The 69,701-nt window shown below is 52.4% G+C and overlaps 3 protein-coding genes across 3 annotated transcripts; 1 reads left to right on the top strand and 2 right to left on the bottom strand.

Moving 5' to 3' along the window:
* Positions 1-19,160: 19,160 nt before the first annotated feature.
* Positions 19,161-31,104, bottom strand: UBE2V1 (ubiquitin conjugating enzyme E2 V1). The gene is made up of 4 exons (XM_036395466.2): positions 31,032-31,104; positions 23,341-23,489; positions 21,252-21,377; positions 19,161-20,963 (listed from the first exon to the last, which is right to left on the bottom strand). The coding sequence occupies exons 1-4, from the start codon at positions 31,051-31,053 to the stop codon at positions 20,817-20,819; spliced, it is 444 nt and encodes a 147-aa protein (XP_036251359.1). The 5' UTR covers positions 31,054-31,104; the 3' UTR covers positions 19,161-20,816.
* A 2,663-nt stretch (positions 31,105-33,767) lies between these two features.
* Positions 33,768-46,795, bottom strand: PEDS1 (plasmanylethanolamine desaturase 1). The gene is made up of 6 exons (XM_036395465.2): positions 46,614-46,795; positions 43,464-43,583; positions 38,072-38,163; positions 36,512-36,656; positions 35,653-35,865; positions 33,768-34,907 (listed from the first exon to the last, which is right to left on the bottom strand). The coding sequence occupies exons 1-6, from the start codon at positions 46,738-46,740 to the stop codon at positions 34,786-34,788; spliced, it is 819 nt and encodes a 272-aa protein (XP_036251358.1). The 5' UTR covers positions 46,741-46,795; the 3' UTR covers positions 33,768-34,785.
* Positions 46,796-53,285: 6,490 nt separating this feature from the next.
* On the top strand, positions 53,286-55,036 carry CEBPB (CCAAT enhancer binding protein beta). Its single transcript, XM_036396023.2, has one exon. The coding sequence runs from the start codon at positions 53,515-53,517 to the stop codon at positions 54,487-54,489; it is 975 nt and encodes a 324-aa protein (XP_036251916.1). The 5' UTR covers positions 53,286-53,514; the 3' UTR covers positions 54,490-55,036.
* The last annotated feature ends 14,665 nt before the right edge of the window (positions 55,037-69,701 follow it).

Genomic DNA, 69,701 nt, shown 5'->3' with positions numbered 1-69,701 from the left:
GCCCTGGGCACATTCCCCCGGGCTCATCCCCCTGCACATCCTCTGGGCACATCCCCCTGGGCACATCCCTGGGCACATCCCTGGGCACATCCCCCTGGGTACATCCCCTGCACATCCCTGGGCACATCCCCCTGGGCACATCCCTGGGCACATCCCTGGGCACATCCCCCTGGGTACATCCCCTGCACATCCCTGGGCACACCCCTGCGCACACCCCTGGGCACATCCTCCCGGGCACATCCTCCCGGCACATCCTTGGGTACATCCCCTGCACATCCCCCTGGGCACATCCCCCCGGGCACATCCCCTGGCACACATCCCTGGGCACATCCCCTGGCACACATCCCTGGGCACATCCCTGGGCACATCCCCCCGGGCACATGCTCCCGGGCACATCCTTGGGTACATCCCCTGCACATCCCTGGGCACATCCCCCTGGGCACATCCCGGGCAGGGGCGGGCGCTCGCAGCCCCGCTGATGATGAGAACTCCGCCGGTGGGCGGGGGCTGCTCCGCAGGCAGCTCCGCCGCCGCGGCAGCCAGGGCCATTTTAATCATTTCCAGATTTGTGTGGGAGGTCAGGGCCCTGGGGTGCTGCTCCATGTCAGTTTTATAAACACGGCAGTTTTTCCAGATGGTCTCTGGCTCCAGCCTGGCTAGCAGGTTGATTGGGCCAGACCAAAATAACAACAGGTGGAGAACAGGCCATAACTGCCTGGCGCTATCTCCCCTTCCCATCTATTCCCCAAATGATTTTTTTCTTTGCAGAAAACAATTAAGTTTTGCAGGGGCAGGGGCGGGAGCAGTGCCGGGCTGCGAGCTGAGGCCCCACACCTTCAGTGCACGTGTGGGAGCAGCATCTGCCGGGCTGGGGGGCCAGGGCAGGGCAGCTCCGCGCTGGGTCCCGCTTGCTGTGGCACAGGCACGGCCAGGCTGGCAGCTCTGCAGCCCAGCACTGCCCTGCACCCTCTGAGGGCTGCCTGGGCCAGCAGAGCACTGGCACACCACCAGCCTCCTCCATGCCCCCACTCCCCCTTTTTATTCTGAGTTTTACAGAGAGATGATTTTTTAAATCTTTTCCATTAACTCCCAAGGGAATTTAGTGCCAAATGGGCATCGTGGCAGCATGCTGCCTGCACCCCTCATTTCCAGGGCCAAGAAGGAGCCCTGCATCCCCAGGTGCCCTGTGGGTGGCCAGGGTCCATCTGAGGCTGCTGGAGCTGGTGCTTTGCCAACTCTGCCAATCCAGCAGGAGCACCCAGAGCAGGGCCAGCTCCGTTCCCTCCAGCTGAGGGATGTGCCAGCGCTTCCCAATGGCTGCTCAGAGCCCCGGGGCTCAAAAGCCAAACTGCACAGGTCCCGGCCCCTGTCCCTCTGTCACCATCACCCCTGCAGCAATGGGAGCACCAGTGGCTCACTGGGCACAGCTGCCCAGCCACAGGCAGCACCAGAGCAGAGCTCGTGGCACGGGGACCTCTGGGAGCCCAAAGGATGGAAAATCCACGGCTGTGCACTTGCAGTGAGCAGAGCTGGTCCCACACAGACAGCTCTTTCACATCTCCCACTCGCCCTCGTGCTAATGTCTCTCTGCAGGCCAAACCTTCCCATACAGGGGATGAAGCTTTGGCCAGAGGTTCGGAACTGATTGTGGGCGTAAAGAAAAGAGCTGCATGTGCAGCCCTGCAAGCCAAGGCCAGCACAGGGCCCTCCCTGCATGTGTGCCTTGCCCCACACACAGAGCACAGCCCTGCACGTGCACGGACCCAGCTGAGCACACTCAGCACCACGGCAGGAGGAGGAGGAGGAGGAGGAGCAGGAGCAGGAACATTTCCGAGGGCTCTGCTCAGAGGGAGGTTTCACACAGCCAAGGGGACAGGGCCCACCCTGCCCTCTGTGCCTGTGGTGCAGCTCTGTCCACCTCCAGCACCCAAAAACCTCAGCAGCATCCCTTCCTCACTCCATAGCACCAATTTGGCATCATGCAGCTTTATTTCCTAAACTCAGGCCAAACCTTGGCTGGCCCAGCCCTGTCACTGTATGACAGCTGGCTCTGACACCTTCCTTCAGCCCTGATTCCTTCCATAGGAAGGAATTTGCTCCTGCACATCAGCTCCAAGGATTGCATGTCCCCCTTGCTAACTGCACAATCCCAAAGAAAATCTGTGTCAAAGGCCTGCCATGCTGCAATTCAGCATTTAATTTGTTCCATGGCAATTAATGGAGAGGATGCTCCTTCCCATGACCAGCACAAAGCACTGGCAGGCCAAGGGCTCTGGCTGAAATGCAGCCAGGCAGGGAAGCAGCCTGGAAACGTGCTGGAGCTTTGGCCAGCATGGCCTGGTGCTCCAGGGAGGATCCTCTGCAGGATCATGGTGGTGCTCCAGGGAGGATCCCCTGCAGGATCATGGTGCTCTAGGGGAGGATCCTCTGCAGGATCATGGTGCTCCAGGGAGGATCCTCTGCAGGATCATGGTGCTCCAGGGAGGATCCCCTGCAGGATCATGGTGCTCCAGGGAGGATCCCCTGCAGGATCATGGTGCTGCTCCAGGGAGGATCCCCTGCAGGATCATGGTGCTGCTCCAGGGAGGATCCCCTGCAGGATCATGGTGCTCCAGGGGAGGATCCCCTGCAGGATCATGGTGCTCCAGGGGAGGATCCCCTGCAGGATCATGGTGCTGCTCCAGGGGAGGATCCCCTGCAGGATCATGGTGCTGCTCCAGGGAGGATCCCCTGCAGGATCATGGTGCTGCTCCAGGGAGGATCCCCTGCAGGATCATGGTGCTCCAGGGGAGGATCCCCTGCAGGATCATGGTGCTCCAAGGGAGGATCCCCTGCAGGATCATGGTGCTCCAGGGGAGGATCCTCTGCAGGATCATGGTGCTCCAGGGAGGATCCCCTGCAGGATCATGGTGCTCCAGGGAGGATCCCCTGCAGGATCATGGTGCTGCTCCAGGGAGGATCCCCTGCAGGATCATGGTGCTCCAGGGGAGGATCCCCTGCAGGATCATGGTGCTCCAGGGGAGGATCCTCTGCAGGATCATGGTGCTCCAGGGGAGGATCCTCTGCAGGATCATGGTGCTCCAGGGAGGATCCCCTGCAGGATCATGGTGCTGCTCCAGGGAGGATCCCCTGCAGGATCATGGTGCTCCAGGGGAGGATCTCCTGCAGGATCATGGTGCTGCTCCAGGGAGGATCCCCTGCAGGATCATGGTGCTCCAAGGGAGGATCCCCTGCAGGATCATGCTGCTCCAGGGAGGATCCCCTGCAGGACCAGGAGTGGCTCCTGGCTGTGGCACCAGGGCACTCCTGCCCCCGCAGGCGCAGCCTGCTCCCAGCCCATCTCCCCGCTCTGCTAGGAAAGCAGGGGATTAGAAAGGCCTCATCCTGTTTTCGCCAGCTCCTAAAATGGAAGTTTGGAGCTCTGGGCAGTGGGTCTGGACAGTTTTACTCCCGCAGGCAGGTAGGCAGTGAATCTGGAATCCCTCTGTGGTGGGAGCGGTGGCAGCAGCGCGGGGACTCACCTCCCCCAGCCCTTTGTTTAGGAATCCCACTTCTGCCATGTCTAAATATGCCCTAATCCTACAAACAGTTCCCCTCCAGGAGAAGGAACAGACCTGAGGCTGATTTTTCTCTGCAGCCATTTGTGCACACCTGGAACCTTGGGATAGCAATGAATGAAGTGGCTCCAGTGTGGCACATTTTCCCTTGGATCTTACCTTCCTTTCCACAGCCTGAAGGTGCAATCAGCCCTGTTTGCAGGTGGAAAACTGGAGCTGTGTGTCAGTGATGGAGGAAGCCTGGTCTGAGCACTGTCACTGCACGGGCCAAGGGCAGATCCAGTGCCAGGCTGTTGGGCACGATCACACAGGGAGAGTTGTGCACTCAGAATGTTTTGACAGGTTAATTTTGTCCAGATGGCTTTTTTGACAGTGGATACCCACCCACTGGTGCCAGCCCAGCTCTTGCCCAGCCTCCACTGCCTGCAGAGGGTGGCAAAGCCCCCCAGGCCCTCAGCCCAGAGCCCTGGAGCCCTGGAGCCCAGGGACGCGTGGCTCCAGCTCCCCTTGGGCTCTGCAGGGCTCAGCGTGTTTGCCCCAGCAATTCCTTCTCCTGCTGCCATCCTCCTGGATGCTGACACACAGAAGGAGCTCTGGCAAATCCTGTCTTTTCAGGCACAGGGAAATTGTTTGTATAAAGTCACTGGGTTTCTTTGGAGGATTTGGAAGTTCAGTAACCAGAGAGGCTACAGCCAGCACTACAGGAGTTCCAGCTGGAAGAGACACGCTGTAGATCTTTCTCTAGGACAGTGTTTGCTGGCAATTGCATCACTTGGGAAAAAGAAATGGGGGGAGATAGGAAAGGGAAAAAAATACTGTATTGGCAATAGGGACATTGGATAGAGAAGGACCCCAAGGCCACATGAAGCCAGGAACAGCTCAGGAACCTTCAGCTGCCTGGCAGAGCTGCTCCCACAGCCTGGCATGGGGACAGGGACCAAGGGCCAGCGAGCAGCATGGCCCTGCTGTGCCCTGACCCAGAACTGGCCAGGTTGATATTCCTGCCTTCAGGAGCACTCCCACCAGCCCTGTGCTCCCAGGAACATGGCAGGCTCCAGAAGAGCCATGTCTTTAACTTGGCAGCTTCTGGACAGTCTCTCTCTGGCATCCACTTTTTATTATCATCTACACAGGCAGTTTGTTTCTAAAATGAATGCACTAAAGCTGCACACACCCAGCAGGGACAGGGCTCAAACACAGCAGCCGTGTTTGGAAAAAGGTCTGGGATGCCAGGTGAGGGTCCTGCTGCAGGAGCAGGGAGGGCTCCTGGCCTGGGCCGTGCTGGGATGGCACAGAGCTGTCAGCTGCCCCCAGAACTGCTCATCACGGGCTGCACACTCATCCATGTGTGCTGCACCCAGGGAGCCTGCCCAGCCCTGCCCGTGTCCATGGCCGTGTCTGTATCCGTGTCCGTGTCTGTGTCCGTGTGTGTGTCTGTGTCCGTGTCTGTGTCCATGTGCATGTCCCTGTCCATGTGCGTGTCTGTGTCCATGTGCGTGTCCGTGTCTGTGTCCGTGTCTGTGTCCATGTGTGTGTCTGTGTCCATGTGTGTGTCTGTGTCCGTGTCTGTGTCCATGTGTGTGTCTGTGTCCGTGTCTGTGTCCATGTGCGTGTCCCTGTCCATGTGTGTGTCTGTGTCTGTGTCCATGTCTGTGTCTGTGTCTGTATCCGTGTCCATGTCTGTGTCCATGTCTGTGTCCATGTGCATGTCCGTGTCCATGTGTGTGTCTGTGTCCGTGTGTGTGTCCCTGTCCATGTGTGTGTCTGTGTCTGTGTCCATGTCTGTGTCTGTGTCTGTATCCGTGTCCATGTCTGTGTCCATGTGTGTGTCTGTGTCCGTGTGTGTGTCCATGTCTGTGTCCATGTGCGTGTCCCTGTCCATGTGTGTGTCTGTGTCTGTGTCCATGTCTGTGTCCGTGTCTGTATCCGTGTCCATGTCTGTGTCCATGTGCGTGTCCCTGTCCATGTGTGTGTCTGTGTCCGTGTCCGTGTCCATGGCCGTGTCTGTGTCCATGCCCATGCTCATGCACAGCTGGCAGCCAGAGCTCTGTTTGTGGGCACAGACACAGTCACAGACACACACACAGACACACACCCACACACACACACACACACACACAGAGATAACACAGAGACACACACACAGACACACACCCACACACACACACTCACTCACACTCATACACACAGACACACACACTCAGAGATACACACACTCTCACACACACTCACTCTCACTCACACACGTGTGTGTGCAGCTCCCGGGCTGGTTGAGCGCCGAGGGGAGGAAGCACAGCCGGGATGGATGCCTGTGGCTGGGCGGGAGGCAGAGGAGAGGCAGGGGCAGCCCACGGGTGCTCGGTGTGTGGGCTGCCCCACCGCTCCCAGGCTGCCTCCAGAGCCAGCCCCACTGCCTGCACCTGGCTGCTATTAAGCATTCAATCAAAAAGGGATCACAAGCCAGATAGAACTAATTCGGAGGAACTTTTTTACACAACAAGCCCCTTTCAGTTTGCTTGTTTGGTTTTATATCTAAGGCTAACTCGGGCAGGTTTGAAAATGAGCAGAGCTCTTGGCTGCGGGGGACACGCCACGTTTCCAGCAGACAGAGGTGGGAGTTCTCCTTTGGTGTTTTAAAAATAGCACTACAAAGAGAGGCGGGCTGGATCCTGGTGCTGTGCAGAGGGGGTGACAGGACGGGGCTGTGTCCCAGGCCAGGCCAGGGGACAGGGCCCCCAGAGCTGGACTGTGTCTGTCCCCTACAGGTGCTCCTCGGGTCCTCTGCACTTGTCTGCCGCCGTGGGGAGAGTCTGGGGCTGCCCAGGGTGCTAAAGAAGAGACAGGCTGGGGCACAAGGCAGAGCAAGGCTCCCTGTGACCTGCCCTTGAACCCTTCCCAAAATCCCATCCCTGCAGGGCAGAGCCTGAGCTGGGTGTGACACTGGACACACGGCTGGCCCGAGCCCCACAGACACCACTGGAGCCTGCCAAAATTCCCCTGCTGAGCTGGTGGGAGCAGGAAAAGCCTTGGGGGACACCTGGAGATGAGGCTGTGACCTCCAGCAGCTCCGTGCCAAACCCAGACCCCAGCAAACACTGGACAGGTGGCAGAACTGGCCCCAAATGTCTCCTACACAATGGCTTTGACCCTATTTCAACAAGGAGCTCACCATGCCATTAATCACTAGTGACACTTCCCCCTGCCATGGCAAAAGAGGCCCATCTTCTTATTTTATTATCAACTATGAAAAATCCACATTAAAAAGTTCCTTTTCTTCCCCCTTCACAGAGCCCAGCAGCAAACACCGCCAGCTCCCCCACAGCCGCCTCCTGATCCCCATCCTAAGGGTAACTACATGTCTGAAACCCCAAAAATGAAGGTAATGACAATAATAACCACACACGTCCTGGAGCTGTGTGCTGCAAAGCCTCTGGCGGTGCAGGTGCCCCAGCCCTCACCCCGGGGTCCCACAGCAGCTGCTCAGTGCCAAGGATGTGTCACTGCTGGTGGGTCCTGGTCACCCTCCCCGCGAGCAGAGCGTGGCCAGGCTGCTCTGGCAGCCGCAGCTCCGGTCCCTCAGTCCTGCTCCATCTCCTGTGGGTGGATGTGCCGGCACTTAGGCACACAGCAGCCAAAGGCTCCCTGCAGTTTGGAGGCTTCCCATGCAGCCAGCCCCAGGAATTGTGCCCAACCAACGTGTGCTTAAAGGGCCCATTCACAGGAGTTCCCAAAGGGCCCCTCCTCACTGGCCACGCTGGGACGGTGCTGGGACACGCTGCCTTTCAGGGGAGGGCTCCAAGGAGGTTTTAATTTAATGCTGGCGCTTACCCTGGGAAGAACTTCCCGGGTAGGTGGAAATTCATGATCTCCATCAGCCCAGGGAGAAAGGAGGAGCGGGGGAGGCATCATCCTTGTGCACTCCTATACTGCTCCTTTTGGGGAAGGTTCTGGATTCCCCAGACGCTGCTGCTGCTCTTTCCCAGGAACACTAGCTGGGTAAAGGCTTGAGCCGGCATTTGCACGTTATTTACACCAGCCTTGGCTCCCACCCGCCTGGCTCCCGTGGTGGGGACTCGAAGGACCACAGGGGCTTTTCAGGCTCAGGTTGGGCTCAGGCTGGGCTCAGGCTCAGGCTGGGCTCAGCTCCGGCGGGAGGGAGGCACAGGGAGCTCGCTGCCTGCCCGCAAGTTTTGTTTTCGCTCGGGATCCGGCTCCTGCTCGTCTCGGCGGCTCCCGCAGCTCATCTTCCCACGGGAGGGCACAGGCGGTGCCCGGGAGCCCCCGGGACCGAGGGACCCCGGCCCCAGCCCGGCTGGGTTCGGCCCCAGGGGAGCGCGGCGTGCCGGGACGGGGCCGGCAGCATCCATCCCTCCCTCCCTCCCTCCCTCCCTCCCTCTCGCTGGCCCCAGCCCCGATGGAGGGAATTAGGAGCGGATTTGGCTGGGAACAGCCCCCAGGTTCTCTCACAGGGAAGGGGAAGGCAGATGTGCAGCTTTGTCCTAGGAAGGACATTAAAGACCTTGCCCTGGAGAAGCACCAGGGTGTTGGGTTATGGCCAACGTGACTAAGCCTCCTCTTCCTCTCTGCTCACCCTTCTCTCTGCCGTGTCAGACTTTTTAAAAAGCACCTCTGGTTTTGCAATGCTCTTGCTCAGAGCCTCATTACTCAGGCTGAGCTGGCCCTGTTTCCTGGGGAGCGAGGCATCCCTGCCTGATAAGATAAGCACCCAAAGAAAGGTTTTGGGACCCTGACTCACTGGAGAAACTTTCTGCAGTGCATTCATACAGCCTCTAACACACTCAACTATTTGATGGGCTTATCAGTGAAATTCAAATGTTCATCTATGGTCATTAGAGGACAGCCCTGATCCAGGAGCAAGGTCATCCCAATCAGGTGTTAAGCCTGGAGAGTCATCCTATCTGCACCTCCCTACATATTCACAGCCCCTTCCCTGTCCTGTCCCCAAAACCCTCTAGCCCTGCGCTCCCACAGGGACTCAGGGACCCTCTGGGGCTCTGGACAGGGGGTGGCATCCTGCTGGCAGGAGCCCTGTGCCTGCTGCCAGGTCCCAGCCCTCCTGGGCAGTGCTGGGGGGCTGTGCTCAGTGCCCACAGGCTGCAGCTGGGGCAGCTCCAGGCCATGGTTCCCTGTTACCAGCAGGGTCTGGCTCCAGGTTATCGCTCCTGCTGCTTCTGGCAGCCCATGTCTGGTTTTACAGACAGGCAATAAATCCCCAGGGAGAAGCAGCTCCAAGGTCTCCATCCATGGACCCCCCAAGAGAAAGCAGGCCCAGACCCCAAATGTTTGCCCTGGTCAGCCCCTCGTGAAGGCACCCGTGGGGTTTTTTTCTAGGTCCAGTGAACTCTCAGGCCAAAGCATGCCACTTCTGATTGCATCAGCAGGGCTGCAGATAGAGCTGATACTGGCGGGGGGACAAATCCTCTTCTGGGGCAATAAACCCAGCACAACTTTGGGAGCAGTTGCCTGGCCCTCAGCGCGTCCATCCCTGCACACTGCTGAGATAGAAGGGGCTCTGTGGATGCTTCCCACCAGCATCCAAATCCGACGCCCTGGGTTTCCCCTGGCTGGCCCCAAAGCACCCATCCCTGGGGTGGGCTGCCTTGGCACTGAGGAGCGTGTGAGGGCCCTGGCAGCAGCACCCAGCAGGTTACTGGGCAGCTCTGGAAGCCCCCAACAACTGCAAATGATCAACCCTGGGGGAATTCTTTCCTCCCCTCGGCTCTGGAGTCAATTGTCAGCCCTGCTTTTAAAGACACCCTTGTCGGCAGCGCGGCTATGCCTTTCTGCTCCGGAGGAATTCCTCTAAAACAATAATAGTGACATTGTTCCTCACTTTGCTGGCGGTTTTATAGGGCTCACGTTGGAGAAAGGTGACCATGGCTGCCTTTTGGCCACATGTGTTTACACAAGGAAATGCATGTGGGTTTTGGGGTGGCGCCTGGAGTCAGCAGCCGCTCTCTGTACTCCTGACCCTTACAGAGCTGCTTTCTTGCTCCTGGGTACGTTTACTGCACTCCAGATGTGAGCTGGCTCCAGCCAGGCTGCTGAGCGCCAGGGATCTGGCATCCCCAGACTCATCAGTCCGTGGGGTAGAATGCCATGGTGGTTGTTTTAAAAGCTGTAATGCGTCTTGGTAACACATCATGATTTATTCAGCCCTTGTTTGACAGGGAGCCTTTATCAAAAGCCGATGCGCAGCCCGGGCTCGGCGGCGCTGCCAAGGGTGGCTGGGGCTGCTCCTTCCCAGGAGGGGCTTGGGCTGGGTCCCCCCGTGCCACCCACCCCGAGGGCGCCTCTGGGGACACCTGTGCTGCCCCTCCAGCCTGGGGGGATGGAGCTGCTGAGCAGAGGAGCCCCAGAGAGTTTGGAGCAGGGCAGTGTCCCTGCTGCTGGCACCCGGGGGTGACCAGGGGGTGACAGTGCCACAGCCTCTCCTGGCAGAACCCAGGCTCACTTCGGCTCTCAGGCAAACCAGCGTTGATGGAAGGAGAGAAAAGAAGTGAAAATGGAGCTTGGGGAAAACCAGGCAAAAGCAGAGCAGAGTGTGGGCAGTGAGGGAGCTCTGGGAGGGCTGAGCAGTGGCAGAGCTGGGGAGTCCCTGCCCACAGCTCCCAGCCCGGGGCCCTTCTGCTCTGAGGGACTCCTGCTCTGTTCCACTTTTCTGCCCTCGTACGAGATAAACCACAAAACACAGTTACAGGGAGAAGGGCAGGGCCAGATGGTTCCCAGCCTGAGGACAGGCTGCTGCTGGCCAGGGCTGGAGGCAGAGGAGCCCGAGGAGAGCGAGCCCAGGCAGGGGCTGGGAGAGCTTTGGGGGGGCAGCCCGGCATGGGGGTGGCCCCAGCCCTGCATCCCTGCTCCAGCCCCTCCCTTGGTGCCTCTGAGGTGCCATTCCCATGGGCACAGATGGATGCAGGACACTATAGCCCTGGATTAGGAATGAGCCTCTGGTTTAGAGATATTTATTTGCTTTTTATCATAATGGGAAAAAAATGCAACAGCAGATAGAAGAGGAAGGAAAAAACCCCAATCTGGGTCAGGATCTCACACTGGCTAGTTCACTTCACAGTTTAAGTAAATAGTTCTCATCCCAAAACCCTTCAGGGTCATATAAATGTGCCTCTTCACATGGAAGAGACTATTTTGATAGTAGCTGGGTGCCTGATGAATTTGCAACTTTCCCAAACTGTCGGTGTCTAGAATGTGACTCAGTTTTTCACAGTGAGATATAAAATCCTATCAATTAATCTAACTTTTATTGCACCTCTGGGGCATGAACGTGATGTTATTTAAACAAATGGTTCCCATTACCTTCAATTATTTTATAAATGTTTTTCAGTGATTTATAGGCTTCTATTAAATGGACAATATACTTCTGTGCTCCTCGAGGGGGTAAACAGTAATCTAAGGGCTTGGGTTTGCTGATCCTTTTTTCTTTCTCTCCTTCCTTTTCCACATGCATCAGGGGCTGCTGTTTAATTACGGGGAGGTGGGGAAGAGCCTGGCCAGCCTGCAGGACCTTCTCCTGGGCTGGAGATGTCCCTGCAGTGCCTCGTGCTCTGGGCACACGTGGCCCTGCCACCAGCAGCCAATCCTCCCCGTGCAGGGAGAGCAGCAGCCCCCAGCCCCAAAAAGGCTGGCCCAAGGCCCGGGCAAGAAGTCATTTCTGCCAACCCAGGCCCTTCTCGCACCGTTTTTGTTCCGGGCTGGTTTGGGGGAGGCCAGGGGAGGGTCAGGGCAGCAGGATGCAGCCATGGGGACGGTGCAGGGCCCGCTTATCTGTGCGGGGTCAGGCCGGGACGCGGTTCCTGGAGCAGTGACCCCGGCTGCCACCCCGGCCAGGCCCCATCCATCTCCTGCAGCCCTCAGCCAGGCTCCCTGCTAACCCTCAGCCCTGCACGCTGACAGACAGCGCAGCAATTAAGGCCTCGCTCAACTAATTCACTTGAGCCTGTCTACATTTCAAACAGCTCTGCAGATAGGCTCTGTTTACAGAGCCTGCCGCCGTTTATTATTTTTTGGGGGGTGTTGCATGGAGTGGGGAGGGGAGATGACATTTGGGGAAGATAAATAGGGCAGAAGACCCTGTACAGACAAAGGGCTGAGCAGGGCTGGCTCGGGCAGGGCTGCAGAGGGGCCGGCAGAGCCGCTCCCAGCTCTGGCAGAGGATGGGCACAGCTCGGTGCACACTGCGGGGCTGCTCCCGGCCTGGGCAGGACCTGCTCCAGCACAGGGGGTCCTGGATGTCCTCTGCTAACGGGCAAGGGTCATTTACAGGCAATCCCCAGCACAGCAGGGCCCTGGTTCCATGGGCACCCCTTTCCATCCACCCCGTGGCACACCAGGCACACATGGAGGGAGCCACAGATGCCCACACGTCCCTCCCTGGCACCTCTTTGGGACCTGGCACCTCTCTGCCAGGGAAATGGGCAGCCCTGAGTGGGCAGGAGAGCCCTGGCTCTCCCCTGCACGGGCAGGGCAGCTCAGCTCCCCTGTGGACATGGCAGAGGGCATGAGCTGCTGGGCTGGGGGCACACAGGGGCCTGTCCCAGCTCCCCAGGGCTCCCAGGGACCCTCAAACCCGGACCCTGCCCCTCAGAGCCCTGCCAGGGGTCCCAGGGCAGGGTTACCATCCTGTGCTCCCCACAATCAAAGCCCTGTTTTCCCAAAAGGCTGATCCTCACCTCCCAGCCTGGGCAGTGTTTTCCAGCAGCCACCCCCTGACTTCTGTGGGGCACTGGGGGCACACGGAGCCCATTTGGCTGCTGGCAAACCCACCCGGGGATTTTCCTTGGAAACAACAACTCTGTTACACCACTGAAAAGAGCCAATAAGGTTTTACTCAATTAAGCAGCACGAGGCCTCACAATGCTGACTGTCACTTTTTCCCTTTGCCTCGTGCTGCTGCCACATCCCAGACAGGACTCGCCCAGCCCTGCTCCGGACGGGCCGTGTGCCCGGGGGGCTGCAGAGGCGCTGAGAAATAATAACAACAGAAAATGCCTATACCTGCCCCTTGCCTTGCCTTTGCTTCAATCAGGTCTCGTCTGGAAGACAAAAACGCTGCCTGGGAGCGAGGGCTGGGCGATACAAAGGGCAGTGTTGTCTGGGGCTGGCCGGGAGGCAGCGCGGCGCTGTCCGGGCTGTTTGCACAGCAGCCGCTCCGAAATCGGATTTCACTGCAGCAGCACCGAGTCTTCCTCGGGTTTCTGCAGATCTGGGCTTGGGTCTATTTCTTGCTGCAAGGTTATTAAAAACACTTGAACCTGAAACAGGCTCATTGTGTCCACACGTTTGCTGTTTATTATTATAAACAAGGGTGTCAGGGCCATTAAAAATAAATCAAAATGGGTAAAAAATGAGCAAGAAATACAAGGAAATGGAATGATTTAAAACACCCATCTCATCATCCAGGGCTGACAATTCCCACTCACAGGAATGCCTCTGTGCTAGAGAGAGGGGAAAATAACTTCTCATTTTTCTTTTCAGAAAACTGCATCCCTTTCTCAGCTGGGGACGCCGAGCTGTGGGGAATGGAGAGGAGCAGATCCAACACCCAGCCCAGGGTTGATGGCTCCTGGCCCTGGCTGGGATCTGTGCTGGCAAATGGTCACTCCCAAAGGGAGGTGAGCTCTTGGCATGGCTGAACTGTGGGAGCTGCAAACACGGACAGGGCCCAGCCAGGGGCTGGAAAAGCCACCTCATCACACCCCTCCCTTCAGAGCATCTCAGCCACCTGACATTCCCAAAAACCCTTGAAAAGCCATCAGGGAAGCTGCATCCTGCTCGTTCCAGCACACATCCAGCACAGGGGTGTCACTGCACACAACACTGAAATCCCTTGTGCAATTACAATTGTTCCCCAGGCCAGACCTCGGGGCTCTGCCGTGGGAGGACACCAGCCCAGTGCCAGCCCAAGGCTGAGGGTGGGACAGCTGGGCCAAGGCACATGTCAGCAGGGCCCAGCTGATCCCATAATCTCATTAAAAACATCACTGGGAGATTCCCCACTCCACACCCTGGGCAGTTCCACAGCCAGGTCTGGGGGAACCAAGGCACTAAAATCTGATGAAAATGGTGGAAAGTGTCAGAAGGGTCTTGTTTTGTGACAGTGGGAGACCACAGGAGGCAGTTTTGTCACTCTTGTTTGAACACTAAAGCTCATGGGTGGCATTAGGAATATTTTAGAGGAAACACACATCAAAAACCAACTCTTTTTTTGATGCATGTAATAATTCAAAACATGACCCTGCATGGTGGAGTTAATGAAATCCCCTCCTTGTGTAGGCCTGCACAGACAAAAACCAAGGTTAAAAAGAGTGGGCAATGCCCCTGCACAAGAAGAGACATTGAAAGGGTTTTTGTTGCTCTTTTGGGGCACGGGGTGGGGAAGGGACACAGGACCTGGGACTGTGTTTTGCTGAGAAGCATGACGACATCCAGGGAAGGAAGGGAACACTCTCAGCCTTCTGGCCTAAATTATCTGCTAACACAAATAATCAAATTCCAGGGACCACACTGCTCTGGCGCCACTGAGAGCAGGGGGAGGCCCAGCCCAGCTCGGAGCAGGTGGCAGCAGAGCCTGACCCACTCGAGTGCGAGGGACAGACTCTGCTCTCTCCAAGGAGCAGCATCGCTGCAGGATCGTGGGAAGTTTTTAATGGCTCACTCAAGGCACGGCCTCTAAAATGTTTATATTAATACGTACATGCTGGACAGCCACTCATTTGGTCTCAGCTGGAAACCAGTCCAAACAGCTGAGAAACATCTGGCTGCTAACCTTGGACAGCTTCTAATCTGGTAGCCCAGGGATTTAAGAGGTCTCTTCAGAGGGACAGGAGTTTGGCAGATCCTTGCTGAGAACTCTGTCCTGCTGTGGCTGCTCCTCTCTCTGGCTGCCACACAGACCCCACCTCCAGCAGGCACAGTGAGTGCCCAGAGCTGCAGCTGGGCACCAGGAGTGGCAGGAGCACTGCCCGAGGTGTGGCACTGTCTGCTCCCCTGTCTCAAGGGGACTCACAGCAGCTCCTTGCCAGCTCACCAAAGCAGGCATTTCTCCACCTCTCTGCCCCAGCCCACGTGCACAGGACTCTCCAGCCTCCCCTGGCTTGTCCTCCCTCTGCCTCACTTACAGCAAATCAGTCCCAGGAAGTTCCCAGCACCAGGCAAACAAAAATCCTTTTCTCTAAAGATCTGCAGACCATGATCAAGACAATTAGGAACACGTGGTCTTAGAGCAGAGCGAGTCGGAGGGGAAATGGCCCCATTGTTTTTGATGAAGATGGCTCAAAAGTCTGCATCACTTTTCTTCTCAAAACTCCTGCTTGGTTTGCTTTTTCCTCCCAAAGAATCTTCAGCTTTGGCTATCCTGAAACATCCTTTGGCAAGTGGACAGATAAAAAGTAAGACAACATAAAAGAATAGATGCTGAGCAATAGAGAGGGGGAAGAGACTTTTAGACCATTTGACATTTACTCTCTCCTCCTATCACCCATCAAGGTTCTGCAGGGCTTTCTAGGCATGTCAGGGCAAAGCCACCAACAACCTGGCTCAAGAGGCAGAAAAATAGGACAGGACCCACATTTCTGAAAACCCTTTGTAGGCTTTATTTAAAAGGAGATAAGGATGAAAAAAGGTGACAAGATGCTTGACAGATATAAAATGATGAGCATTCAGCTTATCACACTATCCTCAACATCTTCTGCTCTTTACATTTTTGTGACAACAAATGTGGGAGAAATCAGGGAAAAGGTAAAGGCACAAGCACCAGGGATGTAGCACCAAGAAGGGAGGACAAGGAAGAAGATGCTCAACAAGGGCTAAAAAAGCCTCTTTCCTAGCAGAGGCTGAGCATGCTGGCTCTGGTCCAACAAAGCACTTAAGCATGTGCCTGAATTAAATTTGCCTTTACTGGGGCTCCTTGCAGGCTTCAGCACATTCTCCAGCAATGTGTACAGCATGACCAGGGAAAACGAGGAGCTATTAAGGGACCTGAACCTCAGTCAGCAGCCAGGTTAGAGAGTGTTGGGAGAGCACATTAGCCAAGATTAATGCAACACGGCAATTCCACTGACAGGAAAACCCTTAGCCATCAGAAAAACCTCCTTAAACAGAAAATAATAAGTAAAAAAGTTTAGATATTAAGATGATCAGTATCAATTTCTCCTCAGCTTCTTTCAGCTCAAGGTAGGTAGAGCCTGATGCAGACACATTTACAGGTACCTGCAGAACTGGAACTCCCCTGTGACAGGGCATGTCGGGGCCAGCTTGAACAAACACATTGAACTCACTGTGCTGTTCCTTGTGTAGCAAACACTGCCCTGCAGGAAAAGCACCCACCTCAGAGGCTGAATGGCCAATTCCCACCAGCCACCAACAGCTCCCACAGCCCTGGCAGTGCTCTGGCAAGGGAGCAGGAGCACACGCCCTGCCCAGCCTGGGGGTTCGGTGCCACAGCTCGGGGCTCTGCCCTGCTCACACCCACCCTGCAGCCCCACGGGGCTCAGGGCTCTGCGATGGAGCCCCAGAGCTGCCCTTGGGCAGGGTCTGCCAGGGCCAAGGGGCATGGCTGCTCCTCCTGCTCCGTGTCCTTGTCCCACACTGGCATGAGCCACTGACAACACCAGTGTCTCACAGAGAGGATGAAGACACAGCCTGGCTTCAGAATTGTTACTATAATGACAGTGGGAGAAACTGAAATTTCAAATATAAAGCACTGCACAGGGTTGTAAGAGAGCAGAAAGGGCACATTTAAGCACATACTCCCTACACAGAGAGTTTAATTCCAGCACACCAAGAAGCAACCAACCATTAGTCTTTATTAACAATTCAGGTCTCACTGGGTGCTGGTGCTCCCCCAGCAGATGAATGCCTGTCAGTGGGACAGTCACGGCACACAGGCTCTCGAACCGAAGCGGTTCTGGATAAACAGAAGCGGTTCTCACAGGAGGCCGTACCGAGTAACCCGAGCAGCGCGGAAAGCCTTGGGCAGCCTTGGGGCTCCCTCTGCCGTCCTGCTCTGCCCCGGCCCGAGAGGGCGGCGGGGGCTGCGCTGGCACAGGGCAGAGCGGGGACCCTCTGTGGGCTCAGGGCAGAGCGGGGACCCTCTGTGGGCACAGGGCAGAGCGGGGACCCTCTGTGGGCACAGGGACCCTCTGTGAGCACAGGGCAGAGCAGGGACCCTCTGTGGGCTCAGGGACCCTCTGTGGGCACAGGGCAGAGCAGGGACCCTCTGTGGGCACAGGGCAGAGCGGGGACCCTCTGTGGGCTCAGGGCACAGCGGGGACCCTCTGTGGGCACAGGGCAGAGCGGGGACCCTCTGTGGGCACAGGGACCCTCTGCGGGCACAGGGCAGAGCAGGGACCCTCTGTGGGCTCAGGGACCCTCTGTGAGCACAGGGCAGAGCAGGGACCCTCTGTGGGCTCAGGGACCCTCTGTGGGCTCAGGGCAGAGCGGGGACCCTCTGTGGGCACAGGGCAGAGCAGGGACCCTCTGTGGGCACAGGGCAGAGCGGGGACCCTCTGTGAGCACAGGGCACGATCAGGGACCCTCTGTGGGCTCAGGGCAGAGCAGGGACCCTCTGTGAGCACAGGGCAGAGCGGGGACCCTCTGTGGGCTCAGGGACCCTCTGTGAGCACAGGGCAGAGCGGGGACCCTCTGTGGGCACAGGGCACGATCAGGGACCCTCTGTGGGCTCAGGGACCCTCTGTGAGCACAGGGCAGAGCGGGGACCCTCTGTGGGCACAGGGACCCTCTGTGGGCACAGGGCAGAGCAGGGACCCTCTGTGAGCTCAGGGCAGAGCAGGGACCCTCTGTGGGCACAGGGCAGAGCGGGGACCCTCTGTGGGCACAGGGCACGATCAGGGACCCTCTGTGGGCTCAGGGACCCTCTGTGAGCACAGGGCAGAGCAGGGACTCTCTGTGAGCACAGGGCAGAGCGGGGACCCTCTGTGGGCACAGGGCAGAGCAGGGACCCTCTGTGAGCACAGGGCAGAGCAGGGACCCTCTGTGGGCACAGGGCACGATCAGGGACCCTCTGTGGGCTCAGGGACCCTCTGCGGGAACAGGGACCCTCTGCACAGCGGGCACAGAGCAGACCAGGGACTCTCTGTGGGCACAGGGCAGGCTCAGGGTCTCTCTGTGGGCACAGGGACTCTCTGCACAGCAGGCACAGGGCAGGTAGGTCTGGCTCAGAGCAGCCTCCTCCAAGCACTGCTCAGCCACCTCCACCTCCAAGCACGTTTGTTTCATGGCCAATCCCCTTGTTTTATTAATTATCCCTTCACAACTTTCTCTGAAGAGGCAGTGGTTGGGGACACAGCCTGAGGGCTGGCAGGGATCACCTGAGCACTTTGCTGGGCGCTGCCAGAGTCTGGGTAAGCACAGGTGTGACAGGCTTTGTTTCCACACCTCATTTCCGAAGCACCAACAAGCAGCAGCCTGGGGTGAAGGGTCCCTTCCCCTCACAGGTGACACACACTGACAGAGCCACCATGCAGCTCCAATGGCAGCTGACTCCCAAGCTGTTTTTATTCCACACCGCCCTTACTTGGTTGTGGGAACAGCAGCGGAGCTCTGAGGTGTCCAGAGAGTGCAACTCCTGGGGGAGAACAGTCACAGTGAACCCTTTTCTTTAAAGCAGCATCCAACTTTGTCTGAGGCTGTGAGCAGGTGGCTCCTGCCCGCACAGCTCCCAGCCAGGGTGGGACACTCTCACCTGTACAGCTTGCAAAGCAAACCCGACGATTTCACGGCTTTAAAAGCATTACTTGAAGTAAGAAGGTTCAGGGAGGTCCCAAACATGCACCAACCACAACCTCCCAAGGAGGGCATGGGCACTCTGAAAAAGAGACAATCAAGCAGCCCACTGTAATTATCACGTTGTTCCAATGCCCATTTACCACCTCTACACCAAGGTATTTGACACAGTTTTAGTCCCATTGTCTTTAGACACCCTCGGGCCGCCCCAGGAGCCAGCAGTATTCATTCCAGCCCAGAAACCAGCAGCAAGTGTCACAAAGCATCACAAGGCCATTCCCTGTTTCATTCCCAGCCCAGGAAGAACCTTGTTTCAGCCCGTCTCTGCCGTGAACGCATCAGGACCTTCCAGCAATCTCCAGCCACTTCACACTGGGAAAAGGCCAACATTCCACAGCCTTGTTTTCACCCAGGCTGGGAGGAAAGCTCAGCTTGTGGCAGGGCATGTTGCAGGCAGATACTCTTCACTATCCGAGGAAAACACTGAGAATTTCAGGTTGTGAAATACTCCTCGACCTTGACAGACAGTGTAACATGCAGCTGCAGAGGGATTCCAGTTCCTCGGGACTCCAGCACAGCACCGGGAACCCCCTGGCAGCCCCTGGGCCTCACCTGATGCTACCAACGGCCTGAGGGGCAGCCTGAGGCTTAAACCAAAATTACAGATGCTCCTTGGCACAGCAGCAGCAGCAGCTGGATAGAGACAATTGCCTTTCACCACCAGTTTACAGTCTGTCAGCTACACGTGATCTGTAGGAAGATACTTCCAACAAATCAAGAATTCCATAAGGGATCAAAATTCTAAACATAAATACAATTAAAGCCTTCTAATATTAATGCACACTTTTTATTATATTAAAATCAGGCAATGGTCTGATACAATAAAAAGGCTGCTTATGGAATACTGTTATGTTAAACTTTCAGTACAGAGGATGTTAAATCCTTACAACTAATATTTTCCTCAGAAGTTAATGGAAACATCAATTGTTCATTGACTTGACAGCTGCTGCTTTAAAATGTGTTTATTTTTAATCTTTTCTTTTTTCCTTTTTTTTTTCTTTTTTTTTTACACAAACACTGAATTTTTCATAAAACTTAGGACACACTAGGTTGGTTTCCTGTAAGCTTGCATCCACATTGCAGCAGTTAGTGGTCCGGAAGAGTAAACCAGAAAAGGCAGTGATTTGCCAGGATGCAAAGCCAATCAAGGTCCTTAATCTGCTGTGCCACCGCTTCCCCAAAATCTTCACTGAAGAGATTTCTAAGACTTACAGAACCCTAATAAAATCTACCACCCGGATTTGATTTGTCTGTGGTTGTTACATCTTTAGAAGGGGCAAACGCAAGTGCAACGTTTTGTTAATGAACATTCTTGGGTCAATCCAAAGCACCAAAGCACAGTGATTCGAGGGTACCTGGAGCGTGTTCAGAATCTCCAGGTGCAGAGTCTCTCCCACTGAGGTTTGGCAGCAGAAGGTTTGGGCAATCCTGGTAAATTACTGCTCTTTTCCCCACGTCAAAGCCTATCTAAGAGCGTGGCCGTGGCCAGCTTGGCGGTGTGGCAGCAGTGCTGGAGGGAAGGGAAAACCCACGCTTGCCAGCAGAACAGATACTCTTGTTTCCCAGGCTGGTGAAGACTAAATTTGTTGCAAAACCAAAATGGTAAGCAGGAGGGAACAGGTCAAGTTATTGCCCCAACGCTCACCCCTGGGCCAGGGGTGAGAAGAGTCACCAAGAGGGGCAAAAAGAAAGCAGCACCCCCACTAAAAAGAGGGGAAGAGGGAAGAGATAAAAAGAACCCTGAATCCCTCACCCAAAGCTCACATCACTGGTGAGGGAGACCAGGGAGAGAAATACAATCTATGCCTTGGCCAAAGGAAAGAAGGAAAGCTTGCCCCAGATTATCAGGGCATTTAAAAAAAAACAATAAAAACCCAAAAACGACCACAGTCACATTCAGCCTTTACTAGAGCGAGCACAAAGGGAGGGATGACTGAGGTTAGCACACATCCCCAGTAGTAGTCCATACAGCCCAGTGTAGTACTGGAAGCAAAAACCTTTGTGTCTACTCTAATAAATAGCCCTGAGCTTCGACTCTATTGCAAAAGACAGAGAAAGAAAAAAATAACCCAGGCCAGACACACAGCAAGGTGATTGTGGGATGGATCCTTTCACAGTTAAGTTGGATGTGCCACACTGGTCTTGACAGTAATAAATTTAAATAGACTTTTCCTGATACCAGAAGTTCAGCTATGTGGACAGTGGTTACACGACAGGATTATTTGTTATAGCACAACTTATATTTCAAATGAAAAAAAAAAATTAGTATCATTTACAGTATCTCAAGAAAAACCTCCTTTGAATGGGAACTTCCTTTCCAGTATTTTGAGGTCTACAAGATGCATCTAGAAAATTTACTACTGTGGAAAATGAAGACAGCTTAAATTGAATAAGGGGGGGCATGTTGGTTTTTTTTTTTAATTAATTGCTGTAACATTGTCCTTCAGGTGGCTGAGGAAGTTTCATATTTTCTTTAGACATCATTAGACGCCGAAGCTCTTGCAGAACAACTTTGATACTATAAGAATTCTGCCATTTTGCTAGGACTGATATGGCTCTGGGGTCCACCTAAAACAGACAAAAAGACCATTCCTGTCAGAATTGGTGCACTGGCTACACGTAACTCCCTCCACCCCCAACTAAAGATCCCACATGAAATCTGAGTGGGACAAATCAAAAGCAAGCGTCTTCCTAAAAGCATAATAAATCTCCTCTTGTCCACTTCCCTTCTACCCCCTTTCCTTCTCCAACAAAGGGCATCACAAGCAATGAGGAGCTAAGCAAGCCACAAGTATAAACAAAGCATTGGAGCTGCACAAAAAAAATGATTAAAATGAATAAAAGCAAAAAACTTACCACTCCATTAGAACTATTTACTCCATTCATATTAATTTTTGTTACAAATCTTACAAATGGAGGTGCTTCTGGATACTTAGGCCCACATTCTATTTTAAGGCTGTATATTCTGTTTTCATAAATTGTCTGAGGGGAAAAGAAAGGGGGAAACAATTACATCAGGCAGTTCAATAAGCATTTGTTTAAAGCAGTGGCTACTTTAGGAACATGGGAACTACCCAAAGTGTGGGCAGCCACGTGGGTACTATGCTGGCTCCTTGTCTGGAGCTCATTTTACCATGTTCAGAGTATCAGATGTTCCTGCAGGGTAAGAGCTCTGCAGGTTTGGTGCAGGGAGCAGCCCCGAGCTGCAGGCAGGGCTGTGGGGTGTGTGGAGCAGGCACAAAGGGAGCTGTGCACACAGCAGGGCAGTCAGGTGCAGCTCTGACACTGCCACTGGCAACGAGGGGACTCCTGCCTGTGGGACACCACTCACAGCCTGGCAGTGCCACACCCCTGCAGGGCAGCAGCACCCAGGAACTCAGCTCTGCTCAGCTGCTCCTTTTTCCCACTGGAATCCAGCACAACACCCTCCCATCTGCTACTGCTTTCCACCCAGAGGCAAACAGGACTTAGCCTTTGTCCCAGCCAGTATTTCCACATCCTGCTGAGAACCAAAATGGTAATAACTGAATCTGAGCAGTGTTAAAAGGAGGACAGCAAACAGGAATGGCTGCAAGTCCACAGGATCTCTCCCAATACAATTGATGCTTTCAAGCAAGAAGCTCAAAAGAAGTCCCAAGGTATCTGGCAAGAAGATCTGTATTCCTAAGTGTGTCAGAAAAACAGGAGAGGCAGAGCTGACTCTTCTGCTGTGATCTGCAAACTTCCATCACTGCTGGCAAGGCTGCATACTCCTGTCTGCACATTTCAATTCCTATTTAATTTTCTAAATTAGATTTCAAGGTTGTTTAAATTTTCCATAAACCCTAGGCACACAGTGAGCTTTCTTCACAGCCTTAATGCAGGCTCATTAGCACTTTCCTAATGTTCTAAAATCAAATGCTGTTCTAGAAAACAATTTGGGTACATCATAAACAAATGAAATGCTTGTGACTGGGGAGAGATTAGCAAAGGCAGACAACAAGTAAACACTTCTGGGTGAGACAGAAAACACTGCATGTATAATGCCTTCATAATACATGTTCTTGTACAACCTCACTGTGTGTCAAAAGAGGCAACTGACAGAATGGGAACAGAGAGCAGGAACATGATTAAAGGTCTGTAAAGATTTTCATATAATGACCCCTGGAATCACTGAGAAATGATACTGAGGCCAGTTGGAGAAGACATCTGCTACTGCAGGAAGGAGAATTGGCTACCTGCACCCCATCAAAGGATATTAAGGAAACAGAACAGTGAAACTGGAGACAACAGACAAGTTCTGGTTTTAGAACACCAGCACACATTCAACACACAATGAAGTCCTCAAGTTCACTACTAGACTGTAAACCCACAGTTTAGTGGGGCTGGGAACACAACAATACTCAAACAAAGACCAGCTGCATTATTAGATGCTGCTTTGGGAGAGGACATCCAGAGAAGAGACTGAAAACACTAAAATTTGAGTTTCCTCAGTCAGCTGAAATTCTACAAGAGCTCGTCGGTACTGCTGCAATAAACAGCATCCCATAAACTGAACAGGAGCAGCAGAAAAACCAGCACAAAGCATCCCTGGCACCTGCAGCAGCTCCCTTTGTAACCTCACTAGCTGAGGGATTCTGAACCTTGCTGGATTCAAGGGGACAAGCATGTTAGAATTCTGGGATCTCGAAAGTTATGTCTTACCAAATCTGCAAATATAAAGCAGACAAGTAACAGAACTGACCAGAGAAAGGCACCAAAATGTTTCAAATTATAAGCAAAAAGCCATACAGACACATGAAACCCATTAGTATAAAGAACTTCAACATAAATCACTTCCTAAAGTGCTTTTTCGCTCATTTGCCTTTCGTTTATTTTCAACTTCAGTGGTGAGGTTAGGAGAAGGGGAAAAAAAATGTAACAGTACTATTTTAACAGTACTATTTTAGTATTCAAGGATACTTACTCTTGGAGGTCCAATAATCATTCCTGTCCATCTCGTAAGTGTCATATCTTCATCATCTTCAAGGCCCCAGCTAACTGTTCCATCCCCGACTCCCTTCTGACCTTCTTCAAGTTCTTCCAAAAGACGAAAATTACGAGGAACTTTTACTCCTGAAACAATCAGATAAATATTTTCAGTTGAGAAATCTTGTAAAGCTAAGAAGCTAGAGTAATTTCCTTGATACTTTTGGTCACTCTACAGTTCACATTTTGGGCAAAACCATGAAAATACCACTTTTTGAATGACAATATTTCAATGTTACAAAAAAGCTATTCCCATATTTAGCTTGGATTTTACAAGCAGAATCAAGGTATCCCCAAATAAACATTCCAGAAGGCTGACAGCCACATGTTACAGCAGGCAGTAAAATGAAAGGAAATCTCTGTTCCCTCAAAGGTAGACCCAGTATTGTGGAGCTCTAATTAGCACTTGTCTATATGATTTATACTATAAAAATTTAGAAGTTTCTACAAAATGACACCATGAGAGGCTTGACAGCAGTTGACTCACTCAGAGCTTTAAAAATACCTTTCAAAGCAAATAAAACTCTTTCATAACATTAGTAGGTTAATCTGAAGTTAATTGAAGTGGGCTTTGTCAGCAGCAATAGCATCCTTTGTACTCGTGACCTCCACCACCAAGGAATTTCTGCACTTTGTGGCACATTTCTCCTCAAAACAGACAGCAAACCAGGGAGATTTCCTTCTCCCCATTACATTAATGGAAAACAATGGCACAAAAAGCTTTGGTGATAGAGCCAAGGTCTCACACCAAGCCTGTGGTGAAGGAGGACCCTGAACTCAGGCCACAGTGGGTCTCACTGCTCTTCGAGGCAGCCCAGAGAACTGCAGCCGAGCCCACTGCTGCTCCTCAGCCTGGGCTCTGTGCCCCAGCTTTTGGTGGTGGGGCTACAGGGCTGGCTCCTGTCAGAAGCTGCTGGAAGCTCCCCCCTTGTGTGTTGGAGCCAATCCTGGGCAGCTCCAGGATGGATCCACTGCTGGCCAAGGCCCAGGACATCAGCACTGCTGGGATAAAGTGTTTGGGAAGGGACAAAGTTACTGCACGGGAGCAGCTGGAGAGAGGAGTGAGACTGTGCCAGTGGAACAGCTGTGCAGACACCAAGGCCAGTGAAGGATGGGCAGAGATGCCCCTGGGGAAGCCCTGAGGAAGCACAGATGCACCTGCAGCCCATGGAGCACTCCTTGGCCATGGACTAAATACAGAGGATTTAGTAGTTTTAAATTCTCCTTTAAATATATTAGTGACCTAAGGAAACTTAATGGCAGAGATGATTTTGCTGCATAATCAGAGGTGTCCAAATTTCATTCACTACAAAGCATGCATCAAAGAAACCAAACCAGCAAATGACTGAAGGAAGTGGATAGACATCTAAGGTGATCACATCCAAGAACATCCTGGGCAGCAGGGCTCAGTCCCAGCTGCAGCAGCAGCACAGGAACTCATCCAGCAGAGCGGTGCCAGCACACACCAGACCTGTGCTGGCAGAACCAGACCTCCCACCCGGGGGCTGCTGAGCACAGCTCCCTGCCAAATCCCCTCCCAGCCAGACCCCGCTGCTTCCGTGGCTGCTGAGCAACACAACTCTTGGGCTGTGAAAGGAAATGAGTCAGCTGGGGCCAGTAAAGCCTTTGCCATGAGACTGCCCGAGCCCCAGAGCCTGGGTGGCAACAGGACCTCCTGGGCACCACTGCCACGTCCCTGCACAACAAACTCCAGCACAAACTCTCCCACAAAATCTTTAAGTTGTGAAGTGTGTATCCTGTGTGCCCCAGACACGAGGGCTCAAGTCTGCCAGTCACACCTGAGCCATGACAGAGAGACACCCGTTTGTAATTCCATCCCAATGTCTGTGTGCTGTGGTTTGGGGAGGCAGAGCAGCCCAGCTCCACCACCTGGGATAAGAGAGCTGGAGGACACAAGCCACAGAGCACGAGTTGAAGGACAAGGTGCAACCTCTGCTTGCACACACCTCGCCTATTTCCCTGTTTTTGCTGCGGTGCAGAGCTGCTGATGGGGAATGACTCACAGCTAAGCTGCTGTCTGGGCTCCAGCCCTGCCTGCTGTGCCCTGGGCAAAAAGGGCCAGGGGAGAAGGGCAAACAGAAGGTCCTTCTGGAGGGAGCCCAGCAGCTCTTCCTCAGGCAGGGGATGCCACAGAGAAAACCCTGTGGCTGTTATCAGAACAGCAGCCAGAGCAGCCATCAGCTGGAGCCAGGGGAAGACACACCTGGAGTCACGTTAATGCCAAAAATGCTCTCACTTCCACACCACAACATCACAATACTTAACAAGCATCATCTCAGTCTGTGCCTCACTCCTTAATAGAATCATTTCATAGTTATCAGTGGTGCAAAGACAATTTACAGGTACTTACTGACACCAAGCTAAATAATCCAGGAGGAGTCAGCTTTAGGGCAGACACAGGCCACACAACAAAGAAGAAAACAAAAGGTATTGCCCGTCCACCCTTCCTCTGAGCATCAACTGTGAGTGATCCCTCTGAGCATCACACCCTGTTCACTGAGCCAAGCAGGAATCTTTAAGTGAGCGTGTAATTAAAAATGACATCACCACGTACGTATTTGAGCAGCCACAACCAAGGCAGAAAGGCAGCCTTAGTTCTGACATTTGCTACCCAGAGCTGGGCTTGGCTTTTACAACCTTACGGGAAGAGAAGGCAACTTAATTGCTGAGCTCTCCCCAGATACAGCTGCTCTGATTCAGCATGAATCCAGCATGAATCAGAGCCATAAAAGAGTCACACAGGATTTCAGAGCTCTTGGGAAGTGTGAAGTCTCCTGAGAGCTGGCCAGTCACACTGAGCAGGGCTCCTGCCTCACGGAAATGGCTCACAGCAGTGAGTGCTCACTCCACAGGAACTGCTCCCCACGAGCAGGGGCATCGTGGCAACGGGGTGCCCACAGGGAAGGACACAGATTTGAGTTTTACGCACTGCATGGAAAATAAAATGATCATGGCAGATAACTGGTAATTTTACAAGAGATGACCCTGTCACACAGCATTGCTGCTTTCTTAACATGTTTTACCCCTATTCTAAAGCTCAGGGTGTGAACTGAAGGACCATCACCTCAGCTACCACAGAAAGTGCCAATTCAGCTCCCTCCCTGACACATTCTCAGGAAATTCATTCAACAGAAAGAGAATCACACATATTAATATAAAATATTATGCCTATATGACCATAAATGCTTTATATAAATAAACTTCTCTTAGGCAAGGCAGAATAAAGACCAGATTCACCCTCCTGGTCAGTCTGGAAAGATGCACCAGGCCATTAAGGCAACCCCATCTCCTCCTCATTGCAGGGGCCTGGAGCACTCATGGTCTGCTACCACATCCTGCTGGGACCCAAACCTCACACAACTTTATCACTTGTGATAACACAAACACATCATCACCGGGCTTGCTGTCCACCGAGATTCCTAGAAAGTGGCCAGATCTGTCCTAGGCACACACAGTATTTGCCAAATGAAGTCCATGCTGAGGCATGGCAGCTGCAGTCAGGAGATGTCCTGTGCCCCTGACAGCACCAGGAGTGCCGGGGTTTCCTCCTCCCACCCCCCAATAAATACCTTGCATAACCCTCTCAGTGTAGCAATGGAGGCTTCCTTGGCAGTAACCAAACCAACCTGTTTTTCTAAGAGCTCTTCATTTAACACAAGAAAGCCTACATAAAGTGAGAGGCAATTAAAAAATAATCAGCACTACTAAAGGTACACAACTGAGTGTGTCTTGCAACCAGTTTAAGAGTGATCTTATCAGGCTGAGATTTTTCTCATCTTACTCACTCTTCCATCTCCATTTTCCTCGGTTACATAGCCAAAGCAACTTCACATCCAGACACCCTGTGAAGCTGAGAACAGCACTGTGAAACCAGGCAGGCCATGTGCCTTTGGGGGAGATCCTCTCCTCCAATCCTTCTGATCAGTGGCAGCAGAACAAAAAATACACCTCTCAAAAACTTCAACAACCTGTTTCCCTCTCCTTTCTAAAGTGAGATCAAATTACAAGCATTTCTCTTCAGGACTAAAGCACAGGCACGGGGCAAAGCACACCTCAGCAAAGCACCCAGAAAATGGGGCTCCGAGGAGAGGAGCTGTCTTTTATTGAAGGTTTTCCCACATCTTCACTGTAACAAGCAATTTATCAAACCAGCCTTTCTGGACAATTTAAACTCTGCTTTCTATACTAGTTCCTGATTTACTGTAACTCAAGGGAGCTGAAATCCAACAGCTTTAAACACCTCTATTGCTCAATACATTAAAATGCTTTCTGTTGCTTGTTTCTGTGTATTTGATACTCAGCCTTAATTACATCCTTTCCAGCCTGTGTTTCATGTCTTTGCATTGACTGCAGCTAATGAATTGGACAGCTTATCCTTGCAGCACTGGGACAGTAACAAATACACAAACCATTCCTTGTCACAATGGTATATAAAGTTGTTGAAGTGATGGAATACTTAAAACCAAATAAAAGGCTTTCAGCAATTGTCACAAAAGCTTTCAGGAGAAAGGAACCTGGGATTTCTTGCATTGTCTTTACAGTCACAATTTCCACTCTGATGATGCAGACAGGTTTCAAGATATTTTCTCTTCAGTTACTTTTCCCCTACTCTTGAGTCTTTCACTTACAGTCCCAGAGAGCCCTTGGCCCTGGCAATGCTTCCTGTGAGATGAGGATGACTGCTGTCACTCCAAGGAGCCACCGAGGGGCACCTGTATTGTACAACACTGCCACTGCCCCTCTCCTGTGCTTCTCACGAGCATCCCTTGGAGTGCACAGGGACGTTTCAGGCTTAGAAACAGACCTTTTAATACACTGCACTAACCCCAGCGTTTCAGGGTTACAAACAGACCTTTTAATACACTGCACTAACTCCATTGTCTGCTCTCCCCTGTCAGGAGCATTAAGGCACATGTACCAGCACTGCCACAGTCACACACCCAAGGAGTGGGTCTTGTGCAGTTCTCCACCTTCCTCAGACTTGGAAAAACTTAGATCTGGGCAAACCATTTTACCACTCAGCACTCCCAGGCTGTTGGTAAACACAGCCCTGCAAGAAACCCCCTACACTGAACTGTGAGAGAAAGTGGTTAAGTGAGGTCATTACAGCTTTCCCAGGGCGAGTTACAGAAACACCATCCCCCAGCCAGCACAGCTGGGTTTGACTCCCTGTAAAACCCAAAACTGCAGGACAGCAGCGTGGTGCAGGGTCTGTCGTGTGCAGAACCCCTGAGCAACCCCTGGATTCCTACTGGATCACCTCTGGCAGCTGAGCATTCCTGCAGGGCACCTCAGTCTGTGGGATGGACAAACACAGAGTGGAGTCTCCTGCCAACAGCCTCATTAAAACCATTCAAGCCAACCTTTCTTTTTATTCATATAGTGATGGGGTGTGTGGGAAACCCACACCATCAGCAACACAGGATTCCCCTCTGTCAGTGGTACAGATGGACCCCACATCCTAACATTCCTTCCAAGCTGAGGGTTGGGTTTTCCCCTGTTAATAATTCCTACCTGCTTAATAGATACAAATATCTAATCTACCTACCTGTCTAATTGCCAGGACCAGCCCTATGACTTATTTAGGTTACAGGGACATTTGTTACCTCTTCTTCCTGTGGGTCAGTAGCTGCTTTGGAAGACAGATGAGCATTTTCCATCTTCAATATGTGTTTAAGCTCCGCTGCTAAACCACCATGAACTCAAGATATCACAAATATTCCAGTTGCTTTACAGACAAATACAAACACATTAGGACTCCACAAATCAAGTTTTAGCAAACTGTGCTTCCCAGATGAGAGAAGGCAGCACCGAGGCATGTTCCCAAGCCCCCAGGGAGGGCTCACCTGCAGCGCCCTGCCTGTGACAGGCCCTGCAGGGACAGCAGGGACCCACACAGCTGCACTGCAGTGCCACTGCCAGCTCCCGGGCACAGGCTGCCCTTGCCACCAGCACGGGAGGCTGTGTGTCCTTCCCCAGCACTGCAGAGTGCTCTGAGGGCAGCCCCTGAGCTCCAGCTCCACTCCCACCCACGGAGCCACCAGACTGAGGGCTGGGTCTGCTGCGGACACGCGGTGCTCCTGCAGCACGGCTCTGTAAGCTACCCCAGAGAGCTGCGTGCCCACTCTGTGGCCCTGCTGCCAGCACTGGGGACACGAGACAGCTGGCAACAAAATCCTGTCCCCTGCCACAAACCCAGGGGACAAGGGAACAATGCAGCAGGCACAAGGTGGCCAGCAGGTGCCCGGTAACAGCAGCCTGTGCCAAAGGCCTGTCCCTGCAGCCCAGCTCCTTCCCACACGTGCCCCTCCACGAGCACCTAACAGCTCAGTCACAGAGCTGTCCTGCCTTGAAAAGGAAAGCATTTGCCTTCTTCCAGCCAAACACAAAGTGCAATGTCAGCAGCTTGAAAGGATCACAGAGAATGCAGGGCAGGCAGGAGAACGTGACCTAACAGGGGAAGAGGGGTCCCTTCCTCCAAGCTACAGCTCCTGTGTCTTTACTCAACACCTCACACGTTCAAACACAGACCTGCAACGCAACTCTCAGGACAGCAACCACTGCACTTAATCGAGTTTTTATTAATTGATTAATATGAATTATGTGCATTGTGATGGTTATCCTTAAAATCCAATGAGTGGTCATTGACAGAGAACTATCTGTACAAAAAGAACTCCAAAATATTTCTATTATATCCCCACCAGTCACATTCTGGTGAGCACAGCCCAACTTTGGAGGGTGTAATTTGGAAACAAGCACTACAGGGGCACATGTGAAACCATCCATGGACTGGGAAAACAGGAAAATGAAACTGCCTCAACAGAAGTGACTCTGCTTTACTGGATCTGCTGAAATTCACTAGAGGACGTCAACAGAAAAAAACCTCACTCCAAATCTAGTTGCAGTATTTTTGTTTAATATGTAATGACAAATGCAAAGGGAGAGTGTGTGTAACTACTCAAAGCTGGCGTGGAGCAGGTTTGAAGGGAATTGACAATTCAGCGCTCCTCGGAGCACACACGTCCTGCCACGGGAGCTGCACACTTCCCGCGGAACACAGAGAGGCCAGTGGCCAAAAAGGCTCCTAAAGCGCCCATTTCAGCCACGGAACGCCGGCCACAGCCTGGGGACTGCCGGCAGGAGAGCGCCGGGGCCAGCCCTGGCCACACGGACCGGGCCAGGAGAGGAGCAGGGCAGGAGAAGAGCCCGAACGGCGGCCCGGGCTCCGGGGCCCGGCTCCGCCACGGGCTGCGGCCCGCCCGGCCCGGTTCCGGCGCGCCGGGACACGAGTCCGGCAGGGCCCGAGCGGCCCTGCAACGTCCGGAGCCGCACCAGGGCCGCTCCCACCGCGAGCCCTCGGCAGCCCCCGGGAGGCGCGGACGGGCCCGCCGGGACCCGCGGACGGGAGCGGGGACGGCTCCGGCTCCACCCCCGCCCCACCGGGCCCCGCTCGGGCCGCGCCGCCGCCCCCTCCCCCCGGCCGCGGCCGCCCCTCCGCCGGGCGCCTCCCGCCCCGCCGTCCCCGGCCGTGGCCCCGCGGGTGTCCTGGGGCGAGGTGGCCCCGGCGCGGCCCCGCCGCCAGGCCCGGCCCGGCCCGGCCCCGCTCACCCGCGCCCGTGGTCGCCGCCATCTTGCGCCGCCGCCGCCGGCCCCGCCCCGCCTGACGTCACCGCAACGCGGGAACTGCGGCCAGGGGCGCGGGCGGGCGCGCTAAGGGGAGCTCGCGGCGGGGCGGGGCGGGCGCGCGCGCGGAGCTCTGTGGTGCACGGGCGGCGCTCCCGCGGCTCCGCGGCGCGGGCGGGCGTTATCGCCGCTCGGTACAGCCCCGGCCACCGGCCCCGGGGCACCGACACCATGGCGGGCGTGTCACACCCCTTTCACTCCGGCCCAGCTTCCCCCAGCCCGCTCCCTTCCGGCATAATACGAAAAAAAAGTTAAAAGAAACGGGAAGGAAATGAGTTCTGCTTCACTTCGCTTTGCACCACACGCTCAGAAAACTGAGCCCCAAAAGAGCCTGTGAGAACAGCCAGAATAATCACGAAGCAAAACGTTCTGGAGACCCACGGCAGCTCCAGCCCCGTTCTGCAGTGACCCTCCCAGCCCCAGCCTCGAGCAGGGACGGGAGCCATCGATTGTTCCTGGAAGCTGCTGTAAAACAGCAACGCTGCTCTCGCTGCTTTTATTTACCCAGGCACACTTCACTGCAGCCGCGGCCCGGCCGAGGGCAGCAGGAAGGAAAGGAAAGGCAGCAGGAAGAGGCAGGACAAAGCAGCAGGGACAGGCAGCGGGAAGGAAAGAGGAAAAGGCAGCAGGAGAAGCAGCCAGATGGGCCGAGAGCCCAGCGTGGGCAGCACCGCAGAGCCCAGTGCCCCAGCAGTGCAAGGTGGGGACTCATTGCACAGCCTGCCAAGCAGCACTCCCCTCAGCTTCCACACTGCTCAGGCAGGAGGGCCGCAGAGACAGGCAGCACACCTGAGCCAACACCTCCACTGGGATTTTGAGGCACTCTGCAATAATATTCCTCAGTTTACTACAGCACAGTGCCCCCAGACTGCTCTGTCTGGGAGGCTTCTGCAGTGCAGATCAGCCCTGCTCCTGGGATGTGTGCAGGGAACCTCTCCTGCTCCTGGGATGTGTGCAGGGAACCTCTCCTGCTCCTGGGATGTGTGCAGGGAACCTCTCCTGCTCCTGGGATGTGTGCAGGAAACCTCTCCTGCTCCTGGGATGTGTGCAGGGAACCTCTCCTGCTCCTGGGATGCACAGAGGGAACCTCTCCTGCTCCTGGGATGTGTGCAGGGAACCTCTCCTGCTCCTGGGATTCATGTGAGACATCACAGCTGTTCCTCCAAGGTCCTCCTGACCACAAGATCCACTCAAGGAGGGCAACTGCAGCCCTGGCAAAAGCTGGAGGCCTGAGAGTCCTTCTGAGAGCAGGAGCCTGACAAGAGTTCTCCGTGGAGGTGAGACTGAAATCAGAGCTTTTAAAAGCATTTACAAGCATTATAAAATGCAGGCAATCCATCCCTGAGGAGTTCAACAGGAGTGCCTTATTCTGCCTCAGCTCTAATCTGTTCCTAATCAACTTAAGACAAATTTTCTTAAGCCAGATTTACAGCTGTTAAGAAGGATCCACGCAGCCTTTTGCTCCAGAATTGCCATACTGATTTTGTGGGAGCATCCACGTCTCTGAAGGGGTGGAACAGGGACCTCAGGAGCCACAGCAGCGTCAGGTGTGGGGTCACAGAGCCAGGGCTGCCCCAGGAGCCCAGCACAGCATCCTTGTGGAAAATGCAGCTGGAGATTAACTCTGTCCCAGTTTCTCATAATTAAGTAAGATTAACAGATAAATAGTCCCAGCAGCCACCAGTATGAGTAGCTCAGATTTGTTTCCAGTAAGGCAGCAGCAATGTTTAAACAGCACTTTGGAAGTACAAATTCTGGCGATTTCTGTGTCCCAAATCCATTTGTTCCATCCACTGCACCACTGCAGTTCACTTGGCATGTAAACCTGTGGTGAAAAGAGCTCTCAGAGGCGCCAGTGCTTCAGGCTGAGCCCTGAACCTCCACCCAGTTCTGTCCAGAGCTCTCCAGAATCAGCTGAAGGCAGTCTGGGACTCCTGCTGAAGTGGAAGAATTCTTTAATGTCAAAGCTGCACGGAGACCTGGTAGTGACTGTGGCAATGGGAACAAAGAGTTCCATGCAATGGCATTCAGTTCTCCAAGGGTCTGAACACTTAGATGAAGTATTTTGTGACCAAGGTACCAACTGTGATTTTAATGTGCAGAAGCCAGCTCAGAAGCTCCTGAATTCAGCACTGCACTGAAGGAGAGTTGCCAGGTCCCAACTCATTCAGAATGCATCCACCACATCTGAAGGAGTGGAGATCAAGGTCAGTCTAAACCTATGACTCAAACCCATCTTACCCTGCGCTTCAGGAAGAGGCAGTTTGAATTTAACACCATTTACAGCTAGAGGAGGGAACATACCTTGACCATCACTAAGCTTTCAGTCAGGCAAGAACCGAACAAGATCCAAATCACATTAACTTGATAAAGTGCCTGTTGGATGTTTTTAGAGAAACTTCTTCACCCCAATCCAAATGGGGTTACTCCTTTGCATCCAGAGCAGAATTAATTACGTACGCTTCTGCAGAAGTCTGGTCTAACATGGTGCCAGGCTCCTAAAACGCTGGCAGGTGATCACTCCAACCCAGACAAGCTGTGACAGGCTGCCAGGTGTCTCAGGTGTGGGACTGCACGAGGTGGTGTGCAACCACTGATCCAGCTCTTGCACTACGTGCTGCCAGCGCAGCAATGAAAAACAGCAACAAGACTTGAACATGATTAGTATTATCCAACTGCTTTGTTATAAATATATTATATACATTCAAACATCACATTAAAATATTATTCCATTACACCAGAAGAGATTAAGGCTTTATATTATTTACAGAAACAAGCAAGCACCTTAAAAAAATAAAAAGAACAAAACACCAGTCATTGACATTTCCCTTCTACCATTACGAGTTTGATACCTTGAGCTCTTGAATACAGCTATTTGCAGTGTGCCCAATGCTAGAACTATTTCAAACATTTATTGTCAGGGTAGGAAACACTTAATAGAAGACTCAGCAGTGAGCACTCCACACGAACAGACACATATGTTGTAGGGTGCCCTCCCTCTCCTCAGAGGCTCCTGAAGTTGAAGGCTTATGCAGAAACTGCTCAATTCCATGTGGAGAGTAGAACAATTTTGTTTTAAGGGAAACTGAAGACACTTGAGGATTGGTGGCCCCTGGAGGAGCGGGATTCTCCGGTCTGTTGCACATGACATCAATCAGGCTGAACATGATAGTGAAGACAGAGCTGAACGTGGATCGATCACCGAGTGCATTGAGCAGGCATGATTTATAGGCTTCCATTGCTCCCCCACTGCTCCAGCAGTGCCCTCGCACTCCAACACCCAGTGACAAAGCTGTCACCTCTCCCTGCAGGTCTTAGGCAACGAGCTGCTTGGGAAGTGTTCAGAAATGTTGATACAACACACGCTTCCTGCTCCCCCAGTGCCCCTGCAGTGCCTGTGGCGTGCCCGTACCTCACGGATACAGCGACGAAGCAAGTTCTAAGGTGTAAGCAGACATGGCTACACAAAAAGGTGCTCAGTGAGAGTAATCATCTTCATTTCAAGTATTGTTTTAAGAATTAGTTCTTTTCATTGTAGTCTGTGTTAGCACTTTTTAGTTTGTGCTTTAGAGTCTGTTATTTCTTTGCAGGTCTTGAATTTGGCTGATGGCTTTATTTTCTTTTTTCTTTTAAAAACAACATTGGCAACAAGTTAAGGATTGCAGAAGGCTGGCAGAAGTTACTTGATTTTCTGAGCCCATTTCATATCATCTGCTCTTGGCTTCTCCCCAGTAAGTCCTTGGATGATGTTCTCCAAACATCTCCAAAATCTTATCTTCTCTAACGGATAATTCAGCCAACCTAAGGGAATGCAAAGGAAAAAGAGGATTAGTTTGTCATAGCATCCAAAGTTCAGTGGTTTTTTTAATGAGAAAAAAAAGCAACCCGCCCAATACTGCTAATAATGGTCAGGCTTAAACTCTCAGGACATAGTAGGAATTAAAAATAGCTCTTTGGGTGGCAAGATTTTTGCTACCATCTGTCAAGTCAGGCTTCTTAATTGTACCATGTTTCTACATGACATTCTGCTAATGAGAATTAGATTTTTTTCTTGGCAGAGGTTTCAAAACCCACATGAACCGTTTGTCGACGCCAATGACAGAATGAAGAACCAGAGTGGTTAATTTCCAGCTGTCTGATTAACTTGATAACTTATTTAGGATTGTGCAACATTAGTGACTGAGCATTCCCACCTGTACAGATATAAAAGGAAGCTAAAGCTTTCTGCAAACCTGGATGCTGAAAATCCAGAAGCCTGGCTTGTAGAAATGAGCATTCCAGAGCAGCTGCAGACGTTCTGCTCTTTAGAAGGAACAGCAGCTTTGGTGAACAAACCCCATTAGTGGCCTGAGCTCACCAAGACCCCAGGCAATCGGATCTCAGCACCACTGACTGCTCCCTCAGGCTCTGAGCTCCTGCAGCTGATCACAAACCTTCCCCCACAAAGGAAGGTCTATGCAGACCCCAGCTGCAGCTCTCCCAGGAGCTCTGGGAGCGTTAATGCACAGGCTGCAGGTGTGCCAGCTGCGCTGGGCAGGGGCCATACCCGTGGTGATGCAGAAGTAGGTCTCGTGGGGGGACACGTGGTGGATCCTGTGGTGCTTGCGGGGCAGGATGATGTGCCAGTCCTGCAGGAACACGACCCAGCGGGGAAGGCCAAAGTACGTGTGGGACCACTTGTGGATCTGGTTGGTCATGGTTATGAAGATGATGAGGGCAAAGACGTAGCACTCCCAGGGACAGGTCTCACACAGGGCCTCTGCAAAACACCACCAGCAGCTATGGCAGGGCACGCTTGTGCCAGGACAGCCTCCTGCCCAGCCAGGGCTGCCTGCTGCTGCAGGAGCTGACAGAGGCCTCACCAAAGCTGCTCTGGCACAAGTGTCACAAGAGCCAGTGAGCCATAAGCAATTCCCAAATGTCACAAGACAGGCTGGGAAGTGCCAGAATCTGTCAGCACACCATAAACAGGAAGTCAAAGTGAGTTTACTATCTATAAAATTAATTTGACCCTTTAGTTCTTAACTTCTGCTTTGCACATAAGGCACTTGTGCACAGAGATGAAGCATTCTTCTGTGTTACACACTTTGGCACAATGAGTTTCCCCAGATGTTCACAGCTTGGTCCCTCTTATAAAAAAAGCATTTAGCATAACTTCTAATCTTCCTTGCACAACTCTCCAGCCCCAGATTCTCTGCTGAGCTAGAGAACCTCACTGTGCCACCTTTTGTCACCACACCTCAAAGGAAAGAAAGTTTCCCTCCCTCCTGCCAGGAGCACCAGGCTTCCAGCAGCTCTTTCTTGTCATATCACATCCATGGGTTCCTCCAAACTTCTCATGGACAAATGTTCACTCAATAGCAACAAGAACACTAAATCCACAGCAGTCAGAAGTAGCAGCTTACCTGGGGAAAAAGACACAAATTTGTATGCCATGTTGGCCAAGGGGACCAGTGTCATGAAGCAGTTGTCTCCATTGGTCTCTATGAAATCATGCCTGGTGATTGCTGTGGGGTCAATATGGTGTTCCCTAAAGGGTCTGATGAAAGCCTGGGAAAACAATTGGATAAACACAATACCACACTCAATAATGGTCTTGGAAAAGAAAAATATAACAAAAAAATAACCCAAACAAACTCTCTTACACTCAAATCTGATGATTGAGTTGAAGAGAATTCCACAGTACAAAACATGTAAATAGGATTCAAACATTTGTCATGAGGACACTTCAGATCATGTGATTTACATGTGCAAATCAATTCAGTTCCCCCACACAAATCCAAGTTTTCTTTGTTTTTCAGTTTTCTTCTTCTAAATTTTCACTTAGGACTTTTAGTATGTAATCTTAAAAATAAGCATCAGCACGCTAATTTCACAGGCAAAATGAGCCTGTGAAATTCACTTGCTAAGCAGAATCAACCAAGGAAAAAAAAAAACACTAAAAAATTAGGATTCAGCCTACCATATTTATGGGCTACAGATGCCAGCACTAACAGACTAAATGCCAATTAAGTGACTGGACAAAGCAGTGGAAGACAAACAGACTATACAGAAGTCACCTCTAGGAGCAGAAATCACATCTGAACACACAGAGCAATTGTTTTACTGTGTGGGACACAGTTACTGATTTGCCTTTAACACTTGCAGCGTGTCCAGCCTGTGCAAAGGTGTCCTGAGCAGCCTCAGCTCATGGTTTAGTGCAGAGTCTCTAGCAGTAGGGTTTTTAAAAGTTATTTTAACTGTGGTCCAGAGATACAGGGGTTCAAGACTACTAAGTCTATTGAAGCTGAACAAAAAAGCCAAACTCAACAGTTTTAATTCTGCTGTTGTAGTTCGTGTAACTCTGGATACTAACAAGGAATAGCCCACTTTTTTATATAAATAATGATCCTTCTGATATTGCACTGTGAGGAGTAATTAATGGTAGCTGTTAAGAAATTTAATTAAGAAAACAGATTGTTGCCTACTACAGAAGCCAGTGCACCTTCCACTAAGCAGCTGACATTTGTAGCTGCAGGTGTATAATACACATCAAATTAAATCTTCAGTCACCACCATTCTAATATTACTGTGTTACAACAGGGGCCCGTAGAAAAGGGAACAGGGAAGATTCTTCCTGGAGCAGCCTCACGTTTCACAAATTTTTAGGAGTTCAGCTGCAGGGACAACTCTCCAAATCTGTGTTCCTGACCTCCTGAGCATGCACAGAGCCCAGCCAGGGTCCAACACTTGTGCTGCCACAGGCTGTTCCCACAGAGCCTGCAGGGTCTGCAAACGCTGCCAGCCTCAGGCAGGTGACAGAATGGAGCAGTGCCACCCCACAGTGTCCCCCAGGCCAGGTGCAAGCACAGCCCTGCCCAGCAGAGCCCAGGCTGTGCCCTGGGCTGGGTGTGGCACAGAGCCCAGCCCAGCTGGGAGCGCTGGCACTGCTGCAAAAGGCACTTCAGAGAGTCACAATGTCAAACCTTTCCAACGATGGGCAGCTCCACGGATCCCCAGGTGTCTGCTCCCCAGTGGAACAGTCCTGAGAGGAAGTCGGCCGTAATAACTCCTGCAACTGGAATGAGAGTCAGACAAACACAGCATTTTTACTGATTCAGTCACATCTTATTCTTATTTCAGAAGTTTACTTGTTTATCTGCCTCTAACTTAGATATTTACAACCACGTGAGATCTACGCAGTCTGAATAAACACACGGTCAGGCAATTAGGAAAAGGAGCAAGACACCATTTGGACAGCAGCAATCTTCATTAAATCTGTATTTGTGTTTAGCCCATCTCCTACAGAACAGAAATACCTTCCTAGTGGGTACCTTTTGCTCAGCTGACCCCTCACCTCTGCAGTCCTTCCCCTCACCTTTCATTTTCAGAGAGGGAGAAGAAATAAAAAAGCTCTTCTCCTATTATAATTCAGCCCCTGATGTTGAATCCATTATCCAGTTGGCCCAAACTCTTAAATGCAGCAGGAGACTCTTCATTCTTTATCTACCCCTTATTACACTGAAGACAGCTTATTTTCTAAGCAGCAGATTCTGTGCATTTGTTCTTGTTTCAGACCACACACACAGGCCACAGCAAGGCCGGGTGGGACACAATAGCGTTTAGATCTGCTCCCAGCAGCTGAAAGGGCAAGCAGCCTGGGCTCAGGGGAAGATATCCAAACAACACTTCTCTTTGCAAGACTCAAATGCCATTCTCGCTGAGGTAATGCCCCCATTAGCCTGCCTTGCCTCCAGCTGCTGCATCATCCCAGTGAAATAACTGCAGGAACAGCAACGCAAATTGAGGCAAAATACCAACAGCTCAATAGATGCTCCTCGTGTTGCTTTGATGTCAGCTGGTAAAGGGAAGAATGGAGGGTGCCTGAAGCAGTGCATTATACTAAAGCAATTGGGATACAACCTAACTACCAGCAGTCTTGTTCCAGCTGTACTGCAGCAGGGTGTGCTCTGTCCTCTATGCTCCTCTGTGGAGGGTGAGTCACAATAAAAGAGCAGGAGCTGTGCTGAGGTTCCACAGAACCAGCACGGTGACACTTGGTGTGTGTCCTGTCCCTGGGCTCAGAGGGCACATCCCACTGATGAGCTGGGCCCAGCAGCCTCACACACCCAGCACTGCCTTCCCTGAGCATGGCAAGGCCAAGGCACAGGAGCTGCAGGACTTGCTCAGAACACTGGGAATTCTTGGTATGCAAGTAGACTGCAGAATAAGGAGGAAGGAAGGCAGCCCAGCACACAGGGAACCCAAAGGTGCACCAATGGACTCCAGCCGGTATCCAAGCAAACACTCGACTGCCACACATATTTGCTGGAAATGCTGCTCTGTCCCATTCCCCCACACCCGTGATCCTCTGTGTGGGCACCTCCCAGGCACACCACCCCAACACACATGGACACAGGGCACCTCTGTCCTGCTCGTGTCCAGCTCAGAAACCAGGGAATGTGCAGGGTTTGTGACCCAGGAAAGGCCCCTCTCCACCTCCTCAGTGCTTCAGTCAAACTGAGAGACAACCTGCAAGCTCTGCTCTTGTGGGTGACTCTCAAACCACTTCCCGTGGCCAGGCTGCTCCTGGGGCCTGCAGACAGAGGAGGCCCCACAAGAGCTTCGAGACACAAAACTGCTGGGCACATTTACCATTAAAAGCTGCACTTCACCGAAATTGTATGAGCTGAGTAAGCTTGGCTTTGCATAGGTCAAATGATCAAATTGTAACCTGGAAGTCTTATATCAAAGTATACAAAGTTTCATAACCACTGTAAAAATTCAGTTAGAGTTTCTGGAGAGAAAGCAAGCAGGATACGATGTTATTAAATAACTTGATGCTATTGTGTAACATCACTGGGAAGTAGAGCCGTGTTTAATCGGTGGCTGTATGAACTGGTTGAACAGCATTAAATGGTCTGCATGGCTAACTTCACACAGAAAAAATCTTGTTGGCTAAATATCAATATGCCAAAGTACCGGTTGCTTGTCACTTATATGCTTATGAAAATAAAGTGCCTTAGTCACCTGGAGTCCCCATTTAGTGACTTTCAGTACAGAGAAGGCAGGGGTTTGATATTATGGCAAATTATGAAACTAAGATTATAATCCCTGGTCATTTCAATAAATATAAACTGCAGCAGCTTGAAAGAGAAAAAAGAAGAGTTCATAAATTTGGCTAATAAAGCTGAGGAACTTTCAGTCAGACCTGGACCTGAGAGTGCCCACGAGTGGCATCCTTGGAGCTGTGAGGCAGCAGGACATGGACACCTGAGCAACGTGCCCAGCACTCACTTCAGCCAGCACTGATGTCTCTGGAGTGTTCTTTCTCCAGCATGTGCCACAGCTTTCGTGTGTTACACACTCATGTCTGGCTCTGCAATGCAGCTGACCAAGGGCAGCCCTGCAGAGCTGCTGGAGCTTGAAACAAAGAGCTTCTGGGCCTTGATGAGATCCAGTTTTTATTCTGAAACTGCACTAAGTGATTTCCTCCTGTGTGCTCTCTCTGGCTGACCCACAACCTCTGCAATACTGAAACATGCGCCTCAAATGGGTTAAAAAAATCAGCTTCCCATCTTTCAAGAGAGCAGTAATTAATTGTAACTCGTATCATGTCACAAGATGTTCCTAAAGATATCTGCTCTATGTGGGGCAGTTCCTAGGAATACAAACAGGTTACAACACAAAGTTAACTCTTCTTTTTTTGTAAGACTGCAATGAACAGTGCCTGTCATGAACCAGTGTGGCTGCAGATAACAGTCACATGCCTGAAACAGGTCAACCAACTTGGAAAAAAGGGGCTCCTATACAAAAATAGGAAGAAGGAGAGGAAAATGAAAACCAAGATTCATGCTGTAACTTGCCAAACTTTTTATCTAGATGTTATTAATATATGAACTATATACTCAGCTCGTGTATATTGAATAGGCTGGATGCCACAAGCTCACCTGAAGGTATGAGGACTTTCAAGCCTGATATTACATGTCTTGGTGAGGCTTTTCTGCTTGCCACACAATAATCCCTTTGCCAGCCTTGTCCCTGGCACTACCAACCTTCAATTACAGTGGCAGAGGCTGCTCTGGCTCTGTGGCACTGCTGGGATGTTGTCCTGCTGCAGTGGGAAACACGGGGGTGTTCAAGCTCCCCCAGAGCCCCATTCCCAGCCAGGGCTGCCTGACTCAACTGGGTGCTTGTGTGCATGCAAATAAAACACCAAACTCAGACTTGCAGAAAGAGGAACAGCTCCATGGCTGCCCAGCAGCTGAGGATATCCAGAGCAGGGCATGACTGGAGTGAGCACAAGCCACAGCAGAAATCCATCCTCTGCCCACTCTTTTTCTTTTTTTCTTTCGGTGAGGAGGGAAGGAAATTGTCTCATCTCTGCTAAACCAGCCTGGAAGGCAAGAGAGTCCCGTGGCTCTTCCTGTCCAGCACGCTCATCTTTAGTCAGCAGGACATGACACAGCCTGAGCTGCTCTGAGGCAAGGCCACCGAGGTGTCCTCAGAGCTGCGCTCCCCTGCAGGCCCCAGTGACTCAGCAGGGCCAGGGCACCTGCGTGCCCCCTGCCACAGCACGGAGGGAGGGGACACTGTGGGGAGGGAGGGCTGCCCCACTGCCAGCCACAGCAGGGGCACATCTCTGCTGTCCCAGGAATGTCCAGGTTAAGGCATTTACAGTATTGCCCGTGTTACAATTGCATGTGCCCCTAAAGGCACAAAGAAAGAAGCTGTGACACGGCCTTTAATTACACACATAGGGTTTAGGCTCAGTGGAATGGTGCAGAGTATTCAAAGTGCTTCATTTCCTAAAGGAAAGTATGTATTTATATAAGAGCACACAGAGGGTCCCTGTGCAGTGAACAGGTCTGTGCAGCAGGACAGATCCAGCCCCTGGAACAGACTGACAAAGACCTGGCAGGAACTGGGCCTAGAGCTCTGTCTTTATTAGCAGAATGTTTGTTTTATGACTTCAGCTCAAGGTCAATATTCCAAAGAAGCCTGAGGGAAGCTGTCAATGGAGCACACCTCACCCTGTGGGTGACTCAGGATTCCCAACTGTGCCCGTGGAGCTCCTCACGTATTTAGGAATCAGGACTTTTATGGATATGACTTGCACAATATGCAATAAAACCTAATACTCAGTGTGAATTACAGACATCATTCACACTTCAGCTGGAGAAATAATGTATTGAAGGCAGCAAAACAAGATAGCCTGAAGCACTTACTATTTTATGGCACTCATTTTTGTACACACTATCAATTATTTCCACACCACTTTATTTACACAGAATCCAGATTCTGCTACTTTAATCATTCACTACTACTTAAATAATACTATCAGTGAATTGGCTGCTTTATCAGTTAAACTGGTAACCAGGATATCAGAGAACTCCAGCTTTTATCAATATTAACTTTGAGATGAAAGCCAGCTGCAAACAGATTGCACCACAGGTTAACCATCATTGCTGATTCTCTTGTCTGGCTCTGCCCTCACCCCTAAGCAGCAGTTCCCATTCCCATGCCATGTTCCCTCCATTCCTCCCAACACCTCCAGCTCATCAGCTGAGAGCAGGCAAGACTGAATTAAGCCAGGAGAGCTGCTGTGATTCACAGTGAGGACACTGCTCCCCCCAGCCCCAACAACCTCTCCACAGACACCAGGAACCCCCAGTCCCAGCTTTGGCAGGAATTCAGAGCTTCTGCTGTGTACCACTGCTTGAACCCGGTGCAGTGTTTGGGGTGGGGTTTGTTTTGTTTGAACTCATTAGCAATGCCCAGCACTGATGATGAACAAGTACTGTTCTGTTCTGAACATTCTATCAGAATCCTTCACTGGTTCTTCCTCTCCTCCACAGAAGAGGTGGAATCAACTTTTCTTATACTCCTGGAAAAAGTCATCATTCAGGATGACAAAGGCCAAACATCACATCCTGACATGAAAGTGCAATTCTCCAGAATTCTTGTGTTCAGTCTGCAGTCCCCAGAAATGAAGCCAGTTTGATGCCTCAAGCACCAATTGTGACATTTCCCTTGAGCTTTTGCGTTCTGGAAAGTTCTTGTGAACACTTTTGTCAAGCAATGTATTTTGTTCCCAACCCTGACCATTTTGACAGCTCTTTTCCTTCTCAATAGTCCTTACTCTCGCAGTGACTACACAGGAACACCAAACTTACTCAGCTACATCAGAACTTCCCCTCTGAGAGGCTGAGAAGCCACTGAAACGTAAAGACAAAGCAGCACCACATTTTGCAGAGGGCCTCAGTTTCAGAGGCTCACACACAGATGTCCCTCTCCCTTTCCAATAGCAAGTCAAGCCTGAAGGATCCCACATGAAGGGAGTCTTGCCTGGAGCAGCAGCAAACAGCTCCTACTTACATATCCCAACGAGGACCGAGGGCGTGTGCTCCAGCCGCAGGTACAAGAGGAGATTGTAAAAATTGAAGCAGATCAGAGAGAAGCATAAGATGACAGAGATCCATTCTTGTAGTCTCTTTCCTGTTGGAAATAACAAGGGAGAAAGCACGTTTTACTTTTATCAGAGAGGAAAATGTGAAGCCTGAAATAACAGAGAGAGACCATTCTATGCCTGGATGACTTGCTCCATTTGCCTGACATGGAACTGAAACAGAAACTTATTCATCCATGGGAGGTGCACACATTTTCTTAAATGACAGTCCTCTTCCCTGAGCCACTACTACCCTCTTCCCTCTGCTCTTGTCCAATTAACAGGGCCAAATCAGACACCATCTCACACTGTCCTAGTTTCCCTCTCCCTGAGATTGCTGGCATAAAGTTCCTCCACGTCACATCTTTTCTCAATTTGCATTTCATCCAATATTCAGTGTTGCTGGAAGGGCTGAATCTGGGAACAAATTTCTGGCCTCAAACATATTTAAATCACCTTGTGATCTGTAATATTTACAAGCTCTGAGATTTTGAATAAAGCTGTTGTACTAACAGGAGAAAGCACTGTTCTCACCATTCTGTATTTTGGTGGCCCTGGAATGGCTTGTCTAACGTCACAAGTACTCCCCTGAAGCTTCTCCCTGAACTGCTGTCTTGTCTGTGCCTTCCTGCTCCCAGGCAAAGGCTGGCAACTCTCAGCAACTCTGAGATGACAAGGGACAGAACAAGAAAAGAGAAAGAACTGGCACAAATTCTCTCCTGCACCTTGCTGTACCACTTTGTACCTCTATGAAAAAATCATTTACTGCCTATAAAAAGGGAGCAGGCACATCACAGTATGGTAACACTTGCACTATCAGGTTAGCACAGAAGGCTGCTCCCTGCTCTTCACTGCTGCATCCCCACGAGGCTCCGAGGCAGAGCACAGGGAACACTCAGGGTGAAACCTGCAGGATTAGGGCACAGAAACAGACCTTTAATACCCAAGGCCAAGAAGATCTGAGCTGTCACCAGAAGGGCCTGGGCTGCAGGCAGCTCTTAATGCCCTCAGGAGCTGCCAGGCCAGTCCCAGCCTGTTCTGGGGGTCAGCCAGCACAGCCTCCCCTTGCCAGGGCTCCCTGGGGCAGTTACCCCCCAGCCCCAGTCCCTCTGGCAAAGCAGAGCACAAGGAAGGCTCAGGGAGGGCTCCAGACAGGGGCACATGCTCTCCCAGGAGCAGAGGCACACTCAGGCCTGGCATGTGTTCAGCTTCTGTCCTACTCCTCCTCTCCGCTGACCTAATGCCTGATCAAATTTCTCCTCCTAAAAGCTAAATCAAGTCCTCCTTCTCACTGTACCACGCAATGAGCAGGGAAAGGAGGAACAGAAACGCAGGATCAGTCTTATCTCCAACGTGCCTACAAGGCAACATTTGAAAGTGTGAACAAAAGACTTTGACAGGTCAGTTTTAGACGTTCTAGAAGGGCCACGGGTATATAAATTAACACTCTCTGCAGTAGCAGAGGAGAGAATAGTAGAATTAAATTAAGACACAAGAACAGCCATATTTGACAGCAGCATCAGGTCACAACGTGGGTGATTCTATAAAGAGGTCCCTGGAGTAATGAAAGTAAGAGTTAATTAACACTCACTTCCTTCATAAGAAAGCCACACCCTGATTAGAGGAGCTAAGTGGGTAGATCCACATGGAACAATTAGCTGAGTGCTGGAAAGGAGGCTGGCAAGTCCCCTGAGCTCAGTGTGTGCAAACACCTCTGTAGTCTGAACACAGGGATCCAGCATGGCTGTCGAGATATCCAGGTTCAAAAGCACAGCCTCAGCTCTGCACTGGGAAGGCAAATCAAGGAACTGAGTCAGCGCTGATAACTTGTATTTAAAGGGCACTCAAACCCCAAAGTCTGTGAAGGAATGAATTGCCAAAGCCACAAAGTATGTGCTTAAAGAAATCAGGGAAATATTCCAGTCACGTTCACGCTGCACAATTCAACGCGAGCCCCATTCTTATGGATTCAGAATCTGAACATGATACACTTCAGCCATAATACATATTCTGGCATTGCTTATGTAAATTATTTATGTAATTCCAGAAGAAACCTGCATATCTAATACACCCTCAGCTCCCTGATATATCACTGTACGTGTGCTACAGCCAGCGAGAAGGGCAGCAAGCTCTTCGGGGAGGAAAACCTTTTCCTTATGAGCCAGAGCAGTGGTTAAGTCAGTGAGTGCTTTTGTGTAAAGCACAGGAATCAGTCCCGGTGGCTGAAAGGTGTCACAAAGGACCTGCTCAAGGCAAGCTCGTGGAGAGCAAAAGAAACTGAAACAGGCAGACTTGCCCCAGTCACACAAGCGAACAAAGGCCTTGGATTTCTTATCATCACTTGGCTCTGTGTGAGTAAGAGCACCTACTTGTGCAGGAATTGCCTTGGATGTGCAAGCTGGGCTCAGCTGATCTGCTGGAAACCACAAGACACTCAAAATACATCTTCCCTTCCCTAATTTTTCACCAGAGAATAGATTCTCTAGGAATGGGAGGAATACCCAGCACTGCTGACACTGAGCAGTGACCTAAAAACAAATTATGTTCTTTTTACAAGGAGTTTGCAATTATTTCCCCAGCATAGTCAAACAGCCATTTACTGAGCACCCAAATAACAAACTAAGGCTTGATGAGGAGTTCCAAGCTGCAGGAAGAGCGGAGCAGGGATTGAAGCATCCCCGTGCCGGTTGTGCGGTGCCAGGCCCGCAGAGGCTCCGAGGGCAGAGCTGCGGCTCCAACCTCGTGCTGCGGCCACACCTGCCCACCTGCGCTCGAGGGGAAGGCTCGCTTTTGTCCGCCGGCTTCAGAGGGCAGAACGTCCCTCCCGGGCAGTTTGTGGCTGCGAGCGCTGCCGCCCGCACCCGGCCCGTGCCGCAGCCCCGCTCCGAGCCCAGGGCCGCCAGCCCCGGCCCTTCCCGCTCTTCCGGGGCGCCCGGAGCCGGGCCGGGAACAGCCGGGCCCGAGGGGAGCCGGCCACGGGAGAACCGGGCCCGGCAAGAAGGGGGCTCGAGGGGAACGGGTCCTGGGGGAGCCACCGCGAGCACCCGGCCCGCGGGCCCCGCCCGTCCGCGCCGCCTCACCTGGCGAGTAGAGCTCGGCCAGCTCGCGGGCCCCGGCGTGCTGGGCGCCCCAGCGCCGCCCGCCGCCCTCGGGCTCCTCGGCGGCCTCGTCCCGCGGCGCGGCCGCCCCCGGGCCGCGCTCGGCCATGTCCGGCCGGGATGGGCGCGCAGGGCCCGCGGACCCGCCCGGCAGCGACGGGAACGGGCCGCGCTGCGGCGGGGGGCGGGCGCGCCGGGCCCCGCCCCCTGCGCCTCCCGCCAATCGCCGCCGCCGCCGCGAGCCCGCCCGGCCAATGGGCAGCGCCGCCCGGCGCGCAGCGGCCAATGGCACGGCGGCACGGCCGGCGGCGCAGTGCGGGGCGGGGGCGGCCGGGCCGGGCCGGGCGCGGGACCGGGGCGGGGCCGGGGCGGAGCCGGGGCGGGACCGGGCGGGGCCGGGCGGGGCAGGGTCGGGGTGGGGCGGCGGGCGCGGCCCGGTCCAGTCCGGGATGGGGGCGGAAACGGGCCCCGGGCGGGGTCGGGCGGTCCCGGGTGTTCCCGTTCGCACCGCCCCCTCCGCCCGGTTGCTCGCGCGCCCTCTGCCGGCGCGGGGCGCTGTTCCCGCGGCAGCGCCCGCCCGTGCCCGCGCCCCGCCACAACGGCGGCAATGAGGCCACGGTCCGTGCTTTGGTGACCCTGCCCGCGCCCCGCCACGGCGGGGCAATGCGGCCACACGTGCCCGTACGAATGTGTGAGTGAGAGGAGGATGTAAGCGGCTGTGGCTGAGGCACGTTCCCGGCATCCCAAGTCACCTCCAAGCTGTGTTGGTGATTTTGGTTTGTCGAGGCCGAAGGGCTGCCGGGAGGAACAAGCACCGGCACGTTGTTACCGAAGTTCGACTGTGCATGGGCTATCAAACGTCCCTGGAAAATGGCTCAGGATCGGCGGGACCAGAGCCGCACCTGTCCGTACGACGGCACGGCCCGACCGCCGGCAAGGGCACGGCACGGCACGGCACAGCCCGGCCTGGCACGGCACGGCCCGGCCCGCAAGGTGGCGCTCCAAGCCTGCTGCCGGGCGGGGATGGGGATGGGGATGGGGATGGGGATGGGGATGGGGATCGGGATCAGGATCAGGATCAGGATCGGGATCGGGATCAGGATCGGGATCGGGATCGGGATCAGGATCAGGATCGGGATCGGGATCAGGATCGGGATCGGGATCGGGGTCGGGATGTGGCCCGGGGCGGGGCTCGGGGGTCTCCTTGCCGGTCCCCGCGCCCCGGACACGGCCCTGCTGCGCCTCAGCCCCGGACAGCGGCGATTATCGCGTTACACACTGAACTCCTTCCCTGACCCTGCGCCGGGCAGGCGGGAGCAGCACTGGTGCCACGGGTGCCACGGGTGCCACGGGTGCCACCCGGCCCCGTCCCGGCTCCTGCCCGCTCCGCCGGGCCGCGCGGTCCGCCCGAGCCCCGGGGCACCGGGGAGCAGGAACTGGCTGCGGTTCCTCGCCGGACTCTCTCTGGCATGGGAAAGTGTCAGTGGGTGGCAGAGCTGGAGCAGCCACTCCCACGGCTCCCGTCCAAAGCCGAAATGCAAAGGTGGGGAGATGACAGGGGCCGAGGAGCGGCGTGTGGAGGACAGAACACCGTGGTTACCCCACCTGGCAGCCCGTCCACACAGCCAGCTGCCAGGTGACACGGACCGGCCCCGGGGCTGTTCCAGTGCCAGCACTCACAAACAACAAGCCCGAACCGATTCCCTGGCAGCCCCACTTTCCCTGTGGTGCTCGACACGGGGTGAGAGCAGATGGAAAACAAGTATTTGTACCGTCTAGAGCACAGACTTCTAACGCTTTCAGTAAAGAAAAAAAATCTTCTATTTCTTCACCTAAGCACTTTCTCCTGTAACCCCATCTCAGACTTCCCTTGTTTTATGTTGCCCCTTGCCATACACCCCGTGGAGTTCAAGCTGTCTGTCCCACAGCCTCAGGACCTTGGAAGAGTTCTCCTCTTTTAGAATTCCTAAGTGAATTACCAAGTTCTGTTACTAGGAACCTCTGACACTTCACAGGGTTCCCTGGAAGGACAGAATTCATCTTCCCTTGATAGATCTTTTGAAAGCTTGGATACACTAGAGGTCACAAATGCATGATCTGTAACAAATTCATCAAAGCAGGAGGCTGCAATTACCCAGGAAATGTCAGGCACCTACAGAGAACTTTTGGACAGTTAGTGGACAGCAACTTCTCTGCCATTTTTATGGAGCACAAGGAAATGGGCTACTCGTAAAACAGTCACCTCTCACTGTCCCTGCTCAGATTGACAGCCCACATCCTTCGAGGCAGCCAGCTCCAGCAGGGACTTTCTCTGCCATGCAGGATGGAGATTGTGGCTTTGCTTTGTCACTGTTCCCTTCCATGGGCCTTTGTGTGCTCTGACTCTTCCTCCTCTCTTTGTTTCTCAGAGCCACAGAGTGGGCGCTCTGACCTCGGATTTGCTCTGGAAAATTTTCCGTCGGGTCAGGGAGGGAATTTGGCCGATGTTGTCCCACCGGTGTCAGTCTCCAGGTGTCGTCTCCGCGCGGCCAGTAGGGCAAAGAGCAGCGAGGAGATAAAGGGCATTGAGCAACGCGCGCTGAAAGGCCAGGCCCGCTGGGTCAGAGGTGAGCAGAAAATCAGCAGAAGACCAACCAAAACCATGTCCCAGCCCATCACGGTGTCACACGGGAGCGGGGTGAGGGAGTGCTCGGGGGGAGGACTCTGCTCTGTAACAAAGGCAGCGAAGGAGGCCAGGAGACACAGCCTGCAGCCACCCCTGGGACTGCCAGCACAGCCTCCGGCTGCGGGGCACCGTGTGGCAATCCCTTCTTGCGCTAAAGTGAAGCCAAGTCTGAGCCTGGCCTGAGCCGGGGCAGACAGAAGGAGAGCCAGCCTCTCTCGAGCTGAGACATTGTCCCTGTCTGACATTTGGCAAGGGCTGTTGTTTCACAGCAGAGAACAGCAAGTGGAGAGCAATGGTTCCAAACCTGCGCTCTGCCAGGTACAGCTGGGGAGTTGCTGCTGGCATATGGTGTGCAGCTCAATAAAGAGAGACCTGGGGCTGGGGAGAAGGGAAAAAAAGGGCTCAGCATGCTCAGAAATAAATTTCAATGTTACTTCTCTATTTCACAGCCTTTATTGCAACATTGCTCTTCTTAGGCCAGTGTTTCAGGCAAGGTCCCCTCCTACCCCCAGAGCTCTTCCGTGCTTGCTGGCAGGGACTCTGCTCTGGGATCCCTCCTGTTCTCCTCCAGCTCACCTCCAACAGCACCCACAGCATCTCAGGCACTGCTGGCACTGCCTTCCTGCCCTGCTGCCCCTGCTCTGCCCCTCTGCTGCTCCACACTGCAGCTCCGGTGCCATGCAGCTCTGACCTTACTGACCTGCCAAGAGCTACTGCCAGGGAAATCATAAATGGGACAAAGCTGAGCAAGAAACATCAGAAATGTCAGCCAGGCTCTTTCTAGGCTACGACCCTGGGTCCAGAGACCTTCTGATAAACACTGCGGTGTGTGAGCCATCACCACTAAACTCACAGCATCTCCCCAAAGCTGGTGTCATTCCAGAGGCAGGCTGATGTAGACCTGGAGTGTGAACTGGAAAGCTTGCAAGAAATCCTGGAAAAAAAGACAATTTCCAGGAAGAAAATTCCTCTGCAATGCTTTACTGTAGGTCTGAGCCCAGAGCTGCAAAGTTGAGGCTTCTACAGTGCCAAGAGAGAGCACAGTTTAATTCATGACAGAGATGAGCAGTGAGGATGAGACTCTTCCCTCCACCTTTTCACCACGCTGGCCTCCTCCTGTTCCCCTCCCTGTGTCTGGATTGTTTCACACATGAATGTAGAGGAACCTGGATGCTATTGCATCAGATTTTTTTTCGTCAAAAATGTTATATTCTTACTAAGTATTTTGGGACTTTTGCTGTCTCCTCCCTCAGCTGAATAGTTCTGAAAAAAAAAAAAAAGAAATTATGAAATCACTAGAAGGAAGGTGCTTTTCACAGAAGGGCTGCTTTCCTAATGGAAATTGCTCTGTTGGGAGACAAGCTGAAGGGCTGCTGCCAGTGCCTGGGTCCCTTTACCAGGAATGTCTGCATCTCCCAGGACAATCATTAGCAGCCTCTGCACATCTGGCAAGGCCAAGCCAGGCACTCGCAGGGACAGAGCCCTGTGTGCCCAGACCTCGGCTCAGGCCTGTGGTGTGAGCCTTGCTCTGCACCTGTTCCCATTTCAAAACCCCCACTTCTGGCCACGCATTTGTTGTGACAAGTGCAGAAATAATTTAAAAGAGACCAGAGTTAGCCCAAAACCTGCTCGCCGAACGCTGGGCTGTTGGATAAGTGGTTAGTCCCGCCAACAAGGTTCCCATGAGAAGCTGAGAGCGGACGTCGCCTCCATGAGAGTGGATGTTGGGATTTGAGGTGAGCTGGAGGAAGTTGAAAGAGATCCAGGTAGAGCAGGGAGGTGAGGGGGAGAAGGGAAGGAGGGGACAAGCCGGGCATCCAACCTGAATTACCACCCCAGCTGACGTGATCGGGGTGACTGCGGGATTACTCAGCACTGGCCGGGAGAGCAGGTGTGGGCCACGCCAGCCCTGATAGAATCTGGTTCACATGACAGTTGCACAGACTTTATTTTGTTAGGGAAGATTAACCCCAGGCAGGAATACAACTTTCTGCTGCAGAGCAGCAGAGAATAGGGCAGAAATTTGAAGAGGGCAAACTCAGATCTCCAAAAACATCTTGAAAATCTGTTCAGGAATTTCAGCAAGCAGCTTTAACGTTTGACTTCAGCTTGAGGACCACGGCAAGCTGGAGACCTGTGGGGCAGTGCCAGGGCAGACCAGCTGTGCCTGCAGCAGGTCACCACCCAGGAGGGCTCCCGGGGTGGTGGCAGGAGCTGGTCTGCCCTGGCTCCTGCCCCTGCGGCCCTGGGACCGTTCGGGGTAGGAAACACGGGGCTGATTTTCAAGAGTTCGGTTGGAAGGGCCAGTTAGGGCAGCCACTGGATGTAACTGCCAGATCAGAATGCAGGATAAAGGCACAGGATGAGGGAGTAAACAGCCAGAAGAACAAGCCCTGGCTCACTGCAGCTTGCCAGTATTTGCACCCAATACAGATGTTTGTATTTATGAAGGTATGGGCTCCAAATACAATCTCCAGACCCAGCTCTCTGGCCAGGCCCAGCTCCAATTTAATCTCTAGCGCATTCACCAAAGATTAACTTGGTAGATAAAGATGGAACTAGAAATATTTGAAGCCTGAAAACCTGTTAGGGAGCTTTTGTTATGGAAACAAACAAATAAACCCTATTAAAACGTGAAAAGAAAAATAAAAAAGAAAGAAAGAAAAAGTCTGATGATCCACTGACTGATTCTTGAATTCTTCCTCTTTTCAGAGTTCTGAGGTTTGAACATTAAGAACAGTTGACTGTTTGAATCATATAATGCAATACCTGTTCCTCTGGCTTAACGTTACAATATTTCCCACACCGCAGGATTGCTTCACATTATTCTAAGAGGCAGTGTCATTTTCCCTGCAGTGCTAGGTCTTCTTTACTGAGGGAGGACACTCCTACTTCCTTTAATTATATGTTTTGTTTTAAATTAATGTCCTTTATTCTGGGCATGAATCATCAGCTTGTAGACAGGTAAATGTGGGAGTAAGAGAGTGAAAATATAAGTTTGATTCCCAAGGTGGGTGTCTTTAATTAAAACGGACATCGGGATTCAGTCTTCCTTCCCAAACTTACCCCGCAAATCTCAAAACTTTTGGATTCCACGTTCTGACACAGGAATCTAACTCTCCTCTGACCCCCATTCCGTCCCCTTTGGCTCCAGCGCCCGTTCCCTATTCCCGGTTCCCGTGTGTGCCCTGACAGTTGCACCATATCGTGCAAAGCAAATATGCCAAGACAAACGCTCAGGCCCCCAGGGGTGCTGGCAGCGCTGGGGAGGCAGCGCGGGCTTGGCTGGGCTCCGGCCGCCGGCGGAAGCTGGGGCAGTGCCCTGCTCCAGCCCCGCACTGTGCAGAGTGGCTCTGGGCGCGTCCCTCGGGACACTCCTGCTTGCCAGCGGGATTCACCAAAGCAAGCCCGGCACGCAGAGTAACGGGATCCTTCGGTTTGCAGCCTTCCCCCCGCTTTGCCAAAAGGAACTTGGAAAAATCTTTCCTGCCTTGATTTCCCCTAGGTGAAACGAGACCCAGAGCGATCCGTGCCCAGCCGCGGCGGCGCTGCCAGCCCCGGGCACTGCCTATCTATCTCCGCGGTGCCCGAGCGGAGCCCGGGCGGGCACGGGGCAGCACGGGCAGTGCCCGGCACACGCTGTCCCCGCGGCCCCGGGGCTGAGCGCTGCCCGCTGCCGCCCCGGCCAGCCCCGACCTCCCGCACCTGCGGGCCCGCAGCCGGCCCCTCCCTCCCTCCCTCCCTCCGTCCGTCCGTCCGTCCGTCCGTCCCTGCCCGGGTTTGTTGTGGGCGGCCCGGCGGGCACGGCACGGCACCGGCGCACCCGCCCCGGGAGCCTCCTCCGGGGCCGGGACCGGCAGCGCGGAGCGTGCGGAGTGGCAGGCGGCCAGGCGGTGACGCGCCTGTTGCTATGGGATCCACCGCCCCTATAAATAACTGAGGAAAGGAACTTTCCTAAGTCAGAGACTTTAGGACACGGGACCCAGAACCAGATGGTCCGGAGGAGACGCGCCAGCCCCCGCCGCAGCTGCCGGAGCGGTGAAGCCCCGGCGCGCCGCAGGGACTGATCCAGCCCGGCCGGGCAGCGCCGCGGGGCCGTGCCCAGGCCAGAGACTGCGGCAGGGTCTGGAGCCCCCCACCCCGACGGCGGCAGCTTGACCCTCTGCCGGGGGGGGCCCCCTGCGTCGTTTCCTCCTCCCCGCATCCCCCTTTGCTTTCATGCAACGCCTGGTGACCTGGGACGCAGCATGCCTCCCCATCCAGCCGCCCGCCTTTAAATCCATGGAAGTGGCTAATTTCTATTACGAGGCGGACTGTCTGGCTGCTCTCAACAAGCTGCACCCGCGGGCGGCCGGGGGCCGCTCCATGACCGAGCTCACCGTCGGGGACCACGAGCGAGCCATCGACTTCAGCCCGTACCTGGAGCCTTTGGCGTCGCAGCCGCCGCCTCCCGCGGCAGCAGCAGGGGGCAACTTTGAGCCTCCGTGCAGCAGCGGCGCCGGCCAAGATTTCCTTTCCGATCTCTTCGCCGAGGACTATAAAGGCAGCGGCGGCAGCAAGAAGCCCGACTACACCTACATCAGCCTCGCCCGGCACAGCCACCCCTGCGCCAGCCAGAGCCACAAGCCGGGGGGGCTGCCGGGCTGCTTCCCGCCCCAGATCGTGGAAACCAAAGTGGAGCCGGTCTTCGAGACCCTGGACTCTTGCAAAGGGCCCCGTAAGGAAGAAGGGGGCGCGGGGCCGGGACCGGGGGGCATGTCCTCGCCCTACGGCAGCACCGTGCGCTCCTACCTGGGTTACCAGTCGGTGCCGAGCGGCAGCAGCGGGAACCTGTCCACCTCGTCCTCCTCCAGCCCCCCCGGCACCCCCAACCCCTCCGAGTCCTCCAAGTCCGCCGCCGCCGGCGGGGGCTACTCCGCCGCCCCGGCGGGCAAGAACAAGCCCAAGAAGTGCGTGGACAAGCACAGCGACGAGTACAAGCTCCGCCGGGAGAGGAACAACATCGCGGTGCGCAAGAGCCGCGACAAAGCCAAAATGCGCAACCTGGAGACGCAGCATAAAGTCTTGGAACTGACGGCCGAGAACGAGCGGCTGCAGAAGAAGGTGGAGCAGCTCTCCCGGGAGCTGAGCACCCTCAGGAACTTGTTCAAACAGCTGCCCGAGCCCCTGCTCGCCTCCTCGCCGCGCTGCTGACCCCCGGCCGGGGCGAGCGGAGCCGCCGGCCCCGCTCCGCGCTCTGGGGCCGGGCCGAGGGGGGCGAGAGCCCGCGGCGGGCGGGCGGGTTTGGTTTTCATTTGTGCTGTTGTTGTTGTTGGATATTTTTTTGGGTTTTTTTTGTCTTTACCGACATGTTGGCGGAAGGCTCCGCCGCCGCGCGGGGTCTGAGCGGGGCCGGGGCTGCAGCGGGGCGGGCGCGGAGGGGGCGCGGAGGGACCCCGGCCCCGGCCCGGGCGGGCTCTGCTGGGCGCTGGGTTATTTAAAAGAGCGAGAGGAGAGCAAGGGCAAAGTGATGCAATCCTTTAAGCATGGCTGGGAATGCTGTGTACATGATGCAATCTCGTGTAACTGTCAGTCATGGATTGAGTAATCTGTTAAAGATGTTCCTACAGTTTTTTTATTATAAAGAATAATCTATTTCTATAAGAAAATACATATGTATATTTTGGGATCTATGCATTCTTGCTACATTTGAAGCATTAATGAACAATTTTAATAAACTTTATGACTAGGTTAAAAAAAAGTAGCTTGTTTTATTTTGGAGGCATGTTTAAAGTTAGATTAAACACGGGGTTGAAATTCCAGCTGATTCTGGCTCAATGCTGTGATCAGGGATAGGGATTTTTGTTGGTCTTTTAGCTTTCTCTGAGAGAAAGGAAAAAAAAAAAAACCCACAACACAATAATCAAAACCAAACCCCAAAACCCCCAAGAGAAACTCAGCAAAGAGCAGAGCTGGAAGCCTTAGCCGGTTCTTGTTGCCTCATTTTGTTTCCTTTAATCACCTGCTTTAGCTGCTGCTTGGGTGTTGTTTGGGGAGGAGGTGTTTGTGTTGGGTTTTTTTCTGCACTTCATGCTGTTTTGAACGTGTAGAGCAAGATGTGCTATCCAAACCATGACCAATCTTTGGCAAATAACGCCGAGTCTGAAGTGCGAGGGAGGAAGAAAAAGTAAGGGAGGAAGCATGAAATGAGGTTTTGTTTGTGTTTGGTTTTGTTTGTTTTTTTTTTTTCTTTACATAGTTCCTATTCTTTACGATTCAGCATTTCTTATGTTTGTAGTTTACAGGAATAAACATGAGAAAGTAGCATTTCTGTTGGATTTCGGTAATTTCGGGCATTGCTCAGGAAGCTCCCATGAGACCCAACCAGGTGAGAGGCTCATGAACCACCCCCTTCCCTTTGCTTGGAGATGTTCTCCTAAAAACTCCTAAGAACTGCAGGTAGATCCTCTGATGAGAGGTGTTGGCTGGGGCAAGAGGCAGACGAGTGGGGGTGCAGAGGAGGAGGAGGAGGAGGAGGAGGAGGGGGAGGAGGTTTGGGGCAGGCCAGGACTTTGTTCTGGGGGATCCAAGGCTGTGCCTGCTGCTGGGACAGGCCAGCCTGGCTGGAGCTGCTGGCTGTTACTCCGTGCTCTAAGGTCTGTAAGGAGTGAACAGACCCGGGCTGGTTACGTGGAGGGAGTTGGGCAGAAGATCAGGTCTTAGTCAGCATTTTCCATTTTCCTGTTAGGCCAAATTTAAGCGTGAAGTTTTTCGATCCAGATTCCCAGTGCCTGGGGAAAGAAGCTCCTCTGCTGCCTGTGCTCTGACAGCTGAGCACAAAAGGGGATTTCAGTGCAAAGACAGCGGCCTTCAGTTTGTTCCTATACATTCCACACAAACAGCCGGGGGCTGCAGGACAAATCCAAAACTTGTTGCTTATTTCCAGTGTCTCTTTAAGCAAAACGTTTTCTACTGAAAGGGCTGCTCTGCTTTTTTTGACCCTTAGGATCAGAGCCTCCTGCAGGTCCATCGGCTGGAGCCCTCCCTGGCAGTGGCTGCTCATTCTCTGCTTGCCCCAGGGCTGTGCAGCCGGGAGCAGGGCAGGGTTAGCCCTACACAGATTTCCCCCATTTGCTTTTACTTTGTACAGTGCAGTTCAGTTGTTTAGTTGTTTTTACGAGCCCCTAAAATAGATTTCTTGGGTGAGCTTGCTCCTGCACCAGCATGACTCAAGTTCTTGCAGGCAGGACAGACGTTAGATCTTGTCTTGGCCGTCCCTCGTGACGATGATTACTCCAGCCTCCCCTGGCTGTTTATTCTACTATTTGTATCATTACGAAACCTATCCACATCCTTAGATCCTATTTTCTTGTTCTGCTGGAGGCCACACAATGTCACCCAAACTCACACACAGCTCCCAGGCAGAGCCCAGGGCTGCCCAAGGTGGAATTGCTGGAGGACTGGAGGTGTCCTCAGATACATTTCTTTCTTTCTCTCTTTCGTTCTTTCTAAATAAAAAAGTTTCCAACAAGAGTTCGAAGGCAGGGTAGATTGAAAGATAAGATGTACTGGAGGTATTTATATCTGTTTAAATACTAGTCCAGTTTTGGAGATTGAGCTCCACCAGGCATGAAGGAGCTAATCCCCATCCCTAAACCCTGCCTGCCCCGGTGCAGGAGAGCCAGGGCGGCGTGGCTGCAATTTAAGGAATGATGTTTAAATTACTGCTGTACTCCAAGGTATCTCTGAATTAGGATGACAGATTTCTACCTCGGGAGGACCCTTGTCCAGCAATGATTTTTTGTACAGACAAGAAAATTAAGCCATAAACACACCAATTTTACAGTCATCTCAGAAGGAATCCGTGAATGACTTGGAAAGAGAATTCCCCAGTCCTTCATTCTTAATCTTGTATTACCCTCATAACTTACATTGTAGGAGCTTTGTAGTGCCATTAAATGCATGGAGGCCATGAAATACTCTGCCCTCTAAAACAGCATATGAAAAAACCCAGGTAATTGAAACATTTCCTAGAAAATAATTGTCTGGAAAAAATAGCTTGTAAATGAATCTGAGAAAATTCCAAGCACTAAAGTAGACAAAAGATTCCAAATACCTTTTCTAATTGCAGTGGGGGGATTGGAAAATCCCTGTCCAAACAATGTCTCAGCTCCAAATATTGATTTAGTTTCCCATGACAAATAAGATTCTGCTGGCTGAGAGCAGGACTTGGAATGTCTCAGTTGGCCTGGGACAGGGCTTGCTGAGCTTCTCTTCCTGCAGCCACCCAGGACAGCTCGTGGCAGGCAAACCATGCTGAGAGCTCCAGGCACGGGCAGCTGCTCTCGCTTTTATCAAATTTATAACCAGCGTTTCATTTGGGCTTTTTATTTGTATTTTTATATTTCTTTTCAAATGATGTATTAACATTGGTCAATTTCTATGGGTCTTTCTTATTGCTGCTAAAGCAACCGAGCTTTTTCTCTGTGGAAGTCGGTCTGTAAATCCTTGGCACTGATACGCCCTTTCCAAAGCACTGGTTTATAAGGTGTTTGAATTCAGTAGTGCTTAGTTCTGCAAAACGAATCATAGGTAGCAGTTAAAAAAATATATATTTAAAAATACAATTACAGTTTTGAAAGTAGTTCTTCAATTATCACTCTGTTATCTGCCCAAAGCATGAGCAACCCAGTGCAATTCTGACACTGTGATGCTGCTTTCCACTTTTCCCATTGCTTTCCATTGGTGACTCTTAGAAGATGCAGGAAATTTCATGCATCTCTCTGTACTAACTGCTGCTCCTCTGTCAAATGAAAGCCAGGCTGCTCGGGCACTGCAGCTCCCAGGGCTGGCAGGGCCCTCGTTCCCTACACGTGCTGCATTTGATCTACTGCGAATTGGAAATTTTGTGATCATTTCCCCACCTGCTCAATGGTTCAAATGTTTTATTTTGAGTAAAAGCTTTTCTCCCCTCCTAGACGTGCTGGTGGATGGATGTGGGAATCTATGGGGCTGGAATGCAAAATGAGGAGAAGTGCGTTAACACTTGCTTAAGATCATTGATTTGCATTTACAACAGGGACATATTTATTCCAAACCTTCCAACTGGGTGCCACGATTTCACAAAGTAGTGGCAAATTTAATTCTCATTTATTATGAATTTCCCCCCCAAATATATCTACTATGGAAATTATTTATATAATAACAATTAATAATAATAAATAAAAATTTGGAGCTAATTAAAAATTAAGAAAGACTGAGATCTACATCTGGTTTTCACCTTGCCCTGTCCCGTTGGCCCTTGTTTTTGGGATTCCTGCATCACACGTTCCATAGCGATCACAGCACCTTCCCAGAGCTCAGGGTATTTAATCAGAGGTTTAGTTGGGTCTCCCAGTTTGATAGAATTTGCAGAATAAATCCCCTCGGAGCTGAGGAAGGGGAGGCGCTGGCTCAGCCCCTCCGGAGGAGCCGGGCTCTGGCCAGGAGGGGCGGGAGTGCCCGGCCCCGCCCGCACCCGGACTTGTTTGTTTGCTATAAATACCGGGCCTTTGCCAGTGGATTGCAACAGCGTTATTAGGGCTGTGGTGAGCGGCTCGCTGCTGGTGCCTAGAAATGACAGGGACAGCAATCAGGACTCCAAACCACCAAAACCCCCGAGCCTCCCCCGCCGCCTCCCCACCTGGGCGCGATGCTTTGGGATAGATCCTCTCTAAGTGAGCAGAGGAGAAATGAACATTGGAGAGATGAATGTGATGGTGACACGATGGGAAAATATTTCAGAGCAACATGATGAAACAATTACTTGGCTGCAGCAATTCAGGAAGGGAATCACAAGAAGTAGAGAAAGTGCCTGGAGCCGCTTTGCAGAGCACAAGGGTGGCTCCAGCACAAACAGAGTTTTGCTCCTTTCCCCAGCCTCTGCCATCCACACACAGCTCGGGGTGCACGGTTCTGACAGGCATTCTGAGCCCAGGTGTCCTGCAACAGTAAAACACAGCTCCTGTCTCTATTGCTTTTTGCAAAACAGAGGGCCAGAGAACAAACAAAGAATGTAACTTACTGAGATACCTCAGCGTGTCTGACACTTCAGTGTACCAGGAGCAGAATATCTGGGGGATAACTTGGCACAACGAGATGAGGAGAATTATGAAAAAAAGGAGTCATTATCAGGGAGTTTGGTTGCTTAGAGGAATGCAGGCTGGCCTCTAGCCAAGAACACTTCAGTCGAGCACACAAGCCAGCCTCGGTGCCAGCTCTGTGAAGAAACCCAAACTCTGCACAGGGCTGCTCTCCTGCTGCTGAGTTATTGATGACCACTCAGGGTGGCACAACACATTTCTGTGCTTGAAGTTAAGAATAGTGCTGATTGCTGGGCTGAGTCCCCAAATCTGAAGGAGTAGGAGAGATGGCAGAAGGCCTTGATGTCTGAGTGCAGCTACAGTGTCCTCAACCCCTTTTAAAGCAAATTACAGAACTGCAGAAGTAATGAGTGCAGAATACTGACAGAAATTAAGATGCAAGGGATAAATACGGAGCTTTGGAACAGAAGAGACAGTTTCTGGTCTTGCCTTTTCCACCAGTGTTTCACATATCTTAATATTATCAGCCAGCCCCTAACATAACAGAGGCTCATGCAGGTATGTGCATCTGCAGTTCCAGGTGCAGTTGCCATAGCTGCAGGTGAATTTGCCTGTTCCATATTTAGATCCTGATCTTACACATGTGCTTCATTTTATACACGTAGCTGTAGTGATTTCAGTGGAACTATTATTACTGGCATGAGTAATGATAAATGCATAAATCTGCATTTACATGGGATTATTTACATGGATCTGTATATACATGGTCCGCGTGTCTCTGGGAAAATTTTTGTGCCTTGCTCAGTTTCGTAGCACATGCCCCGGCATATTCTGAGCACTTTATTTCATGTGTTTTGCAGTTTGAGAGCTGATTTGGCTGTGACTGGCTGTGCAAAAGGAGATGACACTCCTGGTGCACTGCAGTGAGTGCACAGCAGAGCAGGGCTGCACAGGAGCTGCAGGCTGAGCCCAGAGCTGTGCAGACACAGCCCCAGAGCCTGCCCAGCCCCGGGGCACACTGTGGCCAACTCAGGGCAAGGCTGGCTGTCCAGGGACGTGCTGATGAGATGCTGTCCAAGAGCAGTCCTGCTGCACGGAGGGAGCCCATCCAGCCTCTGTGCTGGCCAGCCCTGGCAGCCAGGGCTTCAGAGCTCGGTGTGATGGAGCCTGGCTGCTGATCAAAGGCTCTTGAGCAATAACCCCTGCACATCAGCAGGAGCTGCTGCCAAGAGCCACGGACTTCCCTGGGCTGGAAGACAACTGATAAAGCAGATGCTGAGAAAAGCAGTGATGCCTGCATTGGGCAATCTGAGTGAGACTAATGGCTACTGGAAAATGTTATTTGGATTTTAGCTCTGCACTTGCAGAAGCCTGATTTGCTAATGGCTCCCAGTTTGTGCCGTGCTTGGGTTTAGTTGTTATTTTTGCAAAGCATTTTATTTAGAGGAATAGATGTTCCTGCTTTATGGGGAAATCTAACGCTCCTTGGTAGTTCTTCCTCTGTCAATAACAAATATGGGTTGATTGTGCCTTCCCCCAGGGTGAGGGGAGCCTGCCTTGTGAGGGATGGGGCGCTCACAACAGGTGAATTCCAGCAGGGAATGAGGCTCTCAGCCTCCTGTCATACGGGCCTGTGCCTGCTTGCAAGGGGACACAGTCCTTGAGCAAGGCTGGCACAGGGGAAAGGGATTGGCAAAAAGGGCAAGGAGGCAAATCTGCCCATGGTGAAGGGGCCTGGGGAGAAGGAAGCCATCCCCAGCAGCCCAGGGTTCTGGGAAGGCTCTTGCAAGCCTGGCACTGATGGGAGCCATTTCCAACAGCCAAGGGACGATTTTCCCACCGACCTCAGGAAAAGGAGAAGGGAAAATTTCACTGTGGTGTTTCCTGCCAAGACTGAAAGGCAGTGTTAGGAAAGGACTGGGGACTCCAGCAGCAGGTGCTCCTCTGCAGGAGCTCTGTGACCAGAGGGACCCTGGCTGTTAAGGAGCCATAAGCCCAGCCTGCTCTTTGCTATTTACTGCGGGCCGGGGCCTTTATTGCACGATGGGAACTCCCTGCTCAGCCCTCCAGGTGGTCCCTCCAGGGCAGGGTTGAGGCGCACTGGTGAGAAGGGGTGGGGTTGGGTGGGAGAGGCTTTCATTGCTGCCCTACCTGTTCTGGGCATAAATTGAAATGATCAGTCTCTAAATCCTGCCAATTAGGAATGCTTTACTGGCATGAGAGCCAGTTTACTGGGACAGGCAAAGCAAAAATGTTTCTCTCTCTCTTTTTTTTAAAGAGGCAAAGCCTTGCTTCGCACGGAGCAGGGGTAGCAGGGGAGAGCAGGGGCTCTGGGGGTGCCTGACCCTGCCCAGACAGGCAGGGGCTGGGCAGCTCAGGGACAAACCCCTCCTGCAGTGCCTGTTTGCCAGGGAGCCCCCAGGGCTGGGCAGGGGCTGCGGCCCCCAGAGCCCCCTGCCCTCTGCAGTGACCCCCCCACTGCAGCTGGCACCAGGCACCAGCTGTGGGGAAAGAAACACGGGGGTCACCCTTCCCTACAGCTGCCACCCAAGAGCACCTGCCCGGGAGAGCCAACTGAGATGGTGCCACAGCTCTGACACTGCTCAGCAGGGCAGGAGCTGTGCTCTCAGCCAGTGCCTTCCCAATCTGCTGACCCACAGGGTCCTGTAGTGAAGAGGCCAATGGACCTCTTGGGTTTGTTACGTGCTGGTTTCTGCAGCCAGTGCTCTGCTTTTCCACTCTGCTCTCTCCCAGGGTAACACTGGTCACAGCAAAGGCCAGAAGCACAACTGTCCCTCACTCCAAACCCTTCCCTGACAGTCATTTGACCACACAAAGTCTGGCTCATTATACATGTAAAATAGGCAGATGCTATTAGAAAGTAATTTTTTCCCTGACTGAGTAGCTTGTGCCTCATTAGGAAATCCTCTGCAGGGGCCTTATTTTTATCCTGCCCCATCATCTCTAATCACCCTCAGAACTGGATAGCATCTTCCCTTTTCTGCCTTGGAAGGGAGCTCTGCCTTCCCTGAGCTGCCCTGAGCCCTGCCAGGGCCTCTCCTGTGCCAGTCTGTGACTCCAGGCTCACTCTGGCTGCAGGGACAAGGGGACAATGACAAGAAACCCTGCCATGCCCACACCTGGCCTGTCAGGCAGGATGGGGAAGCACTGAAAGGGGTTCTAAAAGCACCTTCAAGAGGCTGATGGAAACGTTCCCAGAAATGAGCAGTGTTCTGTAGTGCTCAGGAGCCTGCAGAGCAGAAAGTGAAGCAGCCCTGGACAGGGCTCTGCTGGTGGCTGAGTGTGGCCCAGCACATCCCCAGTGATGGGGCACCTTGGTGGGATGGGCTCGGTGCCTCACCTGCCCATGACAGGTGACACCAGGGAGGGGATTTCCCTTCAGCAGTGCCCACGGGACCGGCGGCAGAAGCCGCGTAAGCATCTGTTCAAGGCAAAAGTTAAAACCAGATTTTTGCATATAATTATTTTTACTTGTCTGCTTCTTGCTGTAGGAATTCTGTTATTTTAGATGAAATGCTAAAGCCGTGTCTGCAGCAGCTCCATCAGAAGCCTGTGTGTGCCCAGACTGATGATCTGACACATCTGGCACTGACACTGGGGCCCTTCCCGCACGGCAGAGATTGCCCTGGGAGGAGACTGCCCATTTCCAAGTGAAACAGAAAAGGCAGAACAGTTCCTGGTGCACAAGCCAATTTCCAAGGCCAAATCCAGCTCTCTGCAAGTCCAGGGGAAAGGTCATCACCCATCAGGAAGACAAGGACTGGATTGCCAGCACTGCAGCACAGTCACCTCTGCCAGAGGGACTGAGGGGACAGGGGGTGTCACCCCGGTCCCCTCCTCGTCACCCTCGGCAAGGTGGTCACCCCTGAGCCAAGCAAGGGCACACTCCAGCCAGTGACATAGAAGACAGCAATTAGATTTATATAGCATTGCAAAACCTGGATGGTGAAGCTGCCTCCAGAGAGCAGCAGGAAGGTTCCCTGCCCTGCCCTGCCCTGCCCTGCCCTGCCCTGCCTGGGCAGCAGCCCCAGCCTGGCCATTTGGGGAATTGTGCCTTGCCTGGTGCCAGCCCTTGCTGTGTGCATTGGGGGCACTGCTGGCCCCCTGTGCCCCAGCCTGGCAGCAGGGCTGAGGCTGGCACTGCATGAATCACCAGCTACTGACATTGAGAAGCGTGCATATGCAAATGGCTAATTAAGGCCATTAGCATAGTCAGTTAGCCAAGCTGCCATCCCACACCCAGGCTCCAGTTTGCATTTGGGAGCTCTGGCTTCCCGGCAGCTGTGGCCAGAAACTGCTCTAAGAACCAATTTTATCTTGTGTGGTTCCAGGAAGGAAAAGGAAGAGGGAGAGTTTGCCAAGCAGCTTCCTGGAATCCTGGGGAATGGGACAAACCCAGGGCTGCTGGGGACAGCTGGGGAGGATGGGGAGTCAGGCACCCTCTTCTTTAATCTGCCCATCTTTGGGATTCTCTCAACCCAAACAACGTGGATTTCCCTCTACTAGCAAATACTCTGACACAGGAAAATAATATGTGCCAGATTTTGGCTTTATTTACATCGAATTACCTGAGATTAGAATCTGAAACTAGAAACTTTCTTTATACAGCTACAAATAGCTATATTATGCAGTTTTAAGGGGTTAAGAAAAGGAGGAAATCATAACCACAGAAGTCATAAAGGCAACTTATCCCAAGCCAAATAGTTTTGTTTCTAATGCAGGGCTTTAATTATAACATGTCATATAATGATGACATAGTGCTATAATAGGCAAATATAATGCATTAATCTGATATTATATTCTGGCTTTAACAATAGGTGCAGCGAACCAGCCTTAGTGGATAACTCATTCAGAACCTATCTGCACACTCCACCTAGATACTTATCTGCCTCTTTAATTAAGTGGAGGGAAACTTCTTGAGGCCATACCCATAAAGCCAGTCTCTGATGATAGCAGAGTTACTGGAAGCCTTTGGTAATCGTTTACACCCACGTTTTGTGGTTGGCTTCCAACTTTGGCTCTTTCCTTCTCACTTTGGAACCACCTATTTATCCCCCAGCGTAAATCCCCTGCTGCCTCTGCACCAAGAGGGGCAAAAGGGCTCCGGGGCTTGTTTGAGCAGCACGTCAGCAACGCTGCCATTGGCCCCTCAGCACTGAGCCAGGCTTCTGAAAAACAGCTTTGGTACATTTTCACTTACCAGCAGCTGCTTGGAGCAGGGCAGCAGGGCAGCAGGGCATGGGCAGTGCCACCTCCCCAGGTCACGAGGGCCAGGCTGTCCCCAGAGACACCACAGCTGCAGTGGCAGCAGCACTGGGAGTCCTGGGACAAAGTCCTCTCTCCTGATTCCGTGGGTCCTGTGGAGCTTTGTGTACATTGAAACCCATTCTGGCTTCTTCAAACACAGGGAGCTGGGAGGATTTGTCCACTGGGAGGAAAATAAAATTTAACTAGTGTATCCTCTCAGAGAAGGTGCTTCCTGAGTTGCAGTGCCTGCTCTCTGCCTGGAATCTTTGAGGGCAATATCCTGCTCTGAGGCTGGAGCATCCAGAAACCATAAAGCCCCAGTATGGGGATGGCATCTGAAAGGAGCTCAGGGGCAGCAGTGCCATGTGAGCCAACGTCCGAGGTGACAGGAGCACACAGCAAGTGTGACAGTCCCTGCAGCAGCACAAAGGCCACTGCCACGAGGCCCCTGCACTGCAGCACCACCTGAGCAGGTCCACATGAGCACAGCCAGAAAGGCTCCAGCAGTTACTGCCTCCTTTTCCTTTTCCTTCTCCTTTTCCTTCTCCTTTTCCTTTTCCTCTCCTTCTGTGGCTCACTTCCGTGCCATCCTCTGGGCTTTTCCAGAATGAAGGGCTCTGCTAATGACCTTTGAACAGACCATGTTGAGAATGTCACTGCAGAGCTTCTTAATCTTATGGTGGCGCCTGGATAATGCAGTGATGGGCACTGAAATGCTGAAAAACAGACAGACAGATAGTGAGATAAGATTAGATACAGGAGTAATTTAGTCACTCATCATACAGAGCAGCTGACATAAGTTCATTTGTAAAGCCAACTGCTAAAATTGCTTTAGAAGTCCTTACATTTGAATTCTGTTGAAAGGCAGAGCTTTGATGTGAATTGTTTTGGTGGCATGTGCATTATTTGAATGGAAGCTCACCGGGGCAGGTAGTACCAGACCGGTCATTCCTGGCATTCTCTTCCACAGGGGAGCAGTGTCCATGCAAATCCATCCCTTTGGATAGCTTGGGGCAGGCAGATAACTGAGCACCACGGAACAGACACACACTGAAGGCATGAGCTCCATGCTATGCTGATACGCAGAATGAATCATGGCTAATAAAAGGTTCAAACAACCATATATGTGGTAAATATAACCCCAAAACACTTTTAAATTAGGCATGATCAGAAAATAAAGGCAGAAAAAATAATAGATAAGTGTTATTCTTTCTCTTTTTCATTAATATTTATTAAATCACACTGTGGAGGAGATGGAGGAGGAAGGGGAATAAAACAGACCTGTCCAATTTCCTATTGTTCATACCACTTCTTTATTTCCTGCATTCATTGCAGAGGAAATTATTTACATTTGCATGTTATGTTTTTGTAATTTGGCATCAAAAATTTTCAAAGACACTTCCTAGGGCAGTTTATTTTTGAAGTGGGTTATTTGTTTTCACCCTAAATACGAGGCCACACAGAAGCACTGCAGCTATGGAAGGGGCAGGGGAGTTAAAGGTGTGCACTGGGTGGGTCCCTGTGCTCCTCTGGGGGCATTCCCAGCACTGACACTTGCAGTGCTCAGCCCCTCTGGAGCAAAGGCTGCCAAGTGCACGGATCAACCACAGATAAATCCTTGCAGGTCTTAATTAGTGACTGCTGAACTCTCAGAAGATTCTGTGGTTGAATTGAATAAGCCCTCAGAAAGTTCAAATGTTAAGCAAAGGCTCTTTGGTTACAATGATGGAAGTCACTCTCTGGAGCTGGCTCACCCTTCCCATTTTTAGTAGTTCCTGACTGAGGCACTGCACAAACATCAGCTGGCACAGAAAGCAGCTCCCTCCTTGGTGCCCACCCAGGATCAGTGATTGCAGGTGTGAGCAGCAGTCTGCGCACAGCCCTTCCTGCAGCCTTGTACCCTCCTGTGACACTTCACCCAGCTTTAGGGCTGGAAGACTGTTAGAATCCTCATTTCCTTGCCATTTGGGAGCTCAACCGCTTTTGAAGGCACTTGTCTCTTGCCAGTGACTCCGTGTGACAGCCAGGCTCCAGTTTGAGCATCTCATTTCTGTGCCTGCAGGTTGGAAAGGCCAAGGTGCAGCTGCCTTGTGAGATGCTGATGTGGTGACCTTGTGCCACAGCTCCTCCCTCATGGGGTTTGTGCCCCTCATGGGGGGTTTGTGCCCCTCATGGGGTTTGTGCCCCTCATGGGGTTTGTGCCCCTCATGGGGTTTGTGCCCCTCATGGGGTTTGTGCCCCTCATGGGGTTTGTGCCCCTCATTGGGTTTGTGCCCCTCAAGGGGTTTGTGCTCCTCATGGGGTGTGTGCCCCTCACGGGGTTTGTATCCCTCATGGGGTTTGTGCCCCTCATGGGGTTTGTGCCCCTCAGGGGTTTGTGCCCCTCATGGGGGGTTTGTGCCCCTCATTGGGTTTGTGCCCCTCATGGGGTTTGTCTCCCTCATGGGGTTTGTGCCCCTCACGGGGTTTGTGCCCCTCACGGGGTTTGTATCCCTCAAGGGGTTTGTGCCCCTCATGGGGTTTGTGCCCCTCATTGGGTTTGTGTCCCTCATGGGGTTTGTGCCCCTCACGGGGTTTGTGCCCCTCAAGGGGTTTGTGCCCCTCATGGGGTTTGTATCCCTCACTGGGTTTGTGCCCCTCATTGGGTTTGTATCCCTCATTGGGTTTGTGCCCCTCACGGGGTTTGTGCCCCTCATGGGGTTTGTTTGTGCCCCTCATGGGACAGACCCTGTGGGTTTTCCTGCCCTGGCTGTGCTTTCAGGGCTGCAGCAAGGCAGAGGGCATTCCCTGCACAGGGGTGTCCATGGACAGCACTCCTGCAGCCCAGCCCCTTGCAGCCAAACCCACGGCGTGTGCAGAGAGCTGCCCAGCACCCCAGAGCTGCCAGGACCTGTCTGGGACCTACCAGCACAGCGATGGGGCCAGGAGCTACAAGAGCTGGAGCAGATGCCCAGTGCCCTTGCACAGGGGCAAGCACTGCCTTTGTTTTGTGTGTATTCGACATCTGCAGAGAGTGGTTCAGCTTGAGAATAAATACAGTAAGTGTGTTTTTCCTGGCACTCTGTGTGCCAAGTATGTGCTAATCAAGCACTAAAGTGTGCTATTGGCTGAGACAACCATTTAAAAATAGGCACTGAAATTATTACGTAGTAAAGCAAAAGAACAGAGTATTAATTTAATTTTCAAAATTGCCAAGCAGCAGGCAGCTCTTGTTTGTTTAGTTTTGGGTTTGGGGATTTTTTTGAGAATCAATCACTCATTTCTGCCTAGATTTTGGAACATGATTTTATATTCCTATTTATTTGAGGAGCATTGGCCAAATTGCTGGCTGTCAGCTGGGATCTTTATCAGGAAATCTGTAACTGAACATTCCAGGCCAAGACGCACAGAAACCAAAACTGGGAAGAGACTTGCATGGTATGGTGGCAGCTGCACTGGAAGCAGTAACTAGGATTAAAAATCCCAGTTCCATTAAAAAGCCAAGTGCAGGAGAGGCAGCAGAAACACGTTTTTGTGAACCTGGAATGTGTGTTTTTGTGTTTGCAGGGTAAGAGCTCTCCTCCCCATAGCACTGCGACTTCCAAAGCTTTGAATGCATGACTGTAGCTGATGAATAACAGTACCTACAAATAAAATCTTAATTGCAAAAGAAAGGAATAATAAAGAAAAGTTAATACATTTTTGATTTTATTTAAAGCTTAGGAAAGTTTAGGTTGGAGTTTGGGTGAAGGTTTGGTTGCTGCCTTTCCCCCTTTTATCTGAACCAGCTCACTAAGACCTAATCTTCATCATCTAAACCACAGGATTAACACACAAAATAACTTTGGAGCAAGCCAGGTCCAAGCAGGAAGCTGCAAGTACCATCATGTCTTCATGATATTAGCCAGCAGAATAACTGTGGTTTATTCAGTTTTTTGGTGGTGTGTTTTTCTGGTTGGTTGTTTTTCTGGTTTTGTTTTGGTTTTGTTCTAATTCACTGCATTCATGTTTTCCTTGAAAGGGCCTGGAGTTTTTGTTTCTTTGCGCTGGAAGCGTTCGGATTCCCTGTCTCACTCCTGGAGGGAATGATTGTTCTCCTGGGCAGCAAACGGCCCAGGACTGTCCCTGTGCTGAGCTGTCAGTGCTCACCAAGCCCTGAGCCTGAGCACGCTGATCCTGCCTGTGCAGGGTCACGGGGAGCAGCTGCCCCTGCATCCTGTGAGGGGCCTGCTCCTGCTGCTGTGCCCCAGCCCTGGAATGTTCCTGAGGAAAGGAACGCTCCTTTCCCGCTCCGAGGATCCCAGTGGGTTTCAGGTGGGAACTCTGCACTAAGCTGCTCAGATCCCAGCAGCTCTGGGCATGTCCAGACACAAAGCTGCTGCTACTGGAAGAAATGTTATCCTGAGCAGGGAGTAACCTATGGAATTGTAAGTGCTTAAGTCCTCTTTTGCATCTGGCCCAAACTTGCAAGAGAGGAAGAGCCAAGTGCTCAGAGGCAGCTTCCATTTTATGGCTCCAAATTGTGCAAAAAGAATTCTGGACTCGATAACTTTGCACCTGCATTTGTGCTGGAGTGAGGGAGAGCCCCAGCCGGGCATGGAGAGGCTCTGAGCCTGTGCCCTGTGCCTGCTCTGTGGTTCAGAGGGGAGGGGAGGCTCCTGCCAGCAGGATGTGTCCCCATGTGTGTCCCACACTCCGTCTTGGTACACTGGGTGCTGCTTGGGCAATGCCATGGAGCAGCCTGGCTTCCTTGGAACATTTCCCCTTCATTGTCCTGCTCCTTCCCAGCATTTCACAAACCACCACAAAGAAGACGACAGAAAGAGGGGAAAAAACCTTCTCAAAATGAATTGTGTGTCCCTTCCCTTGCTACCCCAACAGCCTTGGCAGGCTCACAGGAGCCAGGCAGAGCTGGTCTCTGCTGGCTCTTACTCTTTGCACAATTTTATGATAATTTGGGGGAGTTTGCACGATGGAGTGGTAAAAGCACAAGGAGGGAAGTCAGGACTTAGCCGTCCTTCCTAGCTCTGCACCAAGCCCTGTTTGTATTGGGATGAAATATTTTGGTTGTCCCATTGGCACAAACCTTGTTTTATC

This window comes from Molothrus ater, chromosome 17 (assembly GCF_012460135.2).
Source record: "Molothrus ater isolate BHLD 08-10-18 breed brown headed cowbird chromosome 17, BPBGC_Mater_1.1, whole genome shotgun sequence".
In the NCBI taxonomy this organism is placed as follows: domain Eukaryota; kingdom Metazoa; phylum Chordata; class Aves; order Passeriformes; family Icteridae; genus Molothrus; species Molothrus ater.
The sequence above is the reverse complement of the archived record's forward strand: the minus strand, read 5'-3'. Positions and strand labels throughout refer to the sequence as shown.

What these genes read in the sequence shown, in the direction of transcription:
- UBE2V1 (XM_036395466.2), bottom strand. Translation starts at nt 31,053, where the DNA reads ATGGCGGCGACCACGGGCGCGG. An exon ending in GGCGGCGACCACGGGCGCGG is followed by an intron (nt 23,490 to 31,031) that starts GTGAGCGGGGCC and finishes TGATTGTTTCAG; the next exon opens with GAGTAAAAGTTCCTCGTAAT. An exon ending in TGATTATTGGACCTCCAAGA is followed by an intron (nt 21,378 to 23,340) that starts GTAAGTATCCTT and finishes TTTTCCCCTCAG; the next exon opens with ACAATTTATGAAAACAGAAT.
- PEDS1 (XM_036395465.2), bottom strand. Translation starts at nt 46,740, where the DNA reads ATGGCCGAGCGCGGCCCGGGGGCGGCCGCGCCGCGGGACGAGGCCGCC. An exon ending in AGCTGCCCATCGTTGGAAAG is followed by an intron (nt 36,657 to 38,071) that starts GTTTGACATTGT and finishes TTGTTTTCCCAG; the next exon opens with GCTTTCATCAGACCCTTTAG. An exon ending in CTACTTCTGCATCACCACGG is followed by an intron (nt 34,908 to 35,652) that starts GTATGGCCCCTG and finishes GCATTCCCTTAG; the next exon opens with GTTGGCTGAATTATCCGTTA.
- CEBPB (XM_036396023.2), top strand. Translation starts at nt 53,515, where the DNA reads ATGCAACGCCTGGTGACCTGGGACGCAGCATGCCTCCCCATCCAGCCG.